The 72,089-nt window shown below is 37.7% G+C and overlaps 1 protein-coding gene and 1 long non-coding RNA gene across 2 annotated transcripts; one reads left to right on the forward strand and one right to left on the reverse strand.

Moving 5' to 3' along the window:
- Nucleotides 1–10,062: 10,062 nt before the first annotated feature.
- Nucleotides 10,063–13,439, reverse strand: MAP10 (microtubule associated protein 10). Its single transcript, XM_007536225.3, has 2 exons — nucleotides 13,361–13,439; nucleotides 10,063–13,081 (listed from the first exon to the last, which is right to left on the reverse strand). The coding sequence occupies exons 1-2, from the start codon at nucleotides 13,437–13,439 to the stop codon at nucleotides 10,263–10,265; spliced, it is 2,898 nt and encodes a 965-aa protein (XP_007536287.2). The 3' UTR covers nucleotides 10,063–10,262.
- A 513-nt stretch (nucleotides 13,440–13,952) lies between these two features.
- On the forward strand, nucleotides 13,953–54,828 carry LOC132538905 (uncharacterized). The gene is made up of 5 exons (XR_009550210.1): nucleotides 13,953–14,134; nucleotides 16,286–16,328; nucleotides 31,950–32,020; nucleotides 49,920–49,962; nucleotides 51,977–54,828. It is a non-coding gene; the product is annotated as an uncharacterized LOC132538905 (long non-coding RNA).
- Nucleotides 54,829–72,089: the final 17,261 nt, after the last annotated feature.

The raw sequence follows: 72,089 nt of genomic DNA on the forward strand, positions 1-72,089 counted from the left end.
ACCATGTGGTTTTTGGTCTTGCTTTTGTTGATGTGGTGGATCACATTGATTGATTTATGTTTATTAAACCAACCTTGCATGCCTGGGATTAACCCCACTTGGTCATGATGAACAATCTTGTTAATATACTGCTGTATCCAGTTGGCTAGAATTTTTGCATCTATGTTCATCAGAGATATTGGTCTGTAGTTTTTTTTTTTTTTTTTTTTGGTTGTGTCCCTGTCTGCTTTTGGTATCAGAGTGATGTTAGCTTCATAAAAGCTGGCAGGGAGTATCCCAGTGTCTTCAATCTTCTGGAAGACTTTTAAAAGTAGAGGTATTAGTTCTTCTTTGAAGGTTTTGTAGAATTCATTTGTAAAACCATCTGGTCCAGGACTTTTATTTTTTGGGGAGATTTCTGATAACTGTTTCAATTTCACTAGCTGTGGTGGGCCTGTTCATGTTATCCACTTCCTCTTTACTTAGTTTTGGAAGTTGGTAGGTATCTAGGAAATCGTCCATTTCTTCCAGGTTCTCTAGCTTGGTGGCATATAGTTGTTCATAGAAGCCTCGCATGATATGTTGAATTTCTGCTGTGTCTGTTGTGATATCTCCTCTTTCATTTACTATCCGATTTATTTAGGTCTTTTCCCTTTTTTTTTTTGTGAGTCTGGCTAAAGGTTTGTCGATTTTGTTCACTCTTTCAAAGAACCAACATTTACTTTCGTTGATCTTTTGTATGGTTTTCTTATTCTCAGTGTTATTTATTTCCTCACTAGTGTCACTTTTAAATAAGTCAATAGCTAATATAGAAAATCTTTCAATTTCTAGTAGAGATATAAACAATTCACATAAACAAAAGTTCTTTGAAAAATTCAGTAATGTTTAAGAGTAGAAAGCATTGTTTTGAGAATTATGGATTTAAAAACTTTGAGAATTATGGACTTAAGCAATAATTAAAAAAGGAGTAAATGAAAAAATTTAAGTAGCACTGATTATTACAAAACCATAATAGTTATATAGGGTGACAAAAATAATCTCTAATATTTATGTTTGTACTAGAATATGAACAAATTATGTCATATGATATTAATAACAAATAAAATTAATTCCACTACTTTGAGAATTATTTGGCAATGTAAATGTACACATACCCTGGAATATGGTGATTTCTATGCTAGATATAAAATCCTAAGAGAATTCAAGGACATGTGCACAGAGAAACAATAAATATTGCAGCATTATTTGTAATAAGAAAAATCTGGAAGCAACCTACATTTTTCCCAGTGGAATGCGTAAGCTGCACAATATCCCTATAATAATTATTATCCCTTGAAAAAGAGGATAAAAATGGCAATAGAAAACAAAAGATATTTTAGTTGTATCTGTATGTTTTATTTCTAAGAGAGAAAAGACAGATCGTTAGAGGGAACCAGAAAAAGAGAAGACTTCAGTTCAGCACAAAGTAGTCTACACTGGTTTAAATTTAGATGATGCTGTGTATTGGAATTTGATGCTTTATTTACTATTCTGAATGCTTAAAATATTGCCTAATAAAAAAAGTAGTTGGGTCCACAAATTTGAGATCAAACATATTCATTTGCATACATTGTAACAATGTATGATATGAAGTTGGTAGCCTATAAAGAGGATGTTAATCATTTAAATTCAGGTACAAAGTGGTCACAGTCTAGCTCTTCCTCACACTCTAAAAGTGTTAAAGGAAGTTTTGTTTGTTGTGTTTTATAACCAAGCTATTTCAAGAAATGCAGTTGAGACACATTGATCAGAATATTTCAGTCTTCAGGAGCTTCTTAGGAGGTGCCATATGTTGGAATCACTGTCAGCAAGAAAAAATATCGCTACCAGAGCGCACCCAAACTTGGAAGACTTGACTTACATAACTCATCTCAAAAGTACATTCAGAGAACAGAGGTGACATCAAGAGTGGGCAGGACTGGTCCCCACTTGCAGGGAAAAAAGCTTCAAGAGTGGTGAAACAGGGCTGCAGTTATCTCTCTGTCTCTCTCTCTCATTCTCTAACTCCTTCACCCCTCCCAATTTCTCTCTGTCCCTATCCAGTAATAAATAAATAAATAATTTAATTATTTTTAAAGAGTGGGCAAGAGTATCTCCCTGGTCTCATGATCATCTTTATCCTTAAACTATAAATTTGAGATTATCAGCTGAAGTAATTTGTTAAAGGAATAAACCACAGAGTTATGCTCTTGATATATTCCTTAGGATGGGGAAGAATCAAGTAACCTACTTCTATGGATTACCATCCCCAGTACCACAGCCCCTCATTTTCTCAATGACAGAGTACTCTTAGCTAAGCAGTGATACATACAAAGTGTAAAACACCTTGATCTGTAACGTAGGAATATGTTGGTTTTAGTTGTTATTTCTATTCAATTTCATCAAAATCCATTAAAGGCACAGTGGTAGTTCCTTCCTGGACATGAAGGAGGAAAACTAAAGGGAACATTCTGAATATTTACATATGTAAAAAGTTTCCGGCACTAGTGAAGCAAGTTTTATTTATTTATTTTAAGCTAGTGCTGCCAAATGCTTTTCTATAACAGGATACAAAAAGCATTTTAGGACAATTCTTGGATTCTTATAGTGATGTAACTGTAAGTAGAATACACTTCCATAAGAATCAGATTATTTTAGCAAATTGGTAGAAAAAAAGAGATGGAAAGTAAATGTGTGTGTGTGGGGGGGGGTGTTCAGCACAGTTCATAAAACAAAACTAAGTCCATGAATGCTTCTTTTTGTATACTTGAAATAACCATATAACTATTAAAGCAATTAAGAAAGAGCACTGATATTTTAGGATAGTATGCATCAAAATTCTCTGCCCCTGAAGACACCAAGGAAAATGAGGAAAAGTAAGAACATCTCTCAATGACCCTTGCTTTGCATAAACTATACACTTCTTTGGAGGACAAGTCCAGATAGCCATCCATGAATGTGAGCTTTTGAGCAAATCCTAAATAATTTGTATCCCAGGAACTTGTGCTCAAATCAGTATCAAAGAGAAGACTAGTCTTCAGAGACAAGACTGTCTCAGTAATAAGTATCAGAACAGCTAGAACCTAACTGGTGGGAAGGTCACATAACCTGGCACTTATAAGCAGGAGAGGCTACTTAAGTGTTTCAGGACTTTGAACATGCTCTGTCATGTCTGTTAACATATAAAAGGAGAATCATTATATTTGAATCCTGAGCTAGGGAAATATTCTCAGAACATTGGCTAAACAATTTTAAGGAAATAGAGCTATTATAGATGTATCAAAATACTTTTTTAAGTCATAGAAATCATCTTAACTGTATACAAATATAGACAGAAATGATTAGTAAATTCCTATGTACTATTCAACAGTTTTATGTTATACATTGAGAATATTGTATGCAAAATTATTAGTTATACATCCAGAGTGATGCAGAGTAAATGTTTTGAAGCCAAAATTGTTATTAGTGTGAAGTGCAAGCATTTTCAGTTCAATCTGTAAAATTAAAATTTAGAAGATTTTATATTATATAGAAATAAAAATAAAGCCCATCGCAGTATTCTCAAGTATGAAAAATACTATGTCCAGAAAGGCTGTATCAAATATTATATGGGGGGTGGTGGAGGAGATAGCACAATGACTATGCAAACAGAGTCTAATGTGTGAGGCACCAAGGTCCCAAGTTCAATCCTCTATACCACTGTAAGCCAGAGCTGAGCAGTGCTCTGGTAAAATAAACACATAAATAAAATAAATGAGTATCTTAAAAATTACTAAATATATTTGGATAATAAGATGGAAGAATGCTTTTAGGCTTTTGGGTTTTCCTCCATCAGCTTGGAGTAATAACCAGGGCCAGCTACGTTATTTGTGGGGCTTAATAAAAAAGTAAAATCACAGGGTTTTCTGTTCAAAAATTGGGGGGAAGTACCCAAAGTATAAAGCTTCTTTTCTTTCCTTCTCTTCTCTTTTCTTTTTAATGAGATACCAAAGAAAGAACCCAGGCTTCATACCTATATGGTACCACTGCTGAGCATATTCTCATTCTTTTTTATAATACTTTTTAAATATTTATTAATATATTTATTGGATCAAGACAAAGAGGAATTAAAAGGGAAGGAGAAGATAGAGATACAGATACAGATACAGATAGAGATAGAGATGATAGAGATAGAGACACCTGCAGCACTACTTCACTGTTCATGAAATTTTCCCCTATAACTAGAACTGGGATCACTGCACACTGTAATGTGCATGCTCATTGGGTGCATCAGCAACTGGCCTCTCTCTCTCTCTCTCTCTTTTAATTCTTCATATCTTTTGAGAGTGAAAGAGAAAAGGATATCAGAGAGAGAGAGAGAAGAAACACCCATTTGGTGTGAGTACTCAAATCCAGGGCCCCATGCATGGAAGACATTTACTTGACTTTTTACAGCTTGTTTGTTTATTTATTTATTTATTTATTTATTTTATTAGTGACTTAATACTAATTTACAAAATTATAAGATAACAGGGGTATAATTCTGCACTACTTCCACCACCAGAGTTCTGTATCCCCATTCTCTCCATTGGAAGCTACAGTCGTTCTCCCAAGGTCATAGATATGAGTTGACTATTAGTTCTATAACTATATGTATATGTATATATGTATATATGTATATGTATATGTATATGTATATGTATATGTATTATATATTCATTATATCCACAATCCTATTTTCTCTTCCTTTCCAAGTCACACCTATCCCTATTCGTACTTCCAAATGTCCCTCCCTTTTTCTTCTTCCCTCTCCAGATCCTGATGAAGTTGGAGTTCAGAGCCTTCTTCCCCTTATAATTTCCTCACTGGGATACTGGACAAAAATTCCTTTTGGGGCACAGCATTTGGGAGTTCTTGCTTCTGTAATTGCTTTGCCACTGGACATAGGTGTTGGCCAGTAAATCCATACTCCCAGACTTTTTGTATCTTTTACTAGTGTGGTAAGTCTCTGGAGGGATGAGATGTTCCAGGGCACATTGGTAAGGTCCTCTGCCCAAGGAAATTGGGATGGAATCACGATAGCATCTGCAACTTGGTGGCTGAAAAGTAACAAGATCTAAAGCAGGACAAAAAGACTAATAAATAGAAATCACAAGGAGGAACAGAGCAGATGAGAACAGGGATTTTAGGGTGGAAAGAAGCTAGGAAGTCTATTTTAGGTATGTTCCTAAGGGGCTCTTTCATAGCTTTTGTTTGATAGCTAACACAGAGGTAGAAAAAAATCTTGTCTAAGAAGATGGTTGAGAATAGGGCTATAAAATTTGATTAGGGCAGAGAGTAGCTCCCAATCTTGAAGCAAATCTATAAATAAAGTTAACTAACAAATAAATAAAATTAACATCTACCTGACCCAGGGCCCACATATATTTATATTTAGCACAAGAGTCTGTGTAACCTCTGGGTCCCTGTTAGACTGAGCTTGCAGTTTATGGTCACAGCTGGAAACATTCTAGACTATATTCATTCCAGGACCAGTATTCTTTGAGGGTAGAATGACTCAGCCTCCTTTCACTACCACTTTATAGGGAGGACAGAAGGCATTTACTTTACAAGTTGAGTTACCGTTTAGTCCCAAGCCTTTTCTTTTCTTCCAAAGTTTGTCTTTTGACCTGTCATGTTATTTTTTATTTCCTTTAAAAAATTATTATTAGATGGAGACAGAAATTGAGAGGGGAGGGGAGATAGAGAGGGGAGATAGACAGTGACACCTGCAGCCCTGCATGACCACTTGTGAAGCTTTCCCCCTGCACATGTGGACCAAGGGCTTAAACCCCAGGTCCATGCACACTGTAATGTGTGCACTTAACCAGGTGCACCACTGCCTGGCCCCCTTGTTATATTTTTATGGGATATTTGTATTGATTTTTAATTCATGTATAACAATTGCCAAAAACTTAGCAAGTTAAAATATCCATGTATCTCCTGGTGGGAATGTAAATTGTTCCAATCCCTGTAGAGAGGTCTGGAGAACTCTCAAAAGACTAGAAGTGGGCCTACCCTATGACTCTGCAATTCCTCTCCTGGGGATATAACCTAAGGAACCAAATACATCTATCCAAAATGATCTGTGAATACCTATGTTCACAGCAGCATAATTTGTAATAGCTAAATCCTGGAAGCAACCCAGGTGTCCAAAATCAGCTAAGTGGCTGAGAAAGTTGTGGTCTGTATACACAATGGAGTACTACTCAGCTATTTTAAAAAAAGTGAATTCATCTCCTTCACCTCATCTTTGATGGAACTTGAAGGAATCATGTTAAGTGAGGTAAGTCAGAAAGAGAAGGATGAATATGGGATGATCCCACTCATAGACAGATGTTGAAAAATAAGAACAGAAAACAGAAAGCAGAATTTGGACTGGATTTGGTGTATTGAACCAAAGTATAGGACTCTGGGGGTCAGGGGAAGTGTTCAGGTACTGGAACATAAAGGCAGAGAAGGACTGGGGGGGCAGTTAGAGTATTATGTGGAAAAATGAGAGTTGTCACACATGTATAAACTACCGTATTTTACTGTTGACTGTAAAATACCGTAAAACTACTGTATTTTACTGCTGACCATTAATCCCCCAATAAAGAAAAAATGTAAACATTTAAAATATATATCCATGCATTATCACATTTTATTTATGTGAAGAGTCCATATATGTTTAGTAAAGAACTTTGCCCAGGGTTATGCAGACTCAATCCAGGTGATGACTAGGGTCTAATCTGAGGCTTGGAGCCCACTTTCAAATTCATGGTGTCATTGACAGAACACATTTTTTTAAAAAAAAAATTATTTATTCATGATAAATGATAGGAGAGAAAGAAAGAACCAGACATCACTCTGTGCTGTCATGGATTGAACTCAGAGTCCAACGCCCTGTCTAGTACTCCACTTCCCAGACCATGCAGAATACATTTCTTTTTAGCTATAGAACTCCTAGCTCTTGTTTTTTCAAAGCCAGATGGTAAAATAGCTTACTTAAAAAAAAAATCTCTTTAAAGGATTTGCATGATGAGGTTCCTAGGGTAATCTCTCCATTTTACAAACTTAAAATTTTCTGACTAGGGGCTTTAATGACATCTGTTGAATCCTTTGATCTTTGACCATTTTCTTTTACTTAAAAAAAGTTATAAATCCTACTTATGTGCAAATAGAGGAATTATACAAGGGTAGGGGCCAGTTTAGAATTATGTGCATCACACTAGTGTTTGCTTGAGTGAAGAAAACTTGACTGATACATATGCTGTTTGTCTTTATACTGTGCAATGCCAGTTTTAAATATGAGTGGAATAAAATTTACTGGTTCATAGAATCATCAAAAATCATTCAATTGGTAATGTGTGCACTCAACCAGAAACATCACTGTCCAGCCCCAGGTATTCAAGCTCACTAGGTAGGGTGCTTGCATTACCATATACACAAGATGCAGATTTGAGCTCTAGCATACCACATGAGGAGTGCCAAGTACCCAAGAAAAGCTCTGGTGTAGTCTCTCTTCCTCTTTACTCCCCTCATTAGAAAGTTGGCCTGGAATAGTGAAAATGAATATGCATGCCTCAGCAATCACACACACACACACACACACACACACACACACACACATATATATATACATACATATGCACACTTTGTAAAATTTCTGTATTCACAAATAGAGATAGAGCTGAAAGCTAACCTCACTCACCCATTCTATTTCATTTCTTGATATTTGTGTATTTTATCAACACCCCTTCTACTGGCTTACTGACGAATAAGAAATAAGAAAACAATTAACTCGAGTTGCTCTTTCACTTCCCTACAGTGTCATGATCTTCAGCACAAAGAGTTGTCTAATACAGGGAAGTGTTATGAGTAATAAAGGATATAATGGACTTCCTTGATCATTAATATCTCTTTTTATTAATTAGAGATGAGAAAAATCCAGAACCTTACTCTAGTATATTAAATGTTGTCTTAAGATTTCTGGATATGCCAGCAGTTAACTTTCAGACCAACTCTTTTAGATAAGTTTCTCCATAGCTAAATCTATCCATTACTTTTTATCATCCCAAATCTAGATTTTAGTTTCAATTTATGCCACAGGACTGACACTAAAATCACAAGTTGTAAAATTCAGTGGTCCAGGTAGTTACTGGGTGTGGGATACTCTGTAACTGGAGTTTCTTTTAATAATACAAACAAAAAGTAGTAATATACCCAAAGATTCTAGAGATTTGCTAAAAAGGAAATCCCTGGGTAGAAAGGAAGCACTCTCTTACAGTCCATAGAAAGTCTCTATCTCCTCAGTCTTTCACTATGTAGACCCTGGGAGTACACTGCTTCTTCGGGACTTCAGCTCAATTATGACCCACTCCCTACTGTTCTTATAGTTTACCTAAATCCACTCCCTATTGTTCTTATAGTTTACCTGGGAAGTCATTCAAAAAGAACTATATTTCAACAACAAAAAAAAGAAAGAAATATGCAATATTCTAAGTAGTCAAATTTACAAATAGCAATTTTTGATCCTGCAAAAACTAAGCCATTTACTAACTCATGGATCCGTCCCATATTTCCCTCCAAAATATGACCTCCCATAACCATATTAGGATTATCTTATCTGTTATTCAGTAACTGTCTAGTATCCTATCCTGATATTACACAAAAATTACTCTATTAATTCAAATACATATTGCCATGTGTTCTACCATTTAATTTCCTCTGATTTATTTCTTTTCCTTCTTTCCTTTCTTTCTTCCTCTTGCTTTTTTTTTTCTAGAGATAAATATGGGAGGGGGAGAGAGAGGGAGAGAGAGGAGACATCTCACAGTACAGAATCTTCTTTCATTGCAGTGGGGGCTGGACTCGAACATATGACAAAGTGGCACATTATTCAAATATCTCACTGACCTCTCCCACTGAGTATCAGAACTATCTTAAAATCAAGACTCATCCTTTCTCAATTCATCCACAAACATTTGATTTTTCCATGATGCATTACTGACAGCTCCTTCTCCATTATTCATTCGGAATTCAAAGCACTAGAGGAAAGTGATATTTTTGTACAACTATTAGGGAAAGGTGTGAAATATTGAGGAAGAAAAGTATTTAAGATGATTTGAAAGAAACTTCAGGTAAAAGGGCCCACCTAGGGGGTGTCGGGCAGTAGCGCAGCAGTATAAGCACACCTGACGCAAAGTGCAAGGACCAGCATAAGGATCCCGGTTCGAGCCCCTGGCTCCCCACCTGCAGTCGCTTCACAGGCGGTGAAGCAGGTCTGCAGATGTCTATCTTTCTCTCCCCCTCTGTCTTCCCCTCCTCTCTGTCCTATCCAACAATGAATGACATCAACAACAACAGTAATAATAACCACAAGAAGGCTACAACAAGGGCAACTAAAGGTAAAAAAAAAAAAAAAAAAAAGGCCTCCAGGAGCAGTGGATTCATGGTGCAGGCACCCAGCCCCAGCAAGAACCCCTAAAGAAAAAAAAAGGGTCCACCTAGGATCATATGGAAAGAGTTTTCTCATTATTTACAGTTTTCTCATTATTTACAGTTTTCTCATTATTTCTAAATTTAAGATAAATTTAGAAAAATTAGCTCTACTTATGCCTTGGAAATCCAGGGTAAAAAAGTTTTCTATCATCTCCTCCTAATACTCTTCACAAAGCTAGATGACCCATTTTCCTTCATATTCCAAGATTTACTGACATTAACACATATTAATATTGTTATTAGTAATGTAATAATTAATATTATTATACAAGGCTTTAAAATTCCAAGGACGATATTCTGCATATAAATGTATAGGCCTGTGATGTGACCTAAATTTCTTTCCTGTGTTTTTGTGGCTTTGTTTCCAGAGGCTTCTTTGTTTTTCTATACCATCAGAAGTTTTTAAACCTCTTGGTAGTGTTGATTTCAGCTTAACAGGAAAAAAATGTAAGTTATCCATACAAACTATACATTACAAAACTATTTCTACATTTGTTTAATTTGAGGCTAGACTAATTAACTATTATCTGTGGTATTTATGAACTCAACTGTAGAATAGATACATTTGGGGAAACAAATATTTTATTCATTTAAGAGTCAACAAATTAAATCTTGCCTACATAATATTGTAGTTTCATGATCAATACTGTCATATTCATTGGGTTAGCATTAATTAAACAAACAGAACATCAAGTTTTCACTTTTAAAAAAGAATTATTCAAAAATCTATTAGTATATAATCAATATATTTCAAAATCACACATTTATACTGTATATCCTGGAAGTTTATTTACTACTAAGTCAGAAATATCTTTGCATTGCTTGGATATATTTAGTGAACCAATTTCAACATCGTCTTCTTCAAAGTTTTCTGATACACTGCTATCCAGGTCATTGTCTTTTAGTTCTGTCAAATTAGATGATATATAAGAACTCACTTGAGATGTCTGAAGTGACTGGCTTTTTTCTAAAGACTTGCAATCAGTTCTTGTTTCCAGTTTAACTGAAATATCTTTATCCATCTTTGTGATTTTACAACCAAGCACACTATTTTGGGATATGGAGTTTCCTTTTTTCTCAGTCCAGTGTAATGAAGAGAAATCATTTATGGAGGTACTAGATGATTCCTCTAAACTTCTATCTAGCTTCATTACAATAGGTGACCTTTTCTGTGAGTGTACTGGTGACCCAATTGAAAAAGGTGGGCTAAGAAAAGAGCTCTTTTCGCTGCTAGTTTCTCTTGTAGACAATCTTGTTTCTCTAGATTTATGTGTATATTGACTATGCTTTGAGGCTCCAGCCCTGGGACTGCTGTTGCAAGTTGGTAGAATTCTGCTAGTAGCCTCATTAGTATCAGATTCTTCAAAGTAGCAAGAGCTGGTGAAATCATCTGAATAGTTTAGTTCAGATATGCTTTCAGAGCAACTATTTTTACATGGCTTATCTTCACACTTGTCAGCAGTAAGAAAGTCAGACTCAGTGATTTTAATCTCCCTGTCATCTATTTCCTTATCAACAACTACAATTCGGCTAACATCTTCAAACTGTTGGTAAACAAGTGTATTTTGGACTTTCATTTCTACTTTTCCTCCCAGACTGTTTGTATGAATAAGCCTTCCTGGGACAGTGGGATTACTTTGATTCTTCCTTCCTTCCAGTGCACCACTCTTGGTACTACTCTCACCATCAACTGTCTTTTCAGTTGCACAGTTCAGTTTAGTTTCTGTAGTTGAGCCGGGATTATCAAAAGCCCCACTGGTCTGCTCTGAGAATTCTTGAATTTCTGAAAAAGATGCGACTGATTCTAAATGCTGATCTTTGGGCATTTGGTGCTCTTGCTGATGTTTTGCAAAGTTCACTACTTTAATTTTGGAAGATGTAATTCCGAGTTTTGCACCTAACATTTGTGCTTGCATTTTTCTATACTGTTCTCTCTTTTCATGGACTACCAACATAGCAGGGTTTGTTTGCTTTAAACGAAGTTTAAGTGTATTTGTTAAGCCATAAAGTAGCTTTCCTCTTGGGACTCTGTTGGGGACTATACCACTATTTCTAAAGTATCTGCCTTTCTTTAGATTTGCAACTTGATTTTCTTTATACTGAGGACTCACTGCCTTTTCATTTCCATCAGTAGAGAGTTTGTCTTTCCTTGCAGAATCAAAGGTGGGTTTGGCATAAGATTCTGGTGACTTCTTATTCTCACTTCTATATAACCAGGATAAGTGAGGATGTATACGAGTAGGACTGGCCATGGGTTGGTTGTATAACACAGACAACTCAACCAACAAAGCATTTAGCAAAGGCAGCTGGCTTATCATATTAATTCTATCTTGTTCACTTTGAGGAAGATAACTAGTTTGACTACTTCCTCCTACATCCTGTACGTGTGGAGGAGGGTTTATAAGCATGGGAGTTGTCCTCTGTGCTGTACAATTTGTATGTTTTAGATGACTACTATGTGTTGGGGGATTTGCAGGTCTTTCTTCCACTGATGCACCATCAAATTCCTCTGGTAGACTCACTTGTGGCTTAATGGTGATTTTATGCTGTAAAGGGGGCATCTTTGGAGGGGGCAAATGAGTATAATACAGAGGAGGAGGGCAAAATATGTTGGTTTCAGTGTCCAGCTCTCTGATGTCCTGATTTGGGGAACTAGCAGCACTGGCTACCCCATTCTCCACAGAACCAGTACTAGCAGAGTTGGCCTCACTCTGGACAACTACTGCCTTCAAATCTTTCAGCTTCTTTGGGGGTTTTAAAGCTACCAGCGGCTTACCAGCATCTAGTGAGTTTGAGTCTGAGGCTGCCTGTTTTCCCCGCTGGCTTTCTGAACTGACCTCTGGAGCTTTCTGCAGTTCCACTGCTTCCACTCCAACTGCCACAGAAGTGACTGGACGCTCAAGATGACCCAGCAAGGTGCTTCCCAGGTCAGCCAGGCGGTAGGCCAAGGCGATATCCCCAATGAGCTCGCCCACTTCATTGTGCAGCGAGAAGCTGCCCCGATGGCCCTGGGTGCAGCTGGAAGAGGTGCGAGCCAGGACTCTATGAACCAAGTTCCCCAGGGAGATGCTGCAGGCGCCCAGAAGCTGCGGGGCAGGAGTTGGGTGCCCAGGAGGCAGGTGCAACAGCATGGTGTAGAGCGGGGTCCCCAGGAGCAGGCGGCGCAGGGTGGCAGGGTGCCAGCGGAAGAGACAGGACTTGCCGCGACCAAAGCTGAACAGCCCGGGCTGGGGTTCCGGGGCGCGGGCAGTCGGGCCGCCAGGAGGGTAAACCAGCAGCGTGGGGAAGTCCAGCAGGCGGAAGGCCACGGCGGGCCGCAGGGGGCGAGATGAACTCTGCGGGGGCGCCGCCTCCGCCTCCCGCTCCGCCTCCACTGCGACTTCGGGAGGCGGCAGCCCGCTTTCAAGACGTACCCAGTCAACGACCAGCTCCAGCGAGAAGAGCCGCTCGCACCTACCCGGCGCCATTGCACTTTCTCCGGGAGACTCACAAGCCAAGAAGCCCAACGCCTTGGTTCTCGCGAGAGAGAACAGACCGGGCGCGGCCAGTACCCGCCCTCTTAACGGATTTTGAACAGGCGCCCCTAGAGGTCAGAGCTGTGAGTACTCGGCTTAAAGTAATTTCGTTTCCTTCCCAGTCTTGTGTTGAAGTGATCTTTGCGATAATGCTAGAACTCGGAATGGCTCAGAAAGAAAAGAAGAAGAAAGGGGTGGTGTGTGTGTGTGTGTGTGTGTGTGGGGGGGGACTTCATTTAACCGATTTTTCAAATTTCACTACAGAACGCATCAATGTGGGACTCAAGTGAACTCTAAGGATATTGAGGGAGCAGGTGGTTGAGCTGCACATCACAGAGATCAAGGGCCCAGGTTCAGGCTCAGGCCCGCCTGCTCAGGGAAGTTTCCCAAGTGGTGAAACTGCTGCTGCTGCTGCTGCAAATTCATTCCGTGTTCTCTCTCTCCTCTCTCTCTCTCTCTCTCTCCCTCTCCCTCTCCCTCTCCCTCTCCCTCTCCCTCTCCCTCTCCCTCTCTCCCTCCCTTCCTTTCTTCCTTCCTTCCTTCTTCCCTTCCTTCCTTCCTTCCTTCCTTCCTTCCTTCCGTATGTGTCTTAAATCTTTTTGAAATGAAGAAATTGCCGCTGTACATAGCATTAATCTGGCAAATTCAGGGCAGGCTAAAATAAAATCCTGACATCCCAATACTTTTATAGTTTTGTACCCACAACTATGCAAATACAGAAATAGAAATTATAAACTGTATATGAGAATAGTATCAGCTAAGTGGAATTTTATTAGTCTACAGAGTAACGAACTGGTAAAAGTAACCATAGTAACTTAACCTGGAGGTGAATAAAGGTAGAATATTTTGATACCATCCCCAAATCTTCCAGTTTCTTCCCCTGCCAACCTGTGGAATACCTGTAACCTCAAACCTCTGGTCTCTTACATGTTGGTGTGGCCTTGTTGAATAAGTCTGAATCACATTTGTACCTGCTCACTGACCAAGTTCAGGTCATCATGGAAAAGCAGATCTACTGGTAACACAGAGGAGATAGCCCACATTAATGAATGAAGAAAACAGCTTGAAGAAAACCCCAAATTCACCAGAGCTATGCAAACTTCCTAAAGAAGATTTGAAAGGTATGGTGCTGAGGATGGTCAACAAAATGAGAAGCTTAATAGAAGAAAACTTCATCATATTCAGGGGAGGAATAAGAAAAAACTGAAAGGAGTCATGACAATTTAAATCTTAGAGATAAATAATAAAGTAAATGAGCTAAAAATACATTAATAGGAAATATAGTAAATTCAAAACTAAAAGTCTACAGGGTGAGTTAGCAGATAGGGTAGAAGAAGCCATCAGAAAACAAAAAAGAATAAATGGCAATAGTATGAGAATAATGGAGCAATTTCAAGTGGAACAACATTCACAGAGAAGTGCCAGAGGAAGAGAGAAAAAGGGACAGGATTCTTATTTGAAGAAATTACAACAGGATTTTCCCAAACTAAGGAGGAGAAGGAGTTAGATACAGAAAGTTCTAAGAGTTGCAAGACAAATAACAAACAAAACCTAAGCACATTGAGGCACATAATTAAAATGACCAAGATCCTGAAGGTATTTTAAAAGCAGCAGAAGGAAACCTTTAAAGAAGTCCCCTAAGGTAATCAGATGATTGCTCAACAAAACCCCTAAAGGTTAGAAAGATATACTCAAAGTGTTGAAAGTAAAAAAATGGCCCAAGCATGAATCATAGTGCTAGGTTATCAATCATGTTTGAAGGAATGATGAAGAAATTTTCAGAGAAGCAACAGTTAAAGTTAAATTTACTACCACTGAACTAGCCCTACAAGTTCTAAAGGAATTTATATGAAAGGAACAGACTGAGTGCTCTCATTGATGTGGGATAATATAAACAAGAGGGCCTACCAAAATCAAATGTTGACAGATTTTTAGTCCAAGTAATAAGTCTGAAGTTTCTAGAGAGGACTGGATAGTGAGGCAAAGACAAAGTGGGTTCCCAAAGTGGAGAGAGAGTTGAACACACTTTAGTGGAGGATTTGATTCTTCAGTGGTAGAGGTGGCATAGTGACATTTTGTGAATGTCAAATTATAATTCTAAAACATTGGTTTTTTAAACTAAGCTTACCTTAACAAAATTTTTCATAAAATATTGTAATCAATAATAGAAAAAATACCTTCAGTTTTGCCTACATAAAGGGTAAAAAAAAATGGTTTGTGTTCATAACAATAAATTCCCTTATTTTATCTAAACTCAAAGATAATAACAAGTAGAAATCTGGCAACGTTCAATTAAAGCATGGGGAGCTGGGTGGTAGCACACATGGTTAAGCACACATGGAGCGAAACATAAGGACCAATGAAGGTGTCTGTCTTTCTCACTCCTCTTTATCGCCCCCTTCCCTCTCAATTTCTCTCTGTCGTATCCAACAACAATGACAGCAATAACAATAATAACAACAATGATAAACAATAAGAGCAGCAAAAGGGGAACAAATAGCTTCCAGGAGCAATAGATTCATAGTGCAGGCACCAAGTCTCAGCAATAAACCTGGAGGCAAAAAAAAAAAATTGGGGGGTAAATGTAGATAATAGTTATAGAATCAGTCCATATCGGTGACCTTGGGAGAACTACTGCAGTTTCCAGTGGAGGAGATGGGGACACAGAACTCTGGTGGTGGAAACCTTATGGCATTATATCCCTATTATCTTACAATTTTGTAAATAAATTTAAAACCACTAATTAAAATAAATTAAAAAATACATTTAGGGGCAATGGAGGAACTGTGAAATAATGCTATGAGAAAGCTATGAAACAAATATAGATGCAATATGCTTTTTGAGAAGACTAACCCAATTTAAACAAGTGATGGAAAAGACAACTGCTCCCATAATGGGATCTTAAGAGAAATAACTACAATAAGTGTACACATGGATCTATTTTGGAATCTTAAACAAAAAATTTTTAAAGTGACATATTTGAGACAGTAGTGACAATTGATTATAAACTGACATTATATGATAAACAATAATCACTAGCATTGTGTTACTCTTGTTAATATCATTTAAGAAAATATTTAAGAAAATATGCAGATAGGAAACACCAGTAGTAGGAATGAAATAGCAATGTGTGAATGATTTATAATTTATAATCTCTTTTTTATTGATTTAATAATGATCAGCAAGATCATAGGAAAAGGGGTAAATTCCACACAGTTCCGTTCCATATCCTATCCCTTTCATTGGAAGCTTTCCTATTCTTTATCCTTAAGAGAGCATGGACCCAGGATCATTATGGGATGCAGAAAGTAGCAGGTCTGTCTTCTGTAATTGCTTCTCCACTGGATATGGGCGTTGGCAAGTCAATCCATACTTCCATTCTGTTTCTATCTTTCCTTAGTGGGGAAGGGCTCTGGAGAGGTGAGGTTCCAGGATACACTGCTGAAGTAGTCTGCCCAGTGAAGTCAGGTTGGCTTCATAGTAGCATCTTCAGTTTGGTGGCTGGAAAGCATTAAGACATAAAGCAGAACAAATTGTTTAACAATAATGAACTTAAAGGTAAGAATATAGCAGATGAGATTTTGGGGTCTCCATTTTGGAAAAAGCTAGGAAGTCTATTTTAGGTATATCTCAAGGGGCCCATGACTTTTACTAATTTTACCTGATCCCTTTACCTAACATGCATGTGGGTTAAAGGTATTGTGTTGGGGAGATGGTGTCAGAGTTGGAAATGCGACTATAAAGTTGGATCAGAGAAAAGAGTAGCTCCCAAATATGGCAAGAGTATATAAATATTGTTAACTGTAAACCTCATCAATCTGATATTCAGCATAGGAGCCTGTGTAACCTCTGTATCCCTGTAGGTCTGAGCTCACATTCTATGGTCATAGCTAGGAACATTCTAGGCTGCACTCACTGCAGGACCTGTATTCCTCAAGTGGCAGAGTATGTTGACCCAGCCTCCCTTCAGATAATGGGGCAGTGCCTACCATTATTGTTTCACATTGAAGGCAAGGTCCTGTAGAGACCCACAAGAGGGTCCACTATGTTTTTCCTGATGGATATTTTTTGTTGATTTAATAACTCATATTTTTAAGTACTCACTAGGTAAAACATCAGGAAAAACCTTGATAACTACTGAATCTGTGATAGGATATATGTATATATATTGCAAGTATATATATAATATATATATAAATATATATATTGCAAGTTAATTGTTATTTTCTATAGTTTTGTGCAGGCTTGATCCTTTTCATAATAAAAATATTTGTATGCATAGCCCCCCCCATAAGATCATCCATAAAAAACTATGAGTTGGGGGCCCGGTGTAGCACAGTGGGTTAAGCGCACATGGCACAAAGTGCAAGGACCAGCTTAATGATCTTGGTTAGAGCCCCTGGCTCCCCACCTCCAGGGGTTTTGCTTCACAAGCAAGTGGTGAAGCAGGTCTGCAGGTGTCTTTATCTTTCTCTTCCCCTGTCTTCCCCTCCTCTCTCGATTTCTCTTTGTCCTATCCAACAACAGCAGCAGCAGCAATAACAACAAGGGCAACAAAAATGGGGAAAATGAATGGCTTCCAGGAGCATTGGATTCATAGTTCAGGCAAAAAGCCTCAGTGATATCCTTGGAGGCAAAAAAAAAAAAAAATCCTGAGTCTATAACAGTACAGATTTGGATTTCCAGTGCTAGAAAAAAAAATACAATTGACATTTTTTTTGGGAATCTCTTTTCTTTGCTGGAGTTGTGACAATACCTACAATTAAGTTCTGCTGGCTGTCCAGGTAGTCATTTATAATAAGGGGTATTTCTAAGTAGGATACACACACACACACACACACACACACACACACACACACACACACACACACTATATTAAGCATAGATATTAAAGTCCAAGAATATTTGAAATTCCCTCCAACCTTGCTTCATTACTCAATGTCAACCCCTTCAAAAGGTAGTGAGACTAGGTCTGCATAACTAAAACTAAAAAGTTCCTTATCACCTATAATTTTTTATATCTATGTTGCTTTTGAATTTCCTATTTGACTTCCTGACATCTGTTTTAGGATGGAGAGTTTATATCTAGATGTCATATTTTCCTTAAAAGATTTATGTGCATTCATGCTTATTATGTCTTGACCTGGAACTTAAAAGGGAAACTGGGCTCTGCATATAGCTTTATAAACATGTAATTGCTTAACTGATAACACAAAAAAGACATTATGGAATAAATTTATGAAATAAACTATAGTATATATAGTATTTTATGATGTATAAACTATATAATTTATATGTACATATGTATATATTTTAAATTTTTGTTATTTTGTTATGTATGTTACAAGATTGTAAGATTACAATGTCTCGTTCCACAACACACGCACCAATAAAGTTCTGTATCCCACCTCCCAAAGACAACCACTATATTTCTCACAAGTCTTAATTTGCTTGCTTCTGTTTGTTTGTTCTGGCAAGATCTCTGGATTCTACATATGGTTGAAACCATCTGATAGTTGTCTTTTGTCTCTTATTTTACTAAGCATAATCACCTTTAGTTCCATCCATTTTGTTTCAAAGGATTCAAGATCTGTTTTTGCTTGCAGAGTAGTCTTCCATGGAATATATATCCCATAACATCTTGATAGGCATTTAAGTTACTTCCAACTTTCCTCATTAAGGCTACAGATGTTACAGGATCCACCCCCTGCACTGCCATATATTAGAGATGAGAAGTGTTCTGGTCTTTGTCTCCCTCTGCTTCTCTCATGAAAAGAATCATTTTTAATATATATATATATATATATATTTAAATTATTTCTCCATCTCCTTGAAACATCATTCTTTTGCTGCTTCACCTTCAGTGATTGGTATCTTGGAGCAGCACTATACACCACAAAGAGAGATAATCTAGTATAAAAGAGTGACCATTCAGCTCACATTTCTCAGCTCCCCATAAAAGATCTTGACTATCCTTCATACTCATTAAGATAGTCTGTCCACAAAAAGAGAGAAAGAAAAAGGAAGAGAGAAGTGGGGGCGGGGGGAGTGAGAAAGAGAAAGGTGTAGAGGTGGGGAGAGGAGGATAGAGTTAGATGTTTTGTCTGGATGTCAGTGTGGCAGAGATTGTTAAATGCCATGATCACTGAATAAAAAATGTTAATGATATCATGAATTGAATTGGATCTCCTACCGAATTCATAAATTGCACTGAACTATGGAAATAAGACTGAGATAATTAATGGAAATGAAATAACTAAAAGCCCAAATTCTGCAAGAGTGGTATTTTTGAAAATAAGCTGGGTCTTGAAAATATATTTGCACACTCATGTTCAAAGCACCATTATTTAAAATATCCAAGAAGTGAAAGTCACCCAATGCCCATCAATATTTTTGGAAATAAATTGACAAAATTTGGTTTATCATTGGCTGGGAGATAGCTCTAATGATTGAGCACACACTTTACCAGATGTGGAGACCCAAGATTGAGATCTTGGCCAATAAGTCAGAGCACTTCATGGCGGAAGCTTCACTTTAGAGTAGTAGAGGAAAGAGAAGTCTAAGGATCTGTTCTGACATTTCACAAGCATTGCCCATAACAAATGTCCCATGGTTGATAAGACCACTCAAACTCTTCTGATTCATCATACAGGGAGTTCGACTCACGGCCTTTTTATGTGCATTTTCTAAATTAGGCACAATTTAGAAATACTCAATCTACAAATACTGTGTTCATTTTTAGTTGATTTTCAGTGCACTAAGGACCATACACCATCTGAATTTTTGCAAATACCTTAGATCATTCAGGAATAAATCAGAAGACAAGATAACACTCCTTTTTTTATATGAAAATCTTTACTTTTAAAAGAAAACCAATTACTTTTCTAACAATCTGTGTCTAGGGAATAAAACTGAGGCATATTGGGGGGGGGGGCCTCAACGGTTCCTCCAGACACGAACATTTGTAATGTTAATACTCTCTAGTAGAGATATATTAGGGAGTATCCAATAGTTGTCACACACTAAAAAAGAGGACAGTGATTTTTTTTTTGTTCCTTCAGTTTATAAGTTCAAATCCATATGAGAACATTTGCTCTCATGAGACTGCTGGCCTATGACATATTGGGCACATGGTGTTTTCTGAGAGCCACTTATCAATACACTCCATGTGAAACTCATGATTTCAAGGGAGTGAGCAGATGTTGTTCCCTTCTGTGTATTCTGCAAGACAGTAAGATATTTATTGTGTCATTGTTTTCAAATGATCTTTCTGGCACGGCATTGATATGCTCTTTGGTGAGTCCTTCGGGTTCATACTTTTCATCTTAAGGGAGGACCAAGAACCACTTTCAGAATGAATTTCTTCCGGTGTCACAGAGCTATTATCTTGCCACATATTGGAAAGCAAACTAGCTTAAGATGCTTCCGTTCCTGTTTTCAAAGCATGGAGAGCTGATGTCTGAGTAATCTTCAATTGAGGTAAAGCTTGTGGTGGTAGAGATAGAAAATCTGTCTGAAGTGGACTCAAAATTGGATTCATCTGTGACACAACTTAGTTGTTGTCTCAGTACCTGATTATAATTTCTTGGGTAATTCTCACTTTCATTTACCTCAGGTTGCCCATAATTTATTATGTGATAAGATGTTAAAAAATGTAGACTTGGTAAGCTTGGTGGTTCTTGTCCTATGTTGTTTTAGGCTTGGGCTTTTAACTCTTCTTCCTCTGATTCTTGAGAATTCCGTAGTTATGGCTCTGCTATCTTCAGACTGTGTTGTAATATCCACCCCCCTAAAAAGAAATTCAACCTCCTTGTCTTCATTGCTGTATCCATTCTCATCATTATCATTCTCTTCCTCACCATACTCCTTCTCCACATTGTTGTTTCCATCATTATAGTCCTCCTTCACCTCCTCCTCCTCTAGGGCCACCACCTTCTCCAGGGCTGCCTCCTCCTCCTTGGCTTCCTCCTCCTCCTCAGCATCCTTCTCCTCCTCCTCTTTGACCTCCACCACCATCTCCTCCTCTTCTGCCTCTTCCTCCTCAGACTATTCTTCCTCCTTCATGTCCTCCTCCTCCTCAGTCTCCTCTTCCTCTTCCTCCTCAGCCTCTTCCTTCTCCTCCTCCTTCACTACCTCCTCTTGGTTGGCCTCCACCTCCTTTGCCTCCTCCTCCTTCTCAGCCTCCTCCTCCTTGGCATCTTCCACCTCAGCCACCTCCTTCTCAGATTTCTCCTCCTCCTTGTTCTCCTCCTACATCTCTTCCTCTTTTTCTTGCTCATCCTCCCATCTCTTCCTCACCCTCCTCCTCCCCATTGTTATTTCTATCATAGTCCTCATCCTGCTCCTTTGTACCCTACTCCATTTCACTGTCCTCTTCTTCCTTGGCCTCTTCCCCTACCTGCTCCTTCTCCTAGGCCTCCACCTCCTCCTGCTCTCCTCCTCAGCCTCCTTCTCCTCTTCCTTTGCCTTTTCTTTTTCTCCTCCTCCTCTTCCTCCACCTCCTCCTGAGCCTCATCTTCCTCCTCTCATCCTCACCTTATAACTCTTTATCCTACTCAGCCACCTCCCCCTCCTTGGCATCCTCCTTCTTGGCCTCCTCCTCCTATTCTCTCATCCTCAACCTCCACCCCTTCCTCCAACTCCTCTTCCTTTTTGGCATACTCCTTCTTGCCTTCCTCCTCCTCCTCTTCAGCATTCTCTTCCTCACCTAAGCCTCCAGCTTTTCAGCCTCCTCCTCCTTGGCTTCCTCTTCCTACTCATCAGCCACCTCCTCCTCCCCTCCTCCTCCTCCATGGCCACCTCATCTCCTCCTTGACCACCTCCTCCCATGGCTGTCACCTTCTCTCATTCTCTGCCTCCTCCTTCTTTCTCCTTTTTTTTTTAGTTCCTTCACCTCTTCCTTGGCATCCTCTTCCTTAGCTGGACTCCTCCTCTTCCTCTTTGCCTCCTCCTCCTTATTGGCCACCTCGTCCTCCCATGGGTGCCACCTCCTTTCATTCTCTGCCTCCTCCTTCTTTCTCCTTTTTTTATTCCTTCACCTCTTCCTTGGCATCCTCTTCTTTAGCTGGACTCCTTCTCTTCTTCTTTGCCTCCTCCTCCTTATTGGCCAGCATCTACCTCCTCCTTTCCTTCTCAACCTCTTCCTCAGCATCCTCTTCTTTGGGTGGACTCCTCCACCTCCCCCTTGACCTCCTAATCTTCCTAGGCCTCCTTCCCCTCCTACTCTCCTTCTCCCCTCCTCCTTTTCCTCTTATTCTTAGCCTCCTCCTCAGAATCCTCCTCCTCCTCAGCATCCTTCTCTCCTCCCGGGCCACCTCCTCTTGGGTTTCTGCCTACTCCTCCTCCTTAGCCTCTTCCTCCTCCATGGCATCCTCCTCTGCATCCTTCTACTCCTCACCTTTGACCTCCACCACCTCCTTGGCCACCTCCTCCTTTTCCTTGGCCTCTACCTCCTCCTGCTCTTTGGCCTCCTCCTCCTCAGCCTTCACCTTGTCTCCTCCTCCTCTTCCTCTTTGGCACTACATCATCTTACTGCTGCTTCTCCTTGGCTGACCTCCTCCTCCTGCTTCTCCTCTTCCTCCCTACTTCTCCATTGCCTCTTCTTTGGCCTCCTCTTCCTCAGCCTCATTCTTCTCCTTGGCCTCCTCCTCCTCCTCAACCTCCTCTTCCTCCTTGACCTCCTCCTCCTCCTCAAGTCTCCTCTACCTCTTCCTTGGCTATTTCCTCAGCTTTCTTTTCCTCCTCCTCTTCCACATTGTTGTCTCCATCATCACAGTCCTCTTCCTCCTCACAATCCTGCTCCTCATTCTCATTCTCATTCTTCATCATCATAGTCCTTGTCATCCTTCCCCTACCCTACTCATCATTTCATTGTCCTCTCCTTTTATACTTTCTTCTCTTCCTCCTTTTCAACATCCTCCTCCTCCACTTTCTCTTTCTCCTCCTTCTCTACTTTGTCTTTCTCCTCCTCCTCCACTTTGTCTCCATCATCACAGTCCTCCTCCTTTGTCTCCTCCTATTCATGCTCCTCCTCACACTCCTGCTGCTCATTCTCCTCCTCACTGTTGTCTCTATCATCCTCCTCCTCTCCTCCATTTCATTGTCCTCTTCCTCCTTGGCATCCTCCTCCTCTGCCTCCTCCTCCTCATCCTACTCCTACATTTCACTCTTCTCCTCCATGCCTCGGCCCCATCGTCCTCCACCTCTTAAGCCTCCTTATCATCATCTTTGGCCTCCTCCTCTTCCTCTTCCTTTTTTTCTTCACCTTGGCCATCATCTCCTTCTTCTGCTTGGCTTTTTCCTCCTCCTCAACTTCCGCATCCTCTTCCTGCTCCTCTTCCTCCTCAACCTCCTTCTGCTCCACCTCCTTGGCCACCTCCTTTGCATCCTGTATCTCTTCCTCCTCCTCTTCCTCTGTCTCCTCCATCTTCTCCATCTTCTCCATCTTCTCCTCCTCCTCTTCATTCCATTTATGGAGAGATATATATGTCTCCCATTTGACTCAAGACTGCATATCTAGCCCATTCATTATCATTGTATGAGTTTTCCATTTTAGTAAATGAGTGGATACTGTTTTTCTTCACCATGGAAGTGTTGAGATCCACCTAAGTGTTGGTGTCTCTCATGACCCTTCAAGCAGAGGGAGATCAGAGACCTCTAGGTTCTGTTGCCTAAGCAACCATTCTGACCAAACAGGACATAATTTCAGTTAGAATTGATTTCATTAAACTCAAATACTGCCAAATGCTTTTGTGCCGAACCATTGTCTTTCACCTCTTTTCACTCACATGAACCTTATTTTAGACTTTCAAATGTCCTTTTTCAATACATTTAAGTTACTTGTAAATTAAAATACAAAACTTAGGTATACTAGTTATATATGAAAACATGCTTCAAAATGCCTTGCTAAAGTCATCCTAGGTAAATATAGCAATTCTTATTTCCAGCAGCCCAGAGACTTTGGTTGATGTCATTCTCACAACTGCAAGGTGGCATGTCACCGTGCTTTTAGTTTGTATTTCTCTAATAATACTTTTTCTATTGGGGGGAACTAATGGTTTACAGTACATAGTTTTTGATACATGTGTAAAATATTTCTCAATTTTCTGAAAATCACTCTCACCCCTGTCCTAGTTACCTCTACCATCATACACCAGTACCTGAATGACCTCCCAGCCCTTCCCAGAGTCCTTTGCATTGGTGCAATGCACCAAAGCCAGTCTAAGTTCTACTTTGTTTCACCTTTCTGTTCTTATTTCTCAACTTCTTGCCATGAGGAACATCATCCTATATTCATCCTTCCTTTTCTGGATTATCTCACTGAACATAATTGCTTCAAGCCCCATCCAAAATGAAGTGAAAAAGGTGTATTCATTATGTGTAATAGTTGAGTAGTATTCCACTGTGCATATATACCACAGCTTATCAACCACTTATCTGTTGTTGACACCTAGACTGCTTCAGGATTTGACTATTAAAATTGTACTACTAGGAACATAGGTACGCACATTTCTTTTTGGACATTAATTTTTTAGCCTGACATCGTGCTATATTGCCAAATGATTTCTAGGGCTTTTTGCTGGGTTCTCTAGGTTTTTCTATGTATGCTATCATATCATCTGTAAATAGTGAGAGCTTGACTTCTTCCCTTCCAGTCTGTATCTCTTTTATTCTTTTCTTTTGACTTATTGCTATGACAAGAACTTCTAATACTACATTGAAGAGTAATGTTGATAATGGACAGCCCAATCTAAGGGGGAATGCTTTCAGCTTCTGCCCATTGAGTATAATGTTGGCTGCAGGTTTTCTATATATATGGACTCCACTATCTTAAGGAATTTTCCATCTATTCCCATTTTCTGTAGTGTTTTGAGCATGAAGGGGTGTTGGATTTTATCAAAAGCTTTCTCTGCATCTATTGAGATAATGATGTGATTTTTGGTTTTGCTTTTATTGATGTGGTGAATCACACTGACTGTATGCTTTGTAATTTACAAAATATGCATTCTAGTAAATGTACATGAATATGATTCAGATATCCAGCTAGTCTTCATTTACTCTCCTACTTCTTTTTCAACTGCTCAGCTGAAACCAGCTAATGGTGATGTACAGGAAATTTATTCATGGAAATGGAAGCACAGTGGCTCAACTTCAAGCATCTCATATTACCTCTCTCAGCTTCAGCCTCATTCCTTGGACTATGACTCCACTGCTCCTGGAGGCCATTTTTTCCCATCTTTGTTGTCCTTGCTGTTGTTGTTATTGTTATTGCTGCTGTTGTTGGATAGGACAGAAAGAAATCAAGAGAGGAGGGGAAGACAGGAGGAGAGAAGGATAGACACCTGCAGACCTGCTTCATCACCTGTGAAGGGACCCCCCTGCAGGTGGGAGGCTGGGAGATCCAATCAGGATCCTTAAGCTGGTCCTTGTGCTTCATGCCATGTGCGCTTAGCCCGCTGCACTACCACCCGGTCCCATTAAAGACCTTTTTAACGCATAGGACATAAAGTGTTCTGCCAGTGTTTTCTTCTACATATTTGATATTTTCTGGTCTAATGATCCACTTGGAGTTGACTTGTGTGTACAATGCTATATGGTGGTCCAATTTCATTTGTTTGCATGTTTCAAACCAATTTTCTCAATACCACTTGTTAAACTCTCCTTCCGCCATTTGAGCTTCCTTGTTAAAAATTAGTTGACCAAAGGCATAGAGGCTTATTTCTGGGTTTTCAATTCTATTCCATTGGTCTATGTATCTGATTCTAGTAACAGGTAATTTAGATTACTGTAGCCTTGTAAGTTTGAGGTCAATGTGATGCCTTCAGTCTTGTTCTTTTTTCTAGATTGATTTGGAAATCCTAGGGACTTTTTGAGTCCAGATAAATTCTTGTAGCTTTTGTTTTATTCCTTTAAAGACATTTCATGGTATCATGATGGGAATGGCCTTGGGTAAAATGGTCATTTAACTATTCCTACCCAAGAGCATGGGATATCTTTCTGTTTCTTGGTATCTCTTTCTGTGTCCTTGAGGAGTGCCTCATAGTTTTCAGTGTACACGTCCTTACTTCCTTTTTAAACTTTATACCTAAATATACATTTAGGAATATAATTGTTTTTCCTGATATAGTAAAAGAGATTGAATTCTGGAGAGAAAATTCACCAAGGTAGTGATCCAGAGGGCCAACAGACAGGTAAGTGTTCAAAGTCACCAACTGCAAGAGGCAGCAGGAAACATCTTAGAGTAGGAGCACTTGTAGATAAAATAACCCAGTATGACTCCTAGATGCTGTGACTCATATGTGAGAAGTGTGGAGCAGGTGCAATTCAGAGTAAGGCTAAAAGCAAAACAGGGCTCTCTTTTGGAGAATTACTGAACTTTGGAGAGCAAGCTGCATAGTAGTTTCAGTGCTGAAGAAGCTGATAGATGCAGGCAACCAGCAAAGAACAGGAATGAAAGGAGAGACACATTGCACATTTGGTACTGCAGGTACCAGAGACTAATGGGTAGTTTTTGTGGCTTCCAGCAGGGCCCTGGTCTAGGGTGGCAGTTAACAATTTAGTCTGTGATGTCTGGGTGCAGGCAGTTCAAACTTGAGAGGGAATTTATTGAAAGTAAGACTATGTCCTCTTAGCGAGACGAGTATTTGAATTGAAAGCAGTGTGAAGGGAGGCCATGTTATTTTATTTTATTTTTTATTTTAACTGAAAACTACATTCACCAAGAACCTCACTGTAGCTACCTATTACTTCTTTTCAGGGTGTGACATGACTGAAGTTCAAACCCACAATAGATTGTTCTTCTGTCTGTACCTCTATGAAACAGAGCTGCAGAACCTCCAGACCAGATAAGGACTGACAATGAATAACTGTTAACCTGAAGTAACTGGGGAAGTTCAGACTATGAAACCAGCTGAGACTGAGAATAGAGGGAGGTTGCAGATCTTATCCTCCTCAGCTGGGATACTAGAGGTCCCTGGGAAGGCTTGAATTTGTCTAACCCTCCAGCAATAACCACTTTGCCGTGTTGGCTCTGGATTTCCAGTCTTCTAAATAGATACAGAAATGCCAATGTGTAGTGCAGTATGTGATGCTGTAATGCATGCAATGTAACAGGGTCCTGGGTTAAATATTCTAGGATTATATCTTACAACATACCAATCTGATAGAAGGCCAACATGGCAAGCTGAGGAAAGGCAGTCATTCAAAGCCCAATATTTAATATACAGTGTTAAACAAAATGATGAAAAAGAGGAATTTTAAACAAATGATAGAGCAAAACAATATCCCGAGGGAAATTTTAAATGTAGTGGAACTGAATCAGCTGCCTGAATAACAGTTTAAAACTGTCAGTTATAGTAATGTTAAATAAGAACAGTGAACAAAATAAGATTATAACAAAGACACAAACTTTTGAAAATATTCAATCAAAACTACTTTTTTTTTAATTGGTGATTTAATAATGATAACAAGATGTGGGAAAAGAGGGGTACAATTCCATACAGTTCCTACAACCAGAGTCCTGTATCACATCCCCTCCATTGGAAACTTCCCTATGCTTTATCCCTCTGGGAGTATGGACCAAAGATCTTTGTGCCTGGCTTTTTAATAACTTGATAATAGTAGTTAAAAATTCAGTAGAGGGATTTAACAGTAAGCAAGGCACATAATTGATAGAAGATCTGGAGAATGTGATGCAAGAAAATACCAAAACAGAAGAGTAAACAGAAAAAAAGAATTTTAAGATGTGAAAGTGAATGATTCCTATGGTACAATATTCACATTATAGAAGTCCCAGGGAAAAAAAGAAAGTAGAGACCCCATCTAATAGGTGGAGCACTTGGTTAAGCATACTCATTACCATGCACAAGGACCTGGGTTCAAGCCCCTGGACACCCCCTGCAGGGTGGAAACTTCACAAGGGGTGAGGCAGTACTGCAGCTCTGTCTCTCTCCTTCTCTATTTCCTCTGCCACTCTCAATTTTTCTGTTATATAAAATATAAGAAAAAAATTTAAAATTATTAAAGAATCACAAGAAACCAGAAAAGCAGCTGAAACATAATATAAAAGGATAATGTTAAAATTAAGATGCAAGATACTGTTAGTGGAGCAGTGCTGCAGTGTCTCCTTCCTCTCCTTTATCCCTCTTTCCCTCCTTCCCTCTATCAAAGGAGAGGAGAGAAAAGGAGAGGAGAAGAGAGGAGAGGAGAGGAGAGGAAAGGAAAGGAAAGGAGAGGAGTGGTAGGGAGGGGAGGGGAGGTGGGAGAGGAGAGGGGGTGGGAGGGGAGAGGAGGTGGGAGGGGGAGGGGAGTTGGGAGGGGCAGAGGGAGGTGGGAATGGGGGAGAGAAGAGGGAGGGGGAGGGGGGAGGGGAGAGGGAGGGGGAAGAGAGAGGAGGTGGGAGGGAGAGGAGAGGGAGAGGAGAGGAATGGTCTGTAAGAGCTGTGGTACTGTCATGCAGCTACTGAACCCCAGCAATAAACCTGGTAACAAAATAAACAAGGAAAATGAACAAAGTGTCAATAATTAAAACAGTATGGTACTGGAATAAAACTAAATACTAAGATCAGTACGGTAGAATTGAAAGTCCAGAAATGAGCTCACATATTTACCAATATTTAACTTATGACAAAAAGAATGTCATAGGGCATTTTGAGAAAGCATTTACAAGCAATAAAGAACAAATAAAAATATTAACAATGTATTACATAGTGAAAAAAGTGATTGAAAATGATAATATATTTTATATTCTTAGCACTGATAAATTATATGATAAATGCTAATAAGTTCTGGGCCTGATGTGGGTTTAAAGAAATGTTCACTCTTTCTTCTAATCTGTTTTATGTTCCACATTTTTTTATTATGTGCATGACTTTGATTAAGGAGTGTTAATAAGGTAGAATAAATTAATAAATTGAAAGAAGCATCTATTTGTTCCTGGCATATGATCTAAACTGACAGTTATTAATGTAAAACATGGAAAACTGAAAGTTTCATATATTCATCCCCAGACTTTCTATATTTGATTTAATGCCACACACACACACACGTGTACATGTATGTGCACATGAACCTTCAGTTCTTAAAAAGATTTATATTTTGTTATTTAAGAATAAATATGCATTATATTCTGAATTGTGTTTATATATAAGTGCTAAAATTAAAACTTGGACAGAATGATGTAATATATAATATGTTCTTTCAATCCCATTCTAGCACTTCCTGTCAGAGACAGTCACCCCAATTCCATTCTGTTTTCAGTTCTGATGGTTATCAGCACAACTCAGACAAAATACACATATGGCTCTTAGGCAATTTGTCATCTTTAGTAGATCTAAGTGAATTTCTAATCATAGCCTAAAGTAGGCAGCATAGAGGAAAGGATAAACAGATTTATGTAGTCTTAAGTGTAAAAATGTTAAGAATGTGGTACACCAGTGCAGTCATATTTTTCATCTAACAAACACTGTGGGCCAGCAACAAATACCACTTGAAGCACTTATTTTATCAGGAAAACAACCCAGATTCAAGCCTGACCCCACTGCACTGTGTTGTTGTGCTTTTCCGTCTCTGTCTGAAAAAGTTGCCTGGAGTGGTAAAGCCCAGTGATGACAAAAATAAGATAGTAACTGAGCATTGACTATCTTCTAGGTCCTGTTCTAGATACTGTACAGATGCACTTTAGAAAGCTAAGAATTAACTAGAATTTGTTTACCGTATGGTTGTACTGTTAGTACAGCAGGGATTCTGATTGAACCTGGAGACACTTTACAGATGATACCAAACAATTCCCTGGGCAGGGGCAGAAGGCAGGTTGAGTGCTAATAATGTATTAGACTCCAATTGAACAATTCATGACACACTGAGTGGCAGAATTAGGAAACAAAGAGGACAATGAGAAAATTACAAAATAGAACAAGCCAGAGCCAAGGAAAATGTAGTTACTATATTATGGGCACAGAGAGAATGAGTTTCTGGTATACCAGAGACAGGTGAAGTTCCAAGTACAGCTTTCTACATGATGTTTCCAGGAGGCATGTTTTAAAGCAGATGGTAGTCCTGCATTAGGATAATGCCATGTACTCCTATATAACAAACTTGGGTTTCAGAGTTCAATATATGTATATTTGTTACAGAAATTATGCCTGAAAAAAACTTTATTAGTCTGAATGAATTTGGTTATATAGGAGTTTGATTTCCATCTCATAAATAATGAATAGCCCTATGTTTGCTAATTCCAATTTCCCTCTCAATTGCACATGTTAATCTTGCAAGGAAAGTAATCAAGTAATCAAAATATACATAGAGTGTCATCTCCTTATTGGAATAAAACATCTTTTGGATGGTACAGTATCTCTACCTCAATGTTTAGAAGCATCTGAACTATCTGCCTCACTGTTTTATTTAGACAACCCCCCCATCTAATCAATGTTAAAATGAAGCATTACTTTAATTGAACAACGAATGCCTATTCTAATAAGATTTATTAAATTAAAACTAGGAAAACATAATACATAATCAAGATCAAAACAAAGCAGTAAACTGGGGGATCATTTCTATATGTTTTGTATATATAGTAAACTATATACCTTTATTGATATACTATGATATCTTTTAAAGGAAACATGTACATGGATAGATTAATTTTATTATATTACTTAAAAAGACAATGTAGATAGATGCACAGAGAATCACTAATTCCTATTTATCTTTATTTCCCTAATATCTGATTTGGTTTCTTTGTCTTTACTCAAAACTTTCTGCCTGAGATTAAACCTAACTCCTGAGCTTGCAGTCTATTCAAGTCCATCTGACATGACTCTGTTATCTTCCCTAGTTTTTTTTTCCCCTTTTGTTTCCCTTGTTGTTTTTTTTTAAATATTGTTGTAGTTGTTATTGTTGTTGTTATTGATGTTATCATTGTTAGATAGGACAGAGAGAAATGGTGAGAGGAGGAGAAGAGAGGGGGAGAGAAAGATAGACACCTGCAGACCTGCTTTACCACCTGTGAAGTGACTCCCCTGCAGGTGGGGATCCAGGGGGCTCAAAATGGGATCCTTAGGCCAATACTTGAACTTTAAGCCACGTGCACTTAACCCGCTGCACAACCACCCAACTCTCTCCTCCCTAGTTTTTTGTTGTTGTTGTTGTTTTTTAATTTTTTATTTAAGAAAGGATTAGTGAACAAAAACATAAGGTAGGAGGGGTACAACTCCACACAATTCCCACCATCCAATCCCCATAACCCACCCCCTCCCATGGTAGCTTTCCCATTCTCTAGCCCTCTGGGAGCATGGACCCAGGGTCCTTGAGGGTTGCAGAAGGTAGAAGGTCTGGCTTCTGTAATTGCTTCCCCGCTGAACATGGGCGTTGACTGGTCGGTCCATACCCCCAGTCTGCCTCTCTCTTTCCCTAGTAAGGTGTGTCTCTGGGGAAGCTGAGCTCCAGGACACATTGGTGGGGTCTTCAATCCAGGGAAGCCTAGCCAGCATCCTGGTGGCATCTGGAACCTGGTGATTGAAAAGAGAGTTAACATATGAAGCCAAACAAACAACATCCTCCCTAGTTTTTAACATTCACCTCTGGATTCCTACTCATAACCATAGAATGTGAGCTCAGATCTACAGGGATGCAGAGGTCACATAGGCTCCTAAGCTAAATATGGGCCCCAGATCAGATCAAGTCACTGAGGTTTACAGTCAACAATATTTGTACACCTTTCCTATATTAGGGAGCTACTCTCTTCCCTGATATACAGCTTTCTGGTCCTTTTTCCAGCCATGACATCATCTCCTCAGACAATAACTTGGATCCACCTGCATATCAGGTTTCAGGCTCAGAGGGCTCAGATGGTGGAAATTGTATATATATATATATATATATATATATATATATATATATATATATATATGTTCTCACCTTCCTCCTTTAAGCTCATAGGAAGTAAAACGGTGTTATAGATGTTTCTGTTCAAACTCCTGTGTCATTACTGCCTACTTGTGTAAACTCAGGTAAGTTAATCTCTGAGTCTCATTTTCTCTATGAGAATGTGACAGGTGTATTCATTTCATGAAGTTATTATAAAAGTTAAGTTAAACAATTTAATAGCCCAGCTCATAGTGCATTCAAAATAACCAATAGTGTTTGTTGTTACTGTAATTGCAGTTATTGCCATTTATTTACAACAGCTCTACATATCTTCTCTATGTGCCAGTATTGTTTCATAGGGGCTAGGGGAAACAATTTTAGAGTAACTTATATAATCCTTTTTCTAAGAACAATACTAGTTGAGGAAGTCCAAAAATAGATTATGTTGGGTACTATTTTTTTATTTATAGTTGAAATTTTATTTTTACTAGTAATTTAACATTATATCACAGAATTATCAGATTTCAGGAGTATTTTTATATCCACACTTGATGCATGAAAGTCACCACATCCCCACCAAAGTTGTCCCACCCTACACATACTCCTGTACCAGCATAGTTCTCACATTTTACGAGATGTACATTTTTTCTACCATGATTATTGTTGGCTGTCAGTGCCTACACACTGACTCAGCTGTCCCAACAGCCTTTTTTTTTTTTTTCACTCCACTTCATTTTCTGATAGTGACACAAGAGAAATAGGGAGATAAAAAGAGGAAGAAAAACACTTGAAGTACTGCTCCACCACTTGCAAATCTGCAGGTGGGGACCCAGGGCTTGAAACTGGGTCTTTGATACATGGCAACATGTGCACTCTACCAGATATGCCACCACCTAGCCCATCTTTGAAAATATCCCTAAACCAAACCAAGACTTCGGTTCTCCTGCTACCCTGAAATACTAAGCAAGCAGCATTTTGCATCAACAGAAAGCATCCAGGCTGAACTTTGGTAAGGAACTTTGAAACCTCTGCTTTTAACTAGGTCATTAACTAGGTATTATCTTTGGACATATGATCTTACTTCCTGTCCAATTTCTGATTTTAAGTGAAAGAACATGGCTACTTTATGTGATCTGAGTACCTTTCCAACTATGAGATTATAGATGAAGAAACTCATTCTTAATTTTCTGTTTATACGCTCATGAGGTGCTATGTTGCTATGTCAGGCCCCGTTACTCCATCTGGATGTATGGTGGAACCAATCAGTACTACGCCTGATTGGACAGAGAATAGTGGTTTCAGAAAGTATAAGAAGTGGTGGAATCTCAGACTTTCTCACATTCTTTCTTTTTTTTTTTCAATTTATTTTTTATTTAAGAAAGGATAAATTAACAAAACCATAGGGTAGAAGGGGTATAACTCCACACAATTCCCACCACCCAACCTCCATATCCCATCCCCTCCCCTGATAGCTTTCCCATTCTCTATCCCTCAGGGAGCATGGAGCCAGGGACGTTGTGGGTTGCAGAAGGTAGAAGGTCTGGCTTCTGTAATTGCTTCCCCGCTGAACATGGACGTTGACTGGTCGGTCCATACTCCCAGTCTGCCTCTCTCTTTCCCTAGTAGGGTGGGTCTCTGGGGAAGCGGAGCTCCAGGACACATTGGTGGGGTCTTCAGTCCAGGGAAGCCTGGCCGGCATCCTGATGGCATCTGGAACCTGGTGGCTGAAAAGAGAGTCAGCATACAAAGCCAAAAAAATTGTTGAACAATCATGGACCCAAAGGTTGGAATAGTCTCACATTCTTTCTTCTAGATGTGACTTATATGCACTATAAATATAAATTAAACACAGCTCATGTAGCCAAGGTTCATATTTATCCCCTCATAAAAATATCCAGACTTTAAGATGAAAGATGGAATGTACATTAGAATGCCGATATATTTGTTATGTGGTTGGATTATTACTTTAATCTTTATTCACTTATAAGTCCCTTCTCCGATGGGACAGTTTTATTACATTTCTGAAAGTAAAAGAAGTAAAAACAGATAAACAACCTTTACAAACACTTCTAACAAGCCTTCTTTGAAGGGTGTTGCAACTTTAGGAAATAAAAATTTTCCATCAGAGATCTTGGTTATAACAAAGAAAAGTGTAAAAGACAAAAATAGAAATCACTTTGAAGAAATTTGGGGTTCTAAGTACGAGTCCCCTCATAAGACACTAAAATTCCTCTAAGGCCCTCCCCCCCCACAGTAATGACAGATACCTTTGAAAGTCTCCCCACAGTAGGAAGACTTCTGAAGATTTCTTCTTGCACTTCATGTAGTTTACAGAAACTGGATTAACGTAGCTTCCACTGCATTTATCAAGCAAGAAGTAATTGAAAACAGCAGGTAGTCGTGCCTTAGTCACTGAAAAGAGGTCTGTTTGCCAATTGATACATGGGGTGCTAAGGTTGGAAACTCCCGTTATAGTTCCTGGGTGGTATTCATGTTCAGTAAATTGCCTGCATGTCTGGGTAACTGGTTTCTTAAATCTCAAGACTATCTTAATACTCAAACAGAAGAACTAGAGTATAATAGAATCTACTTACAAAATGTGTTTTTCTTCTGCATATTTGTTGGGTTGTGTATCACCTGTATGGTTTTGGAAAGTGTTACTTGTGCACTGAAAAGTCTTCTTTCTGTCTTAGAAACAAAATGGAGAACATTGAAACAGCAATAAGATTTAGAAACACAAAAAATGCCAGAATTTTGGACCAGTATTTCCTATTACAACCTTCCAAATCTTGTTAATGTGGAAGAAAGTTTAATCATTATCTTGTTCATATACTTAAACTACCGCTTTGATGCAAATGTCACACACGTTTTTTTATTGTAATGATATTCAGGTAAAGATAGTTAGCACAATGGAAAATATTTTGAAGCCACAGCTGCCATTAGATAGTTCCTTGAAGGTATTGGCCAAGGGAATTGAACTTTATCCTGTAGCTCTTGGGGAAAATATTTAAAAGTATATTGGATGAAAGAAAAAAAAAAAGTAAAAGCTTATTCTAAAAAAAGAAAAGCTACAACTCATCTATTAAGAATGAGTTCATCTTCTTCACTTCATCTTGGATGGAGCTTGAAAGAATCATATTCAATGAGATAATCCAGAAAAAGGATGAATATGGATAATTAACACTCATGAACAGAAGTTAAGATATGGATTCATATCATCACAAAGTCTAGGAAGAGCATATGCTGATCTTAGGGTTGGTACAAGAAAAGCAGGTTTTTAGTTAGTTGAACTGCTGGAAAGGTTTCAGATTCATGTCTCAATAGGAAAAAAAAAAAGTACCCTCAGGTTGGGGTTTGGGATTTATAAAAGGTCAGTTGGCAAATGGAGACCTGACACAAAACTGTCCAACAGGAAAAAATACTATCACAAGGAATGAATGAATCATCAGGACCTGGTAGTCTGTCCCTTGTAAAACTTTGAGATACCATCATTAAGCAATACGTTTTCTGGGTGATCAACAAAACAGGTTCCTAGTTAGCTTCCTCCCCTCCCCAGAGGTCTATGTAAAATGTTCCTTGTTTGACAATCTTTAGTATTCAGGGCCAAGACAAAAGTTCAAACAGGCAAAAGGGAGTGAGAAGATAAAGTATTGGATTTCAGTCAAGTTATAACACATTTCTGTATAGAAAAACAAAAATATATCAAACTTTTCTGGCACAAGTTAGTCTATATGCTTATTCAATTAAGACAGAAGTTAGCTTTCCCATTTAGGAAGTGGAATAAAGTTGCAGTTTATGCTGGTGGGAATACAAACTGATGCATCCCCTCTGAAAAACTGTAGAGCCTTTAAACAAACAAAAAATAGAAGTACCTTATGATCCAGTAATACCATTCATTTATTCAAAGGATACTTTCTATTCAAACAGTAATCTAAATAGACATACACACCCCTGTGTTCATAGCTGCATTGTTGACAATAGCCAAAGACTAGAAGCAGCCTAAATACCCATCAATAAATCACTGGCTAAAGAAGTTATGGGATATATATATTCTATGGAATATTACTCTGCAATCAAAAATATGACATTGTGTCCTTTGGAACAAAATGGATGGAACTTCAGGTGATTATGATTATTGAATTAAGTAGAGATAATGATAAACACCAGATAGCTTCACTCATGTGGAATCCTAAGACCAGATTTACATAAATATGTTTTAAAAATCCAAGCAAACTATTTGTAAGTCCTGTGAAAAGTATGATGATAGTTTTCCAAAGTAGGAAATGTAGTCTATGAAATTCTTCTAATTTATTTTTATTTGGGAGAAATTTTCCTGTAGAAAGTTCCAGTGTGTGTGTGTGTATTGGGGCTCGGGGCCTGCACTATGAATCCACTGCGCCTGGCAGCCATTTTCTCCCTGTTGCTGCTGCTGTTGTTGCTGCTGCTGTAGGACAGAGAGAGAGGAGGGGAAGTCAGAGAGGGGTCTGAGAAAGACAGATAACCTGCAAGCCTGCTTCACTGCTTGTCAAGTGACCCCGCTGCAGGTGGGGAGTGGGGGCTTGAACCCTGATCCTTGAACAAGTCCTAGCGCTTTGTACTATGTGTGCTAAACTGGTGCACTACTGCCCAAACCCACAGAAAGTTCGATTTTAGAGATATACTGAGTACTTGTGTAGCAAATAATACAAAATGACTGCAGCCAAGATTGCATTTATTATCTTCTTATAGATTAGAAACAAAATTATTAGCTATCTGATGTTAAGTGATTGGAAAAGAGTTCCTGTTTTTCAGGAAAAGTCCCTTGATTTCCAAGGTGCAAATTGCATTCTAGATAAATTCCAAGCCAAGTCGAACTTCCAATCACAGAGACTGGCTATGGACCTTTTGCTTTCTGTTGCAGCAGACTAAATAGGTGTTACCAGCACTTATTTAAGATATAACCATGTCATAGTTTGAAAAAGGACTAGAAAGCTGGATCAGAGAAGAGAGTAGCTCCTAAATATGGGGAAAGTATGTAAATATTGTTAACTGTAAACCCCATTGATTTGATCTGGGGCCCATATTCAGCACAGGAGCCTGTGTAACCTCTGCATCCCTATAGCTCTGAGCTTACATTCTGTGGTCACAGCTAGGAACATTCCAGGTTGCACTCGGGAATTGTGTGGGATTGTACCCCCTTATCCTATGGTCTTGTCAATATTTACATTTTATAAATATTTTTTTAAAAAAAAAAAGTTGTGTTGTTACTCAATGTAGCAGAAAGTAAGGGATTTCTTCTCCTAAAACCGTACAGTTGAAGAGCTGAAATGGTGATACTAAAACAGAGTGAACACCAATATGTGATATGTTATTGCTGCAACAATTATGATGACCTATTTGTCCATAAAAATGCCTGCTGTTGCCCTTAGCTCATTAATTTTAACTGTACCAATATCTCCCTAATTATGTAACGTCACAGTAGGACCGAAGGAAATCATTCATAACATAAAACTATTTCTCCTTATCTAAACCTTGTAGACACCTAGTACTACCTCTAATTCTAAAAATTTAATGTTTATAATTACTGATGATGCTACAAAAAGGGTCAGAAGTAAGTTGTAATGCCTCCTCTGCCACAAAAACAACCAGAAGATAAACAGGGAACTGCTGAAACCAGATCTTACCAGACTTAAGTAAATCTTATATCCAACTCCCATATCCTTTGTTTGAAGAATTAAAATAAAAAATAAACCTCAAAGAAAAAAATAATAAAACTGCCAAATAGGAGCACTGAATAAATTTGGTGTGGTTCTAATGCCAAATTGGCAATTCTCCCTAGAATATTTTTCAAAAATTAACCAAGATTGAGTAATACAAGCCGAGTAATTTTTTTTTCTTAGATGGAGACAGAGAGCCACAGAAAATGAAGAGGCCACAGCATCTTTATTTCCTTCAGTGTGGTAGGGGCCAAGCTGGAATCTGGGTCATGCATATGGCAGAGCAGTGCACTACCCCAGTGATCTATTTCATCAGTCCTGCAAGGTAAGATTTAAACAAAGGCACTTTTCACCTGGTTTTGGTTGATTTTGTTGCTAGAGCATAAAAGAAAATTTTTTTCTTTTTTTTGCTTTTTAATTTTTCTTTATTGGGGGGATTAAGTTATAGTAGAATACAACAGTAAAATACAGTACTTTGTAAATGTGTAACATCTCTCAGTTTTCCACATAACAATACAATTCAATCCCCACTAGGTCCTCCTCTGCCATGGCATTTCAGGACCTAAACCATCCCCTCACCCCAGAGTCTTTTAAGAAAGCTTTTTTAAACTTTATTAATGTCGTGGTTTTAAGGGAACACATTTTTAGTACTATGTCTAAATCCACATGAAAATTCCACAAGTGCTAATTTATAAGAAATGTAGATCTTAGTAATTCAGCTGGCCAAAATATATTTTTCTTTTTATGTATTTATTTAGCCTCCAGTGTTATCTCTGGGGTTTGGTGCTAGCACAACAAATCCTGGTGTCCATTTTTTCTTTTTTTTTTAATTTTTATTTATAGAATGGAAATATTGACAAGACAATATGATAAGAGGGGTACATTTCCACACGATTCCCACCCCCAGAACTCCATATCCAATCCCCTTGTTTGATAGCTTTCCTATTCTTTATCCCTCTGGGAGTATGGACCCAGGATCATTGTGGGGTGGAAAAGGTGGAAAATTTGGCTTCCATCTCCCCAGACAATAACCTGGGTCCACCTGCATATTAGATGTCAGGTGCAGGCAAAATCTAGTAAAATTATGGGCCCCTTGGAATATACCTAAAATAGACCTACTAGCTTTTTCCAAATTGGAGACTCCAAATCTTCATCTGCAGTATTATTGCCTTTAGGTTCATGATTAGTTACAATTTGTTCTGCTTTATATCTTTTTTTTTTAATTTTTTATTTAAGAAAAGATTAACAAACAAAACCATAAGGTAGGAGGGGTACAACTCCACACAATTCCCACCACCCAATCTCCTTAACCCACCCCTTCCCATTGATAGCTTTCCCATTCTCTAGCCCTCTGGGAGCATGGACCCAGGGTCATTGAGGGTTGCAGAAGGTAGAAGGTCTGGCTTCTGTAATTGCTTCCCCGCTGAACATGGGCGTTGACTGGTTGGTCCATACCCCCAGTCTGCCTCTCTCTTTCCCTAGTAAGGTGTGTCTCTGGGGAAGCGGAGCTCCAGGACATATTGGTGGGGTCTTCAATCCAGGGAAGCCTGGCCAGCATCCTGGTGGCATCTGGAACCCAAGTAATGAAGCTGAAAGGTTGTCATTCCACACGTGAAGTCTCTGGACACAGTCTGAGGTGAAGCATGTTGAGGTGGCAATCGTTGCGTTGGTTAGGTTGTGATTGGTGGATGCAATTCTGCTTTATATCTTAACTCAGATGATATACCATGATGCCAACCTGACTTCCCTGGGCAGACGACCCCACCATATGACCCCACCATGTGTCCTGGAGTCCCACCTCCCCAGATCCCTGCCCCACCAGGGAAAGAGACAGACTAGGAGTATGAATCGACCTGCCAACACCCATGTTCAGTGGGGAAGCAATTGCAAGGATTATTTTTAGCAAAATACATAATATATGTTTAATAATTAGCTAACTGAGAGCTATGGTGAACTAGTCACTAAAAGTTGACTCACACACAGAAAATAAATATCACAACAAAATAACTCAATTTAATCAGAGAACAGCTGAGATATTTAGTGAAGAAAGCAACATCATTATATGAAAGTTGGTGACTGTACATGGACAGTGGGAAGGAGGAGAAGGAAAGAAGGACTCAAGCAGAAATGCAGTACTTCATTGCCATTGGGCACCATATCTGCAGTAATTTCAGATACACATTAATGAAATTAATGGGTTTGTAAGGAACCACTTAAGGACCAAGTCATCTAAAATAAGGAACTCAAGTGTTGCATTTAGAGTTGTAGGTTTCTACAACTTGTAGATTCTACAAGTTGTAGATCCTGGAGCAAAATCCAGAGGAACCATTCACAGGAACCAGGAAACTGAATGCTGTATCCTTTTGGCATTAGAGAAAACTTTCAAACTCTAAGCTGTCCCAGCTGTCATAGAGACCCTAGTGATTGGGATCAAACTGCCATGCAGTTAAGAAAAAAGTGACTTTAACACAGTTTAGTTCCTACTTTCAGTCTGGCATCCCTTATCCTCCACACTAGGGCTCTATTTAAGGGACATCAGGTGCAATAATACTATGACAATTCTTCAAAGCTCCTCCCTTCTGTCTGCAACTCACATACAAAAGAGAACCAAGCACTACACATGGCCAGCAACAGAAACCAAAACAGATGGAAAAACGAGGAAAATACTGGTTCTTCAAAACCTTGTTGAGGGTCAGAAACTTAGTGATGCAAATCCAGAAGAGCAATCAGAGAAAGAACTTAGGGAACACATTGCTAACAATTGAAGAAAAACAAAGCTTTTCAATTTAATATGTAGAAATGGATTAAGAAAATAAATCCATGATTTTGAAGATTCACTTGGTAGGAAAATGGAAAACTTGAAAACAGTTACAGGGTATGAAGGGCACTTGGAATACATTCTAGTCTCAAATAGCAAGTCAAGGAAGGTGATTTACCCAAGTAGAAGAGATAAATCAGAAATAGAAGACAAACTGGCCAGACTATTTGTATTCAAAGAAGAAGGAAAAAAAGGGTTTAGGAAAAATAAGGCAACTCTTTAAGAGACTGAGGACTCCATTACAAAAATAAATATCAGAATTATATGGGTTTCAGGAGAATAAGAGAGAGAGAAGGGAGCAGAAACCATATTCAAACAAGTAAAAGCAGACAAATTTTCATATATTGCATATGGTCAGTGTTCAGGAAGCAGAATTCTCAAATTATTGAACCCAAATGTACATCATTGTGAAAATGTCAAAAGTCAAGGATAAACAAAAAGTTCAAGCTTCTAGGGAAAAATAGTGTCTTAAAAAGACAACATAATCAGATTTGCATCAGACTTTCTTTTCTTTCTTTTTTTAGCAGGAACCAGGGAGGCCAGGAGAGAGTGGAGTGGTATATTTAAAGCTTCAGAAGACTACAACTGCCAGCCATGCATACTTTACCCTGCAAGACTATCATTCAAATATTAAGAAGCAGTCAAACCAGACCAAAAAAAAAAAAAGTAAAGGAGTTTGCCATTATTAGACCTACCTTGGAAGAGTTATTTAAAGGAGTGCCACAGAGAACAAGAAAAGGTACATTTACTCTCAACAAGGTGATATACAGTAAAATAGACCTAGAAGCACAATCCATAGGAATATGACAAAAAATAAATATAATGTTAAAGTCTGAAAGGGGGGGAAGAAAGGGATAGAGGGTGACTAGACAGTGGCACACTTGACTGAGCACACACTTGGGTGCAAGCATTTGCTCCCCATCTGCAGTGGGGGCTCTGCAGGACTGGTGAAGCAAGTCTGCAGATATCTTTCTTTTTTTCTCTCCTTTTCTGTTTTCCACTTCCTTCTCAATTTTTCTCTAAACTATCTAATAAATTTTTTTTAAAAAAAGAAAGAAAGAAAAGGAAAAGAAAAATAGCCACCAGGAGCAGTGGATTTCTAGTGCAGGTACAGAGCCCAGAGTGGATTTCTAGTGCAGGAACAGAGGTAATGATAACCCTGGTGGCAAAAAAAAAAAAAAGAAAGAAAGAAAGAAAAAAGAAAACAAATGGATAGAGGATATTTCAAGCTAAGAATGGTGAGACAGTAGTTTTAAGGGGCCAGACAGTGGTGCATCTGGTTAAGTGCTCACATTACAGACTGCAAGGAGCCGGCTCAAGCCCCTTGTCCTCACCTTCAAGGGGAAAGTTTCACAAATTCAAGGCTGCAGGTGTTCTCTATCTCTCTTATCTTCCTCTCCCCTTTCAATTTCTCTCTGTTTTTTTTCTTTTTTTAAAATCTATTTTTTATTTAAGAAAGGATAAATTAACAAAACCATAGGGGAGGAGGGGTACAACTCCACACAATTCCCACCACCCAACCTCCATATCCCATCCCCTCCCCTGATAGCTTTCCCATTCTCTATCCCTCTGGGAGCATGGACCCAGGGTCGTTGTGGGTTGCAGAAGGTAGAAGGTCTGGCTTCTGTAATTGCTTCCCCACTGAACATGGACGTTGACTGGTCATTCCATACTCTCAGTCTGCCTCTCTCTTTCCCTAGTAGGGTGTGTCTCTGGGGAAGCTGAGCTCCAGGACACATTGGTGGGGTCTTCAGTCCAGGGAAGCCTGGCCGGCATCCTGATGGCATCTGGAACCTGGTGGCTGAAAAGAGAGTTAACATACAAAGCCAAAAAAAATGTTAACAATCATGGACCCAAAGCTTGGAATAGTGGAGAGGAAGTATTAAGGGGGTACTCACTGCAAACTCTAGTGTACTTCTGCTTTCAGGTATATATTTTGCAGTAGTTTATGGATACGTGTGAACATATGCTTTCTCTCACAGAACCTGGTCTATATCTAGCTTTTGGGACTTTGTTAGAAAGTGAACCACCTGAGATGGAATTAGAGAATACTATGAAAGGAAAGGTCTCACCCGAGTAATGAAGTTGTTGTCATTCCACACGTCAAGTCTCTGGACAAAGTTTGAGATGAAGTATGTTGAGGTGGCAATCGTTGTGTTGATTAGGTTGCGATCAGCAGATACAATATTATTTTATATGGATTGGGAGAGGCATACGGGAAAGTGGGCCCTATCCAAAGGTTCCAGGACTGGGGGAAGTAGAGGCTCTATAGTGGAGATGTGAGGTTCCTGCTGTCTTAGGGTTCAAAAAGACAATGGATAGTTAATGTTATCTTCACATTATTTGGTAATTGGGTTAACTTTGAGAAGTCCTTTTGTTATGGTTTGCTGTACAGTACCCAGTATCTTGTATATAGCTGTGCTATTGGTTGCTTCTGATCTACTTGGTCTAGGCTTTTGAGAGAGTCCACATATCAAATACACAGCCTATATATTAAAAAGACTCATTCTGTGTTTTAAAAACTTCGAGACATACAATTAATTTTCCCCCTTATATTAATTAACTAGTGATTTGTATTACTACACTTTACTAGGAGTGTACATAAACACCATTCCCACCACCAAAAGACTGTGTCCCATCCCATCCATCCACCCCCACCAGCCCAGGAAGCTGCATGTCTACCCCTCACCACAGGGTTTTTACTTTGGTGCCCTACTTTCAATTTAGTCAGACCCTGCTTTTGGTTTCCCTTTCAGATCTTATTTCTCAACTTCTGTTGATGAGTGGGATCATCCCATACTCATCTTTATCTTTCTGACTTAGCTCACTTAACATAATTCCTTCTAGCTCTGTCTGAGATGGGTCAGAGAAGGTGGGTTCATTGTTCTTGATAGCTGTATAGTCTTCCATTGTGTATATATACCACAGCTTTCTCAGCCACTCATCTGTTGTTGGGCACCAGGGTTACTTCCAGGTTTTAGCTATTATGAATAATGATGCTATGAACATAGGGGTACACACCTCTTTTTGGTTGGGTGTTATGGAGTCCTTGGGGTATAACCCCAGGAGAGGAATTACTGAATCATATGGAAGGTCCATGTCTAGCCTTGTGAGAGTTCTCCAGTCTGCTCTCCACAGAGGCTGGACCAATTTACATAGCCACCAGCAATGTAAAAGAGTTCCTCTGTCCCCACAGACTCTTCAGAATTTGTTGCTGCTGTCCTTTTTGATGTATGCCATTCTCATAGGAGTGAGGTGGTATCTCAGTGTTGTCTTAATTTGCATTTCTCTGACAATCAGTGACCTGGAGCAGTTTTTCATATGTTTGTTAGCCTTTTGGATCTCCTCTGAGATGAATGTTTTGTTCATATCCTCTGCCCATTTTTGGATGGGGTCATTTGCTTTTATGGTGCTAAGTTTTCTGAGCTCTTTGTATATTTTGGTGATTAGTTTCTTGTCTGATGTCTGGCATGTGAAGATCTTCTCCCATTCTGTGATGGGTGTCTTTGTTTAATAGTTTCTTTGGCTGTGCAGAAGTTTTTCAATTTGATGTAGTCCCATTGGTTTGTTTTTGCATTAGTCTTCCTTGCAATTGGGTTTATTTCATCAAAGATGTCCTTGAGGTGTAGGTGGGAAAGTGTTTTACCAGTATTTTCCTCTAAATATTTTATTGTTTCTGGTCTGACATCCAAGTCCTTGATCCATTTGGCATTGATTTTTGTTTCTGGAGAAAGTGGTTTCAATTTCATTCTTATGCATGTTACAACCCAGTTTTCCCAGCACTATTTATTGAAGAGGGCCTCCTTCTTCCATTTAATCCTTTGGGCCCTCTTATCAAAGTTTTGATGCCCATAGGTGTGGGGATTTATTTCTGGACTTTCAATTCTGTTCCACTGGTCTGTGTGCCTATTTTTGTTCCAGTACCATGCTGTTTTGATGATGATGGCTTTATAATATAGTTTAAGGTCTGGGAGTGTGATGCCTCCATTTCTGTTCCTTCTCCTCAAGATGGTTTTGGCAATTCTAGGTGTTTTCATGTTCCAGATTAATGATTATAGTTTTGTTCTATTCTCTTAAAGAAGCTTGGTGGAACACTGATGGGTATTGCGTTAAATTTGTATATGGCTCCGAGGAGAATATTCATTTTGATGATATTTATTCTTCCAATCCATGAGCATGGGATATCTTTCCATTTCTTGGTATCAGTTTCAATTTCCTTGAGTAGCGACTCATAGTTTTCAGTATACAAGTCTTTCACTTCTTTGGTCAACTTTATTCCTAGGTATTTGATTGATTTTGCTGAAACAGTATATGGGAGTAATTTCTGGATGCTCTAATTTTAGTGATTTCTGTCCTTCTGGTTGCTTTAGGGTTTCTTTGTTCCTCTTCCTCTAAGTCCCTGAGGTGTACAGTAAGGTCATTTATTTGAGCTTTTTCTTGTTGTTTAATTTGTTTAATATGTGATTGTATGACTATAAGTTTCCCTCTCAATACTACTTTAGCTGTGTCCCAAATATTTTGATAGTTTGTGTCTTCATTTTCATTTGTTTCCAGGAACATTTGAATTTCTTGCTTGAGTGACTCTCTGACTCAGTGGTTCTTAAGGAGTATGTTGTTTAGTTTCCAAATTCTGTGACTTTTAATAATTTTCTGTTTGTTGTTAAATGTTAGTTAAATGTTTTACTAATATTTAACACTGTGGTCTGAAAAGATGCTAGGGATGATATCAATGTTCTTAAATTTATTGATGCTGTCTTTGTGGCCTAACATGTGGTCTATCCTTGAGTATGTGTTATGTGTATTTGAAAAGAATGTTATGTGTTATGTGTATCTGAAAATGTCCAAGAGATCTAGTCTGTCAATCTCTTCATTTAATTCTCTTGTATCTTTGTTGATTCTCTGCTTTGTTGATCTAAGTGTGAGAGTGGGGTGTTAAAGTCTCCTACTATTATTGTGTTCCTATTGATGTATTTTTGAAGTTATTTTAGTAGGTGCTTGATGTATTTAGATGGTCCCTCATTGGGTGTATAGATGTTAATAATTGTTAAGTCTTCTTGGCTGATTGATCCTCTAATCATTATGTAATGTCCTTGCCTATCTTTTATTACTTTAATATAAAATCTATTGTGTCTGAGATGAGAATGGCTGTTCCTGCCTTTTTTGTGGTTTGTTAGCCTGTAGGATAGTTTTCCATCCTTTCACTTTAAGTCCATGTTTATCCCATCTGACACAACAAGATGGGATTCTTGGAAGCAGCATATGGTTGGGTTATGTTTTCTGATCCAGCCTCCCGCTCTGTGTCTTTTGATGGGTGAGTTTCAGCCATTGACATTTATTGATATTATGGATTTAATGTATTGTAGTGCCATTGTTCAACACACTTTTATTTGCTCTGATATATTGCAAGTATTATAGTGATGTTCTTGTTTATAAGATGTCTTTTAGAACCTCTCTCAGGGCCAGTGTGGTGATGGTCGCCTCCTTTATCTGTTGTTTGTCTAAGATGGTTTTGATCCCTCCATCTAGTTTGAATGAAAGTCTAGCAGTATATATTATCCTTGGTTGAAAACGTTTTTCATTAAGGGCTCAATAGATATCTTGCCATTCTCTTCTGGCTTTTAGAGTTTGAGTGGAGAAGTCTGCTTCAGGTTTTGCCCTGTATGTGCCTTTTTGTTTTTGTCTTGCAGCCTTTAGGATCCTTTCTTTATCTTTACTTATTCTCAGAGTTGTGACTATGATGTGTCTTGGTGTCTTCAGGTCTGGGTTGATTCTGTTTTGAACTCTCTGGGCCTCTTGAATCTTCATGTCCTTTCTATTATTCAGGTCTGGGAAGTTTTCTTCTATAATTACCTCTAGAATGTTTGCTTCCCCTTCCTCTCTTTCTTCCTCTGGCAGGCCAATTATACGAATGCTACTTCTTTTGAGATTATCCCATATGTCTCTGTTGTTGTTTTCAGTGTCTCTCAATCTCTTTTTGAGCTCTTTCACCTCTTTCTTCATTTTCTCTAACTCATCCTCTGTCTGACTAATTCTGTTTTCTGCTTCTGTTAGTCTGCTTTCCCTTCCCTCAGCTTCTTTCCTCAGTTCAGCTATTTCAGCTTTCAGTTCTCTAATTGCCTCAAGATAATCAGTATTTTCCTTGGGGGTCTCAACTGCTGTTTCCCTAACACTGCCATTCCTTTCCTCCAATGTTGTTTTCATTTGTGTGATTAATAAGTTTATTATTGCATACTTTTCTTATCTATGGTTACTTCTGGCTGATTTGTAGTTTCTTCTGGGCTCTTGTCTTCATTCATTGGAGTAGCAGTTTTATTTGTTCTTGATCTACCCATTTTCTTGATTTGTTTCTTATTTTTATGTTCTGTTATTCCTCTGTTGTGTTTTGAGTACAAGCAACACTGTACTAAATATCTTTATGACAAATGCAGTCACCAACCTCAGGAATTACAATAGCAACTGAAGCAAGGATTGAAGCAGTTTAATCACTACCAGTTAGCCAAACAATGTCTCTAGTCCGTGAAAAAATAGCAACCAAGTCTAAGTGGAGAAGAAAGAGAAAGGAAAGAAGGGATAGCAAGAATAGACAATTATGCAAATCTACTATCCACTTTATATTCTAGTGGTAGCAAGAGGAGAAGGGAAGTAGAGCAGAGATACACACATAGAGAGTCCACTATGAGTCAAATTTCTTCTCCAAAATAATTCACAAATGAGTATCAGTGAATTCAGAAAGACAAAGAAGGAAGGAAGAAATGGAAGACAAGATTAAAAAAAAGAGAGAGAAACAAGAGAGAGAAAAGAAAAAAGATAAGAAAAAGAACTGTCAGGTTAAGCGCAGGTGGCACAAAGCACAAGGACCGGCATAAGGATCCCGGTTTGAACCCCGGCTCCCCACCTGCAGGGGAGTCGCTTCACAGGTGGTGAAGCAGGTCTGCAGGTGTATATCTTTCTCTCCTCCTCTCTGTCTTCCCCTCCTCTCTCCATTTCTCTCTGTCCTATCCAACAACGACAACAACAATAATAACCACAACAATAAAACAACAAGGGCAACAAAAAGGAATAAATAAATAAATATTAAAAAAAGAAAAAGAACTGTAATAAAAGAGCAATGAAAAAGTTTTTTATTTGATTAATGTATTTTTTATTTTATTTTATTTTTTTAATTATCTAGGAGGAGGGAAAAGGGGAGAGTCTGTGGAGTAGTTAGGAGTAGTGAGACAAGTTCTTCTCACAATGGATCAGATGCCCAGTCCCCTTGTTATGAAAGATACCCTAAGAGTTAATTCTGGTCAACCTAAGGGGGGGGGGGGAGATACACCTTTATATAATATTAATAATAAAACAGAGCAGGGTAAAAAACCTGTCCCAGATTGTCTCAAGCCTCCTGAGCAGAGGCAGCTGATTGTTAAGAAAGAAAAAAAGAAAAAAAACCTCAGGACTAGACAAGAATAGCAGTAATAGACAGTTATGCAAATCTACTATCCACTGTATATTCTAGGGGTAGATAAAGGAGAAAGGGAAGTAGAGCAGAGATACACACAGAGAGAGTCCACTCTGAGTCAGATTTCTTCCCCAAAATAATTCCCAAACGTGTATCAGTGAATTCAGAAAGCTGAAGGAGATAGGAAGAAAGGATGACAAGAATGAGAAAAAGAAGAAAAAAAGAAAAAAGAAAAAGGGAGGGAAGAAAAAAAGGGAGAAAAAAGAAAAAGATAAGAAAAAGAACAGCAATAAAAGAGCAGCGAAAGGAAAGAGTTTTTTATTTATTTATTTTTTATTATTTAATTAGCTATGCAGGGGGGGGGAGAGAATGGGTAGGGGTGGTATGAAAAGTGAAACAAGTTATTTTAGCAGTGAATAAGACACCCAGTCCCCTAGCAATGGACAATATACTAAGAGTTAATTCTGGTCAACCAGAAGGAGAGGGGTAAAGGGGTACATGTATATTTTGTATTGATAATAAAATAGAACAGAGTAAAAAATCTGTCCTGTCTTCAGCTTGGATGGCTCCAGATCGCCTCAGGCCCCTGAGCAGAGGCAGATGATTGGCTACTTAGAAAGAAAAAAGGCCAAAGGTTTCAGAAGGGAATAGAATTAGAATGAATGACACCCCCTGGTGGGACAGGAATCTTGGTAAAGAAAGAAGCTCAGCAGGGGAGCCTGCTAGGAGCAGATCTCTGGTCCCCAGGGACTGGTTATGGGGAGGAGAAGGGAGGGGGTGCACTTCGGGAATAATAATTTAAAAGAAAAAAATTTTTTCCCTTTCTTTTTACTCTATTTTCTAACCCAAATTGAGTTATAGTCACCTCCTTGGTGTCACCACTAGGACCCTTTATTGCCTGGCCTACTAAAGACAAAAAATCCTACCATTTCCAGTAGATGTGGTCAGAGATCAAGCCACTAGCAGCTTCTCATTCCGCCATCTTCCGGAATCCCCCCAATTTCTCTGTTTCTATCCAATAATAAGTAAATATTGAAAAAATGAATACTTTAAAAAATTTCTTAGTGATATGTTTGTATTTTATATAAATTATATGCAGTACTCTTTTTCAATTTATTTTTTATTGGGGGATTATATGTAGTACTTTTAAAAAGACATAAAAGACTATGTGCATGCAAGCATGTCATACATAAAAGTACTACATATAAGTACTAGAGAGAATTATATCATTTAAAAAGACATAAAAGACTATGTGCATGCAAACATGTCATACATAAATGATATAATTCTCTCTAGTACTTGTTAATATTATCTTTTTCTTTCATGCTACTTATCACATACAAAACCTTGAGTTTTCTTAATTTGGTATTTATGCTCAAGAACTTTTGTTACTATAGTTTATATCTGTTACCAAATGACCTACATTTCTCTGAAAGAAAACTATTGAATGGCTTCCTTCACATGTGCCATGTGAAGGGCTGAAACACATAAACTTTCTAGGAAAAAAATATGAATTACAACTGTCGTTAAGACTTTCATGAAAACTATGGTGGTTATCCTTGTGGGGAGGGGAACAAAGCTGTGCTGGTGGATGTGGTATAGAACTATACCCATATAACCTCATGATCTTGTAAACTATTATTAAATCATCAGTACAAAATTTAAAAACTAGCCAGAAACAGTTTGAATACTTTTTAAAAAATCCTTTTAAAATAAGTATTTATTTTAATGAGAGATATACAGAGAAAGGGAGACCAGACCACTGCTCAGCTCTAGTTTATGGTGGTGCTGAGGTTAAAACCTTGGGCTTTTCAGGATAAGAGTCTTTTGTGTAATCATTATGCTCTTTCTCTAGTCAGATAATTGTTAAAAGTTGCATTACCTAAGATGAGAGAGTACAGTATGGGATTGTAACTCTATCCATGAGGACAATGGAAGTAGACAATAATGGAAAGGGTAGGCAGATTAAATGGCAATATAAGTAATATATTTTTCTTAAATTATGTAACAATGTAAAGGTTTTTTTAGAGTTAGTGGTTCTTTTCTTGATTCCCCCCCCCCCCCCGCCCCGTTTTCTAAATTCCTAGAATAGAAAAGTAGAGATGGGGGAGAAACAACATTGTGTTGAAGGTAAGTCTTTGAAGATCCATCTTTCTCATTCACAGGCTCTGTGTCCTATATTCATATTGATAACTTTGTTGTTATTTATCTGTTGGTAACTCATAAACTCTCTCTGAATTCCAGTGTTTCCACCCCTAGGATTAGATAAGGCAATCCCGAATGTTTTATCTTCCGGTATAAATTTCTCCTTTCATAAATACAATTACATTTCTCTAAACTAGAAACATATTCTCTTCTTAAATTCTCTTTATCAAATATCAATCTGTTTCATCTTATGGGTAGTTGATTTCAGAACAGATTCTTACTTATTTTTTATTTTATATAATTTTTTTTGCAAGAGTATGTTGGATATATATATATATATATATGACTATCTGCATTGAGGAGTACCTCTTCACTTTAGGAGATGATGGTAAATGATTATACTCATTTGAGCAGTTTAGCAAATGCTTTAAAATGTTTTCCTTTAGAATTATCTTATCTAGGGCAAGGGAGGTAGCATAATGGTTATGCAAAAAGACTTTCATGCCTGAGGCACTAAAGGTCCCAATTTCAATCTTGAACACAACCATAAGCCAGAGCTAAGCAGTGCTCTGGTAAAAATAAAATAAGAAATTCCAGTTTACTGGAGAAATGAGATCAGATACAATAGTTTTTGTTTTTGTTTTCTATAATAAGACAAAGAGAAATTGAGATGTGGGGGGAGAGCTAGGAAGGGTGAAAGAAACTGATGATGATGCTCCTGTTTAAGAGCACACATTATCATGTGTAAGGACCTGAGTTTGAAGCCCCACACCCTGCCTGCAGGGGTATGCTTCAAGAGCAGTAAAGTTGATTTTCAGCTGTCTGTCTCTCCTTCTCTATCTCCCCTCCTTTCTCAATTTCTATCTGTCTTATCTAATAAAAATAGAATTAAAATAAAAAAGGAAGAAATTACCACTGGGAGCAATGGATTCATGTAGTGTGGGCACCAAGCTCCAGTAATAACCCTAGCAGGAATAAAAAGGCACTTGTAGCAGTTTCACTGCTCATAAAGCTTCCCCCCTGCAGTTGGAGAGTAGGGGCTTAAACTCTGATCCTTGCTCATAGTAACAATGTGTGCATTCAACTGGGTCCACCACTACTCAGCCCCAAGTACTACAGTTTTTAAAGAAGAAAAAGGATAAAAATATCAGAATATATATATATTAAATTTTTGCCACCAAGGTTATCATTGAAACTCTTTTATCCTACATAGCTCCATAATTCCTGGTGACTTTTTTTGTTAAAAAGGAGAGAGACAATTGAAGGAGTGGCTTCACCATTCATGAAGCTTCCCTCTTCTAACAGGGGCTTGTACTCAGAAAATGTAATTTTAATGTGGCAGGTTAGCTTTGAAATCTACTCACTGACTAGAGAACAGTTCTCAGAGGCACAATGGAGAATAGATTTCTATCCCAGCATTATAACGATTTAGGAGTTGTTAATTTAGCTTTTTAGTCACATCTTTTCCAGTAACATTCCAGACATAGGAGGCTGGTGATAGCAGAACTGTTAGGTCCTTTTTAAAAAAATATTTATTTATTCCCTTTTGTTGCCCTTGCTGTTTTATTATTGTTGTAATTGTTATTGATGTCATTCATCATTGTTGGATAGGACAGAGAGAAATGGAGAGAGGAGGGGAAGACCGAGAGGGGGAGATAAAGATAGACACCTGCAGACCTGCTTCACCGCTTGTGAAGTGACTCCCCTGGGAACCCAGGGCTTGAACTAGGATCCTATGCCAGTCCTTGTGAGCTTTGAGCCACGTGCACTTAACCCGCTGTGCTGCTGCCCAACTCCCAAAACTGTTAAGTTCTGAGAAGGACTGTTCTAGAAGGAAATGCACTAGATTGATTTTAATTATGTACCTTAGTCTTAGGTCTTTACTCTTGAAAGCCATATTGCTCAAGATTATTCTTAGATAGGTTGTTGTTGTTATGATTAGTCTTCATTTAGATAAAAATGATTTAGAAATGGTAATGATGTTCTTACTTGTTCTCAGCTATATCTGCTCCTGTTGCATCAATGATACAATGATCAGTGGGTCAACAAATGAAGGCAATAAGACATCGAGAAAGTGGCAATAAAGAAGACCCTGCATGATTAGCTTCACTTGTTATCTTCATCAGATCTTCTTAAACCTTGTACCATTTTTAGCACTAGAAGCTATGTACTTGTGCTTTCCTTTCATTTGTTAATATATATAAATGTATGATATCATACTTTAAATGCATTAAGGGGGGAGCAGGGCAGAGAGTTAAGCGCACATGGGTTGAAACCAAGGACCTGCATAAGGATCCCAGTTCCAGCCCTTGGCTCCCCACTTGCAGGGGAGTTGCTTTGCAAGTGGTGAAGCAGGTCTCAGGTGTTTATCTTTCTCTCCCCCTCTCTGTCTTACTCTCCTCTCTCCATTTCTCTCTGTCCTATCCAACAACAATGATAGCAATAACAACAACAATAACAACAATAAGGACAACAAGAGAGAAAAAACATGTAAATAAACAAATACAATGATAGAAATGTTTAAAAAATTGAAAAAGCATTAAGGAAAAGAAAAAAAAATTTACATAGAGCTAAGCTAAGAGACAAAGAGAAAATGATAGAGAGACCACAGCACCAAAGCTTCCTTCAATGTGGTGAGGGCCAGGCTCAAACCTGGGCTATGCTAAAAAAAAAGCAGAATGTTATCCATATGAGTTAGTTCACCTGTCTAAGAAAAAAAATTATATTCAAAATATTAGAACAGTGTTATTTTTTATCTTGCTGACCAACAAATAGATTGGCACTCCTTGAATATAGTATCTATTATCTATCTTAGATATGTTAAAGGAAGCAGGGAAGGAAGAGGTTTTTAATTTCTGTAGAATTTCTTCAGGAGGTGGCTGGAAAAAAACTATGGAATATAGCAACAATATGTAAGTAATTATATGCATTTGGTTTAAAATAACAGCCAGTAGGACCCAAATTCCCATCCATAGATAAGGATACACTTGTAATGCATCTTCATCAGCACCATTGCAAAACAAGACTAATAATACTGTGAATTTACTCAAGTTAAAGAATTTTAGATGATCTACTATGCATATGTATGTACTATATATATGCATATATATTCCATTTTATAATATCCTTGTTTATGAACAGATAGTAACAGTAAATAAGAGAGTATTTTTTCCTCTTTCTTGCATTTTCAGGAATAAAAAATGGACACACCAATGCTGGTTATCCGATTAGTTTTTGAAATTTCAGTCAACTGTAATTCAGAATCTAGGAACCACTGCCACACTCAAATGTATAGGATATTACATAGGTTTGTATAATGCATTTATAGACACTACTATTTTGTTCTGTTTTATTATTTTTTTATTGCCACCAGGGTTATGTTATTTCGGCTTGGTGCCTGTACTAGAAATCTACAACATCTCCCAACATCTGTTTTTCCCTTTTTGATAAGACAGAGAAATTGAGAGGGGAAGGGAAGACAGGAGAAAGAAGATAGACATTTACAGACCCACTTCACTGCTCCTGAAGTGTCCCCCCCAGCTGGTGGAGAGTGGGGCCGTGAACCTAGGTCTTTCTGCCATGTCCAATATTGTAAATTTATCTGTGGTAACGATAAATGGATTTATATTAGTTACGTGACTGCTATGACAGATTATTGTGAACTTGAGTTAAAATAACAGAATATTACTATTTCACAGTTCTGGAGAACAGAAATTTGAGATTAAGGTGCCAGAATGACCAATGCCCCGACTCAGCCTACTCACCGAGGTTTTAGAGAATTCTTGCTTCCCTCTTTCAGGTTCTGGGGTAGTCTATTCCTTGGCTCCTAGTACAACATGACTCTATTCTGTGTAATTTTTTTTTTTCTGAAAAGTTAGCAATCACTATTTGCTTTATAACTTGAGACTTCATACAGATAAATCAGAAAGTCTTGTCAGTTTACTGTTTTTTTTCTGCATGTACCAGTGGCCCTTTTTACTTAAGATATTTGTGTATTTAGTTATAATTTTCTCCAATATATTCTTTTATGTAATTCTTATTAGATATGTTGTAACTCAAGTCTTTGAAGTTGTTTGTCAGTCTTGGTTGTTTATTTTTCAGTTTCACAGGAAAATTTGCTGACCTCTTTTAGATACTACTAATTTGTTCTTGATTTTATATTCTTCTATTATTTCTATTACATGCTTTGTTTTCTGGAATAATAGCTAATAGCTGTAACTTTCTTTATGCTTCTTTTTCATAGCAATATTATTTTTTGTGTTGTGTTGCAACATCAATTTTGAATTTCTCTGATGACATTAATGAAAATACATAGGAATATATAATTCTCTTCCTGAATTTTCTGTCCTTTATTGAAAACAGTCCCTGCACTCCAAATGTCAGGTGGTCTTGCTTACTCATTTATACTTACGGAGGAAGAACTAATTGTTTAATACTCTATTGGTAGTTGATGCCAATTCATTCTTTCGATTAGGGAATTGGTAACTAATTACAGTTATGCATATTGTTCTTTAATTATTTAATGATTGCCAAAGGCCCTTTCTGCTTTCCAATTCTTGGTACTAAGTTTCAGTACATCTGCTCTTGTCTTTCTAGTAGGTTTTTCCTGTGCATATGTTGAGCCTGTGGTTGGTTCCCTCAGTTCTTGTCAACTTAATTCCATTTGCTCCCTAGCTTCCAGGAATCCCTCGAAATTTCAGGGCTCCTCAGTGTCACCCTTTATATGCAGTGTTTTTTCCAGTTTAGACTTTAAAAGAGTTATTTTTCCTGTCATTTAGAAGGATTGGGGTGGGAATGAGATGGTATACATATGTGCTCAGTTGACTTTCTTCAGTTAATCTACTTAATATTGTTACAAATAAAAATCAGAGCCCAACAAAGTAGCTCACTTGGATTGTCTTCCTGCTTTGCCATGTGTGCAACCCAGGTTCTAGCCAAGTCTCCACATTAGAAGATGCTTTCCTTCTATATTATCTTTTGTTCTCAGTGCACCCCCCCAGCTTGCCTCCCCCCGTGTGTGTGTGTGTGCATGTGTGTGTGTGTGTGTGTGTGTGTATGAGTGTGTCTAGAGTGGTGAAGGCCTGATGATGACAAAAAAGGAAAGCATATGCCTGTTCATTTTCTTATGTCGTAGGAAGTAAGTTATTTAACATCAGTAAGTTTTATAAGTATAATAGCTTTAATAATTTAACCATGTTGATGTAAATAGCATTGAAACCTACCCACTTCTCTAGTTTCTCAAATGGGGGAGACTCGTGTAATGATCCAACCCTGGATAAGGGATCATCATCAGTCTCTTCTGCTTTTTTTGGGTGGGTAACTTAAGTGTTTCTGGTTCTTAAGTTTTTTGATCCTTTGAACCATATCAAGAAGTTTTTCCACATTTGGCTTACAGCTTCTCAGACTTGCCTTTGTTCCCTTTGAATTTTCTACTTATAGCTTTCTGTACAGTGGGAAACCACCTAATTAAGCATATTACTATAGTATATGCTGTGGATAGTTGGCACTAAGACTGAGGGCTAAAGAATAGAGAATGTGACTTGAAATGGCTTTTTGTAAGCTATTACAAGCATGCAGAAACTTTGTTTACTCTGAGACCAGGAATTATACTTTCAAGTTAATAAGTGCCTACTAAAAATTTGATTTAACAAATAGGAATATTTCTGTGCTGATAGCCTAATTATTAAATACAAATATTGGGTAACGGAAAAGTTAGGACATGTTTTTCTATGCAAACAACCCAATACTTATCAGTATTATGTACTCTGTGTATACATATAGATCTTATGCTTATATAAAGTAATACAGAATACAAAAAGTTATATACTCACATATTTGTAAAATATTTCTTATAAAATGTATGTAAAATATACAAATATATAAAAATATCACATATATAGACACATACATATTCCCCCACAAACCAAAAGAATCTTGCCTATTCCAAAGGTATGTCCTGCAGAGAAAATATTTCCAACATATTTGTGTAGCTCTCTACTTAAATTTCTGCTTACTCACAAAATGTGAAAATGACTAGGTCAGTAAAACACCCGAGAACACAATGCTAAACTTTCTTGAAGGTTCTCCTGAGATTATTTATTGCTATATATTAGCTGCCTTCAAAAGATTCTATAGACAAAGAATATAGTGATTACAGTTATCTGAGTGTGCACATTTACTCCTTTTTAGAGATATTTGATAGGTTACCCAAATAGGAGGAGGTGATGTCTAGCAAAGCTCGAACCGAGTATGTTTCCTGCTGCAAATTTCTCCAACAATTCTTCTGTTTTTCAGAACCAGATTCATATCAATAAAACAATAATTAAAGAATCCATTCTCTTTCAAACCATTGTATTAATGTAGTAAATGGACAGAGCATTGCTTTGACACAAAACAGACTGGTTTGGTCTACAACCACCAAATATATGGATTTGGTAAATGGTGGAAAATTAATTCACTTCTCTTAACCTATTTTCTCTGAGTATAAAGAATGATAATCTCAACATTCCATTCTGTAACCTCTTGTCCACAGAATATAGTAAAAATATATTGACCTGATATTCAAGGTCTGTTCAATCTAGCAGCAATATATCTACCACTACTCCCAAAATAAATTCACTACTGCTGAGCTATCAAGATATTTTATATCTACATCTGTCCCCATCTGTTCTTGTTTGTCTGTGAGGCTGACTAGTGACCCTCCACAGACATAACCCTAGAACATGTAAATGTAAATTTATGTGGAATAAAAAGATATTTGCAAATGTAACTAGAGTAGGACTTTAAAATTAGAACATTGTTATTGGAGTGGAGTCTAAATGCTCTCCCATGTTTTTTTTTTTTATATTTCCCTTTTGTTGCCCTTGTTTTTTATTATTGTTGTTATTGATGTCGTCGTTGTTAGATAGGACAGAGAGAAATGGAGAGAGGAGGACAAGACAGAGAGGGGGAGAGAAAGATAGACACCTGCAGACCTGCTTCATAGCCTGTAAAGCGACTCCCCTGCAGGTGGGGAGCCAGGAGCCCAGAGCTCAAACCGGATCCTTGTGCCTATCCTTGTGCTTTGTGCCACATGCGCCTAACCCGCTGCGCTATTGCCGGACTCCCCTCCCACGGGTTCTTAATGAGAGAATGGCAAAAGAAGAATTAGAGAAGAGAAAGTGATATCATGACAGTGGCAGAGATTGGAAGTGGTAAATAGATTCTTCCCAAAAGCCTCAAAAGAGAACACTGGCCTGTTCATACCTTGTTTCGAGAACAGTGATAACCGATTTCAAACTCTTCAGAATAGACAATAGATTTCTATTATTTTCTTAATATTTTATTATCTTTTATTAGATAGAGAGGGCCAAAAATGGAGAGGGGTGGTTAAGATAATGAAGGAGAGAGACACCTGCAGCCCTGCTTACCACTTGCAAAGTTTTCCCCTTGCAGGTGGGGACCTGTGGCTCAAACCCTGGTCCTTGCACATTGTAAAATGTACATTCAATCATGTGTACCATCACTAAGCCCCGATATCTATTGTTTTTAAGTCACCAAATTATAATTTTGTTCCAATAGTAAAGTAATATAATTTGAATTTGCTCAAAAGCTGACCTTGAGACAGGTTATGAATATATATAAATAAAGGTAAGGATGAGGTCTAGGGGCTGCAGTACTGGTACTCAGTCATTCTGGGGATCCTTTTGTGCATCACTTTAGAATCTCCTCTCTAAGTAAAGAGATAACTGGAATATTTAGTCTTAATCCCTACACCTACAGATGAAGATATCATTAAAATATTCCAGAAAAGATTTAGATAATAAAGGAAGTACTAAAGTAGAATGAAGGAAAAACCTCACTATGACTGAGAAATAGGCAGATAGGTCAATGTAGATTCAAATTAAGCCTGGCGTAGAAATGAGAGTGGGCATGGTCAATTCTGAAAACAGCCTTAGCTGACCCTGTTGCAGGGAATTCTTTCGGGGAGTTGGTGTGGGAGGGTGGGACTTAAGCTTATCTAAAACACATAAAGTTAAGATTTGGTTCACAATGTCCTTTTAATTGTATAAAAGCAAGAACTTGGTGCCATGTTAGTCCAGTAGATTTTTATTTAAACCTTAGCAAAAATCTGTTAAGTACCACTTAACATACCTACCATGCACCAACTGTGCTAGGCACTTTAGCATCTCTGTCACTTTAAAATTTACAACTACACCAGAAGGAATTTTTTGTCATCACTTTACAGAAAAAAGAAAAAAAAGAGGATTCTCTTTATCTTCTATAGCCAATAAGCATTTAGGCGTCAGATTATAGTGTGCCTCTTAAGGATCAACTATCAAGTACCAACTGTCAAAAACTATGTTTACCATTAGGAAGGAAAGTTGTAGATGTATGGCCACATTAATGTGTTCTGATTGAGTTACAAAATGAAAAGATGGGCAGTTCCAAAGCAAGAGTCCTACCATAGAAAAATCTTCATAATGGACTGAGTAGCAGGACCCAGCACAAGGAGATATGAAGGGCAAAGGAATTCATATAGCATAATGATTTGATAACAGTGGAGATCCCAAAATTTTATGTAGGGGAAGAACGAAGTGAAATGAAGAGAAACTGGTCAGTGAGACCTTACTTGACACAACCTATATATTTCTTTGATTTCACCTCCTCTCATGTTCCACTGCCAATATACACACACTCAGGCCTCATAATTTTTCACACTCCTTGAGTTTATTTTTGTTTTATGGAATTAATGTTTTCTCTGTAGTTTCCTTTCCCCATAGTGTATTTTTCTCTTACTATTCAGATGATAGCTTAAGAGGCATCTTTCCAAAGAGTTTCAATAGAAGAGAGAAATCAAGGATAATTTCCACTGAATCATACGAACCCAGTTTACCACATCATCCTATTTTACTTCATATACCCATTGTGTTATTGTTTATCAAGAGTCTTATTAGAGATTAAGCTCTATAAAAATGAGCTGGCATTGTTTTCTGTTATATTTCCCCACCAACAAGAAATGGGCATGAAAGGTAAACAGGCACTGGGTAACTATTGCTGAATAAGTGAGTGAAATGATTAAATAATTGAATAAATAAGCAACTTAATGAACAAATCAAATTAACATTCTGACCTATCTTTAGATGTCTCCTTACCATTTATAATGATAAAACTTGAATCAAGTTAAATGCATATCAGATTTGGGGTGCTTATTAGCTATCCAAGTGGCATCCACATATACTATCAAATAACAGTGAGAATGTGGGTCTAGCTGAAGCATTATCAAGTTTTTTCACAGAATGCTGAACAGAACAGGAAAAATTTGAGTGGCAGGTTTATAAGGAGAATGATGGTTGCAATTTGAAGCCTACTGAGTTGACAGGATCTACCACATTGAAGATCTTGGGTTGTGCTCCTCTAGCATACACAGTAGATTGTCACTCTAGTGAGTTCTGTCATGTTCTACACATAGGAAATCTCAGATTTCTCAAGAGATTCTACTAGTGGACATTTTTTTTTCAAAATTGCATGAATAGGAGACCAGGATAAGGACAGAATTTAGTACAGATTTTAGATAGCCTCCTGAAACTGAACTTTTTTTTTTTTTTTTTTTTTTGCTGTTATTAAGGAGGCCCATTATCAAACCACCAACTTCAAAAGGTAGAAAGGGGATATGACATCATGACATCTGAAAACTTCAAAAGTTGTGAAAAAAATACTTTTGTCATTTGGAAGTACTATTGCTTCTTCAAAACTTATGGTGCCTTCCTCATGTATAGGTGTAGCCCATGAGTCTACCTTGAAATTATCAGGTTTGAGTTTGGCAATAAAACCACAGGTATGATCAGTCTCAGAGTGTCAAAATGGAAAAATTGCCTTATACCTATTTTTCATCTTACTGTTATTTTATGAAATACATTGTGGACACAGTAGATTCTTGGCATGGGAAAATGAAATATGAAACAATTCACAGGAGGTGTAAGCAGTTTGAATTATCCTTCCTATTTGTGGGGTCATTTGAAGATTGATGCAGATCTGTTTAGGACTCTGGGATCCAGGAAGCCATCTAAGATATGTGTCAGCAAACAATGGAAGGTGATGAGGCAGTCTTAAGGATAAACAACTTTTATCATACATCCTCTTCCAGTGTAGCCTGACCATAGGATAGATCACAGAAGGATCATGTTCATTTGGAGCAGTTCTTGGAGCTCAAGGATAATCAAAAAAAAGATCAGATCCCATGAATGCTACTGTAAATTGCAAGGTCCCCAAGTACAGGGAAGAAGAGGAAGAACTGGTATACCTACAAAAGATTTGGGGATCAGCTGTGTGTAAGGATCTACTTGACAGGGATTCAGACTTAGATTAAATTCTCTTGCATGCAACAGAAATGTAATTACCAGGATCACATGAACAAAAGTAGCAAAGACCTAGGAAATGTTACTAAATACAAAGTGAATCTTGAGTAACAGCAACTTTCTGCCAATCACCATATTCCAAACTTCACAACCAGAAGGACAATTTTGAGCATTCAGAGATAAGCCAAGATAACAAGTCCAAGTGAAAGAGGGTGCAATGCATGAGAAAGGAAGCTTTAATCAAGATGTTGCAGGAGAAAGTTGTCCAGGGCCCCATGCTACTGCATCACACAGAGGACAAGATTCTATTTCCTCCCCACCAAATAATACCAGGGAATCTGATTAAGAGTAATAGAGGAAAGTGAAGTTTCTAAGATCTGTTCTAAGAACATTTCATAAACTATGCCACTGAAGTATAGCCCATGATGGATAAAGCATTTCAGACTCTTCTGATTCATCATCTAGATAGTTCCACATACTATAGTTTTCTGTGCATTGCCTAAACTGGGCACATTCTAGAGAGACTCAAATTATAAGAACCATATTTATTATTCCTTGGTGCTTTAGAAACCACACACCATCTGGATATTTGAAAGTAACATGGAACTGTTCAAGTTTAGGAGAAATCATTCTGGCATAAAATGCAGCAAAGGATAACATTTTTCATTTGCCATTAATAGTATGTTGCAATGTTGAAAGATTACAATGTATAGTTCCACACCACACCTACCACTAAAATTCTGTATCCCTACTCTCCCATCACTCAAATATTACCACTATAGTTCTCACAAGTCTTAGAATGTTTGGTTGCTTCTTTTTTTTTTTTTCTTTTCAAATTCATGTGTATCAGATCTCTGTATTCCACTTATGAGTGAAACCATTTGGTGGTTGTCTTTCATCTTAAGCATAATCACCTCCAGTTCCATCCATTTTGTCCCAATTATCTTTATTTCAGACTAGTATACCATTGAATATATATCCTATAACTACTTTAGCCAGTCATCTGTTAATGGGCATTTAGGCTGCTTCTACTTTTTGGATATTGTGGATAATGCAGCTATGAACATAGACATGCTTCTGTTCCTTTGAATTGGTATTTCAGTGTTCTTTGGATAAATGCCTAAAACTGGTATCACTGGACTATAAGATAACTCCATTTTCACTTGTTTAAAGACTCAGATTCTATAGTCTTCTAGAGGGGCTGCACCAGTTTGCATTTCCACCAGCAGTGTAGCAGACTTATCTTTTTCTCCACATCCTAGCCAACACCTGTAATTTCCTAGTTTGTTAATGTAAGCCATCCTCTCAGGTGTGAGATGGTATCTAATGAAGTTTTAATTTGCATTTCTCTAATGATAAGTGGTGAATTTCTTCATGTGTCTTTAGGCCATGTGTATCTCCTCTTTAGAAAACTGTTTAGGTCTTTGGCCCACTTTTTTATTGGATTATTTTTTGCTTTTATACATCTGTACCGATTCCATATAGATGTTTGGTATCAGTCACTTGTCGAATGTGTCATGTGCAAATATCTTCTCCAATTTCCTGAGTTGTCTAGTTATCTGCATAGTTTGCTTTATGTTTACAGTTTGATGTATAGTAGCTTTTCAGTTTATGTAATCCCATTTATTTACTCTTCCTATGCCTGGGTGTTGAGTCCCCAAATACATTTTTTAATGTGAATGTCCTCAGAGTTTCACAGACCTTTTCTTCTATTAATTTAGAATTTCTGGTCTAATATCTATATCTGTAATCCATTTTGATTTGACATTGGTGTATGGTGTTAGATGGTGATTTAGTTTCACTTTAACTTTCATTTTTATGGTATGAAATCATTTCTATTTTTAAAAAAATGATATTACTTAGATTTATTTTTAAAATTATATGCATAGAAGATTAACAATGGAGCTGGGTGAAGGGAGTTCAAAAGTTCTTCCAGGAACAAGGGCTTATAACCAGATTTTTAATATGTTCGATGTATCTACGAGTATCCAATAGTTTTTTTCAAGAATGAATAGTTGTCACACACTACAAAAGTGACCAGTGATAATTTTGTAAGATTTAAAATCCAGATGATAAATTTTTTCTCTCATGAGACTACTGCTGTCCTGCAATATATTGGGCACATATTTTCTGAGAGCCAGTGATCAATACATTCCACATGAAACTCATGAGCACAAGGAAGTGAGCAGATGTTGTTACTTTCACTATATTCTGTAAGGCAGATAGTACTGGCATTTATTGCATCATTATTTTCAAATGCTCTTACAGGCAAGGCATCAGTTTGCTCTTTAGTGAGTCCTTCAGGTTCTTACTGTTCTTCATTGAAAGAGACTCATGAGTCACTTTTAGAATAGATTTCTCCTGGTGTCACAGATCTATTCTCTTGCAGTGTATTGAAAATTGACTAGATGGCAAGATACTTCCATTCCTATTTTCAAATGACAGAGAACTGATTTCTGAATAATCTTCACCTGAAGTCAAATTTACAGTAGTGGTAGAAGTAGAAATGCAGTCAGAGTTTGAGATTGACTCAAAGTTGGATCTGTGTCAGATATATAGAGCTGCCACTCCCACCTAGTTGTTATCTCAGCAATTCTTGACTTCAGGTTCTCAAATAACTTTCATTGTCATTTACCACAGAATGTTCATAACTTTCAGTGTTATGAGAAAACATTTGAAAATATTGACTAAGCTGGTTGATGATGTGACTTCAATCCTTTCCCTTGTTCTGCATTACTCTGGGCTTGGGCTTCTGGCTTTTCTTTCTGGCTCATGGGACTTCATAGTTGTTGTGGTTCTGTTTTCTTCAGATGAAGATTGTCTTTGTTGGTTTCCATGTCCATTTTCTGACTTTGGGATCCTGCTGTTAGTTTAAATTTATTCCTGACTTATGTTGAAAAATATTACTGGCTCGAGTTATATGACTCCATGTTTGGCCTGCTCTTTGTTCATCATTTTCAGTTGGTCCAAAATAGGTCCAAAATAGTTGTAGAGTCAACACTGGACTTTATACTGATGTATTCATCATCATCACAGTCTCCAGAAATTGTGTTTCTTCTGGGTTTTGTGATGGGTAATTGTCCATAGTCATGGATATCCTCCTCCTTCTCCTGCTCCTCCTCCTTATCATCATCATTATTTCATTCATACAGAAATGGATACAAGTCTTCTTCTTAAACCAGATGCTTCAGGGATGAATATCTAATCCTTTTATCTTCAAAGTCATGAGTTTTACATTCTGGTAAATAGATAAAAATTTATTTTTCTTATGAATAAATAAACTACAACAATAGATAGTGTTTTTCTTCACTGTCAAAGTATCTACCTACTCATTCAAGCAGAATGAGACCTGAGACCTTTGAGTTCTATTGCCTAGGTGACAACTATGACCAAACCAAGTAGTTTTAGTTAGGTTTTAGTTCATCATAATCAAATATTGCCAAGTGTTTATTATATCAAAGCACTGTCCTTCACCTTCTTTCATTCACATAAACCTTTTCTCAGACTTTCAAGAGACACTTTACAGTCTCTCATAAACTCAGGTTATTTGTATAAGTGTACTTGTTGCATATAAAAGCATTCTTCAAAGTGGCATGTCAAAGTCAAAGATAAATGTAACAAATTCTTATTTTCTAGTACCCAGGGACCTTGTTTCTCCTTTATGACTTTGTCAAATCATAGACACTAAGATAATCTGCAATATATAGTAAATTACTAAGGGCATGACTTAGTCTCTTCAACTCTTGAAGACTTCCCTATACAATTCCTTAGGCTTCTTTTTTAGCTTAATTTTTAATAGTGAATTAAAAGTATTTTACAAAATCACATGATTTAAAATATGCAGTTTCACATCCACACATGGTATGTTTGTAGGTCACTAGGTCCTCCAACGAAGTCCTATGTCCCTTCTCTTTATAACCACAGTATTTCTCACAATAATAGACAATTTGGTTACCATTTTTTCCTATATGTGTATTTAACCCTCTCTATTTCACATATGAATGAAATTATCAAGTAGCTGTAAATCACTTCTTCACTTATTTCTCTGAGCATAATCACTTCTAATTTGTCCCAGTGATACAATCTCATCTTTTTATTGCAGAGCATTATTTCAGTGAAAGTATATTCTGTAATTTTTTTTCATCTGTCTTTGGAAATTTAAGCTTCTATATATCTTGTTGCTGTGTATAGTGCTGGTATGAACATAGGGTACATATATCCTATCAAACTAGTGTTTTCATGACCTTTTGATCTGTGCCTAGGACTATTAATGCTGTGTCATAAACTATAAGGACACTTCATACTGTTACCATAGTGGCTGCACTAATTTGCATTCTAGTCGTATACCAGGGTTTTTTTTTTTTCCACATCCTCTTCAAACTTATCATTGCCTGTGGTATCCCATTGTGGTTTTAATTTGCATTTCTCCAATTATAAGTTATGTGGAACATTTATTTATTCATGCTTGTGGATCATTTGATTATCTTTTTTAGAAAGCTGTCTATTCAAATATTTTGTTCACTTTTTTGTATGCTATAATTTCAGTTCTCACATCCAAACCTCCCATTGTTCATCTATTTTGAACTAACTTTATGTCTGATGTTATGTGATGACCTAGTTTCTGCTTTCTACAAGTGACTGACCAGCACCCTTTGAGACTTTTAATTTCCTTTATTGTATTGTTTTGACACTCTTTTCCTATAGTAGCTTTCCATATATTTACACTTATTTATGTGCTCTCTATACTGTTTCATTGCTCTGAGTGGCTGTTTCTGTTCCAACACAGCACTTCTTTAATTACTTTGCTGTGTAGTATAGTTGGAAGTTGGGAAGTGTGGTAACTCATTTTTCTCTCTTTTAGCTCATAATTGCTTTGACTACTAGTTGTATTTTGATTCCATACAAATTTTAGTACTATGTGGCTTGCTTGCTTGCTTGCTTGCTTTCTTGCTTTTCTTTCTTTCTTTCTCTTCCTCTCTCTCTCTCTCTCATTGATTTAATAATTATCAACAACACCATAGGATAAGAGGAGTACAATTCCCCACAGTTACCACCACAAGAATTCCACATCCCAAACCCTCCATTGGAAGCTTTCTCATTTTTTATTCCCCTAGGAGTATGGACCCAGGATCATTATGGGACGCAGAAGAGAGAAGGTCTGTTCAATTTTCTTGAACAATGCTATTGGAATTTTGATACCAGTTGCATTGTATTTCTAGATTTCTCTGTATAGGTTGCATTTTAAGGACTGGGGAGACAACATAGTGGTTATGCTTTAAAAACTTTCATGCCTGAAGCTCCTGGTTCAGTCCCAGCACCACCATAAGAGCTAAGTAGTGTTCCGGTCTCTCTATGCCTCTCTTTCATTAAAAATAAATAAATAAAAACTTACAAATTTACTAAAAAAATAATTTCCATTTTAGCATTATTTAGTCTTCCATTCTATAATATCCTTTCATCTCTTTGTCTATCTCTTGTTCTTCTAACAATGTTCTATAGTTTTTATGGTAAAATTCTTCAACTTGTATTATTAGATTTATTACAATATATTTTAACTTTTTGGTTCTATTGTTAATGGGATTGTGTCATTTTTCATCTGATTCATTGTATGTAGCAATACCACTTTTTTTTTTTTGCCTCCAGGGTTATCTCTGGGACTTGGTACCAGCACTACAAATCCACTGCTCTTAGCGGCCATTTTGTTCCATTTTATTAGATAGGACAGAGAGAAATTGAGAGAGAAGGGGGAGATAGAGGGACAGAGAAAGATGCTTGTATCCCTGCTTCACCACTTGTAAAGTGTCTTCCCTACAGGTGAGGAGCCAGACCCCCAACACAAATTATGTATATTATATATTCTGCTTTTGCAGCTCTGTCAGCCAACTCATTGCCCTGTGCAATTCTAGTGACTTCCCTCTGGTGGACTCAGTAATGAATGACTGCTACTTGAGCTGGTGCCCATACAAAATCTAGGAGAGCTGAAATTTCTTCCCAGTTTTTGATTTCTTTTCTAGCTGTGGTGAGCAGTCCACGTTCTTTGTAGATTCCCTATGTACATGCAGGGTGGCAAAGGCATATTTAGAGTCTGTGTAAATATTGATTCTTTTCTTCCTTCTCAACACAATGGCTCTTGTCAGAGCTTTCAGTTCAGCATGTTGGACTGACCAGTAGTGTGGAAACGGGGCTACCTCAATCATTTTGTCATGGGTAGTTACTGCATACACAGTGTGCCACCTCCCTTCCTGGAGGTAGCTACTCCCATCTTTGAAAAGCTCTAGATCATATTTTTTGTAAAGGTTGGTCCTTCAGGTCTGGTCTGGAGGCAAATACTTCATCCACAATTTCTTCACCCTCCTCTTCTGGAAGGTAGCTGGCAGGATTTATCCTATTTCTTTATAGTGATGGCACTGATCTTTGCTGAGAAGGGATCTTCTGTTGTGCTTATTCCTGTTGCCTTTCTCTCGAATCAGTTAACCCTGTGCCTTTACAAGGGCTGCTGCCATGGTTGCTGCCTTAGTCTTCACCTGTCTATCTGCTTCTTTTTTTGCCTCAGTTTTCATGGTTTGCAACAATTCTAGAGGCAATGTCTGGTAGCAGTGAAGTGTTCATTCCTGCAAAGCCTTCCAGTTTCAGGAGTTTTCATTGAATGTCTGCATATGAGTGTGACACAAAGGCTGAGTTCACCATAGTCTAGTTCTCAGGGGCTTCTGGGTCAAAAGGCGTATAGATCCAGTAAGCCTCACAGTCTCATAAAAGTCTCCTGGGCTTTCATCTTTCTTTTTAAAAATTTTTTTATTATTTTTATTTATTTATTGGATAGAGACCATCAGAAATTGAGAGGGGAGGGGGAAATTGAGAGGGTGAAAGACAGAGAGACACCTGCAGCACTTCTTCACCACTTGTGAAGTTTTCCCCCTGCAGATGGAGACTAGAAGCTCGAACCTGGGTCCTTGTGCATTGTAACGTGTGCTCAACCAGGTGCACCACCACCTGGCCCCCTCTCATCTTCATTCTGAAAGACATCCACCACTTTAGTCAAATTTGTGGCCTGTCTGGCTCTTGCTTGGGACCCCTGGACAGGGTTTTCCTCATCAAGTCCAGGCAAGCCTGTCCTTCTGCTGTGTTAGGGTCCCAATTTGGCTTGTCCTCTGGTAATGCACATTCAGCACAGGCCTTAGTGTCTAACAGTTTTATGGGAGCTCATGTCTGGAGCCAATTCCTGAGGCAGTGAGGATACAGCATTGCTCTTCTATGTTGAGAAGAAGGTGGTCAGAAACTGTCTTCAATCATACCAAGTTGAGAGGTGCTCTGACTCCGCGCATGTAGCTCGCCTGGCCTGATCCCTCATGGGGTCTTAAGGAAGCCTTGCAATAGGGGTAGTCAGAAGCCAGGCTTAAGCACAGGTGGTGCAAAGTACAAGGACCAGTGTAATGATCCTGGTTCAAGCCCCCTGCTCCCCACCTGCAGGGGAGTCGCTTCACAGATGGTTAAGCAGGTCTGCAGGTGCCTGTCTTTCTCTCCCCCTCTCTGTCTTCCCCTTCTCTCTCCATTTCTCTGTCCTATCCACCAACAGCATCAATAATAACTACAACAATAAAACAACAAGGGCAAAAAAAGGGAATAAATAAATAAAATAAATATTAAAAAAATTTAAATAAAAAATTTAAATAAAAATAAAAAATATGTTTTCATCATATTTATCCTTTGCTTCTGGCTTATATTACTTAATATCATTCTTTTAAGTTTCATTCAAAATGTGGCATGAAAAAGTGCTTTAATCATTTTTTACAGCTAAGTGGTATTCTATGGGATATATATATCACAATTTTCTTAACATTTGTTCTTGAGCATTTCAGTTGTTTCCAGATATGTGCTATTAAAAGTAGTGCTGCTAGGAGCATACATGTATATAGATATCTTCTGAGAATAGTTTCTGTATTCTTTTAATACATTTTGATGAGAGGAATCACAGGATCATGTGTTAGGTTAATTTCTACACTGAGGAATCTACAGATTCTTTACCACAGGGATTGAACCATTTTCTATTCCTATCAGTGTTGTAGAAGGGTTACATTTTCCCCATAAGCCTTAGCACTTGTTGTTTCAGTCCTTTTAAATGTATAACATTCTCACAGGTGTGAAGCAGTATCTCAAAATGTTATTTTAATTAGTATTTCTCTGTTAATCAGTGACTTTGAATATTTTTTGTATTGTATTAGTCAATAGGATATGTTCTTTGGTGAAGATTTTGTTCATGTTCTCTCCTCATCTATTATTTATAATTGGGTTTAGTGGTGGCACTGTTGTTGTTAAGCTTTGTGAGTTCTTGATATATTTTCAGTTATTAATGCTTTGTCTGATGTATAGTGTATAAAGATCTTCTCCCATTCAATAGAATATATTTTTGTTTTTGCTGTTTGTTTCTCTTGCTATAAAAAATCATTTAAGTTTGATGCAGCCATTTTTTTAAAATTTATTTTTGCCTCCTACTCCCACCCCTGGACTCCAGTCTCAAAAAAAAAAAAGAAAAGAAAAAAAGAAAAGAAAGAAATCTCCTAAGCAAACATCATGGAGTGATGGAGTGTTCTAAAAGTGTTTTCTGTTTTTGTGTTTGAAGGTTTCTCATCTAACTTCCAAGTCTTTGATCCAGTGTGTGTGTGTGTGTGTGTGTGTGTGTGTGTGTGTGTGTGTGTGTGTGTGTGCGCGCGCGTGCATATGTGCATGGATCTTAAATTTGGCAGTTCCTTTATACTCATGAGTGTTTCAGTTTTCTCAACACAATAAATTGAAAATAATTCTCCTATGCCCATTTTTCTAAACCCTATTGTCATAAGTTAGTTTTCTGTAAATGTAAAGGCTTATTTAGGAAGTCTCAATTCTATTGATCCATGCCTACTTTTGTTCCAATACTATGCAGTTTTGATTATTGTAGTATAAGTCAAAACTGTAATATAATTAATATATTATTGCAATATAATTAGAAGTCAGAAGGTATAATGGCTTCAATATTGGTCTTTTTTCCTCTTTGTTTTAGTGATTCTAGTTATTTTTTTCCATATCTTTTGTATCTTTTGTTATATTTCCTTAAAGAAACCTAATGAAACTTTGCTGCTTTGGGGATTGAGAGTGATATTGGCCTAACAGAATGTGTACAGGAGTGTTGTCCCACTTTAGTTTTTTGAAAACAGTTTGAGTAGGATGGGTGTTATCTCTTCCTTGAAAATCTTGGAATATTGGTTAGTAGAATCATCTGGATCTGGCCTTTAATTCTTGGGATACTTCTTCTAACATTAATGATTGGCCTCTCTAGCCTACTGGTCATTCTTGGAAAGCAGTATGATTCTAAGACTGTGTCCATTTCATCTAAATTGTCCAATTGCTTGCATAGAGAAGCTTGTAATAATAATATCTAATATATTAATCTTTTGTATTTCTATATCGTCAACTGTAATTTCATATATATAGTGTTACTGTTATCACTGGAGCTTGGTGACTATAAAATACACTATTCCTAGTGACCATTTTTAATAAAGGGATGCAAGGAAAATAGACACCTGTAGCACTATCCCACTTCTCATGAAGCTTTCCTTCAACCTTAGTCCTTATACAAGGTGAAACATGTGCTCTACAAAATAAGTCACCATCAAGCCCCTGTTTGTGATTTTTTAATTATAGTTTTACCTTTATTTCATTTTTTTGTGAGCCTATACTGTGGCAAGTAAGTTTTATTTAAAATTTTTGTTGTCATTTTTTATCATCATCTTGGTTTCTAGTTCATTTATTTCTGCTTTGATTTTTATTACTCCCTTCCTTATGCTGACTTCTGACCCTATTGTTCCTTTTTTTGTTCCTTCAGTTATAATGTTAATATTATTTATTCAGAATATTTTTTTCATTAGTGTGGACCTACATTGCTATGAACCTCTCTCAATATTTTTTTCCTTAGGATTTTTCCTTTTAATTTTTGTTATTCTCTATATAATTTTTTCTTTTGATTAACTCATTGACTCATGAATGATGTTGTTGAGTCTCCACTTTTATAATATGTTTTCCATTTAAAAGATTTATTTAGTTATGTTAACATGGGAGTGGAGAGAGACAGATTATCACTCTGGCACATACTATGTGAGAGATGAAACTTAGGCCCTCATTTTTTTTTTACTATTTCTTCCTTTTTATTAGAGGTTTAACAAAGGTTTATAGGATTATAAGATTATAAGAGCATAGTTCTACATCACACTCTCCACTCAATATCTGTGCCCACATCACTCCCCAAATGCCATCCAATAATTACCATCATAGTTAACCATAATTATTACAAAGTCTCAGATAAAGTTTTATTACTTTTCTTTTTTTTTCATTTTATTTTATTTTATTTTATTTTTTCAGAGCATGGCATAGTTCTGGCTTATGGTGGTGCAGGGGATAGAACCTGGGACTTTGGAGCCTCAGGCATGAGAGTCTCTTGCAGAACCATTATGCTATCTACCCCTGCCCAACTTTTTTTTCTTTTTGGAAAGTTCATGAATTTCAATTCTCTGTATACAACATTTGAGGAAGATCATCCAATATTTCACTTTCTTTCTTACTTCACTAGACATTATCACCTCAGTATGATTCATTTTGTCCATAGGATTATAATATCTTTTTTTTAACTGCAGAACAATATTCCCTTGAGTGTATGTATCATGATTTCTTTATACAATGATGTATTGACATGCATTTAATTTTCTTCTACACCTTGGCAACTGTGAATAAAGTAGCCATGGACATGGGGTGCTCATGAAACCTCATTCTTGAAAGCCCAGTGCTTTATCTACTGACCACCTTCCACGTCCCAAGTCCCATCTTTTTTTGTGTGTGTGGTTGTTGTGCTTCATACCATCATGATCTGGAAAGATGTTCCTTATGATTGTGATTTGCATATGTGACTTTGTGCCCCAGTGGACGGTCCATCTTCAAGAACGTTTTCCTCTTAACAACCTGCAGTATTTTTTCTTTTTCTTTTTTTTTTACTTTTATAATGATGTATCTTGGTATAAGTTATTTTGGATTTAGAAGTTTCAGATATTATTGTTCCTGAATGTCTGTGTCCTTGCCATTCTTCAGATTTAGAAAATTCTTCTATTGTTTGCTTGAATATGGGTTTTGTAAGTGAACCTCTAGAAAAATGTATGCAGGAAGATCTTGTTAACTCTGATTTATTAGGAAAGAAAGCTGGAATTTCCTTCTCATACCAGGTCCTTTAGGTTAAGTACATTTAAAAAACATAGTTCTTCTCCTTATCTTAGAAAAGTTGCAAATGACATAACTTGAGGAATTCATTAATAACAGGATAGGGGACATGGGAAGGATGCAGCATAGGATAAGGATGATAGTCTAGTATATAATAGGCAATGTCTATGGTTGCTTAAACCGATGGAAAAATATTTCCTGTTAGAAAAAATGAAACCATGTTTTTATTTTACTACACTGCTGAGACTCTCCTGTGGAAGTAAAGCATATCTGTGATTTTTGAATCAGGTTGTTCCTATGAAGACTGCAGCTAACATGTTTCCTCTTAAGAACTGAAAGAATGAGAAGTGGAGGGTGCTGACAGCACAGATGATTTGTCACTTAAACTAACCAGGGAGAAAGTAGAAAGCACACACTTATAATCTACAAGGTGGTAACTTCCCAGCAAATGGGCAGTAACACAGACAAGACACATCAGTTTTTAAGTATCTTTGTCCTAATAAGTTGTGCCTAGCCTAATTCACTTAAGAATGAGAAATA

The sequence above is a fragment of the Erinaceus europaeus genome, chromosome 6 (assembly GCF_950295315.1).
Source record: "Erinaceus europaeus chromosome 6, mEriEur2.1, whole genome shotgun sequence".
Classification (NCBI taxonomy): Eukaryota; Metazoa; Chordata; class Mammalia; order Eulipotyphla; family Erinaceidae; genus Erinaceus; species Erinaceus europaeus.

Coding starts and splice junctions, on each gene's coding strand:
- MAP10 (XM_007536225.3), bottom strand. CDS start 13,439: ATGAATTTGCAGCAGCAGCAGCAGCAGTTTCACCACTTGGGAAACTTC. Junction 13,082..13,360: donor GGGCCTGAGCCTGAACCTGG/GCCCTTGATCTC, acceptor TCTGACCTCTAG/GGGCGCCTGTTCAAAATCCG.